The sequence below is a fragment of the Chelonoidis abingdonii genome, chromosome 20 (assembly GCF_003597395.2).
Source record: "Chelonoidis abingdonii isolate Lonesome George chromosome 20, CheloAbing_2.0, whole genome shotgun sequence".
In the NCBI taxonomy this organism is placed as follows: Eukaryota; Metazoa; Chordata; order Testudines; family Testudinidae; genus Chelonoidis; species Chelonoidis abingdonii.
Genome location: NC_133788.1, coordinates 3,853,114 through 3,923,608, shown reverse-complemented (window position 1 = coordinate 3,923,608; position 70,495 = coordinate 3,853,114). Strand labels below are relative to the sequence as shown.

The following is a 70,495-nucleotide window of genomic DNA, read 5'->3' as shown; positions in this document are numbered from 1 at the left end:
CGCTGAGCCTGAATCCTCTCTTGTGGCAATGAGTTCCACAGCCTGCGTATGTGCAATGTAAAAGAACATTGCATTTCCTTTCCCCAGCTGTCAGTTGCACGGAATGGCCCCTTTCTGCTTGAATTAGGACCCAGGATAAGCACAAAATCTTATTTTCTTTCGGTCATTTATATCCCTATATCTCCACCCCACCACCCATCCCTTCTCTAACCAGTCCTGCTCTGCTCAGTCTCCTCATAATAAAGTCTATCCATGGCTCCAATCCTTTTCACCAGCAAGCTCTGAATCTCGTCTATATGGGCCTGTAGTGGGGTGGACCGCCCCACTCCCTGAGAGTGTGGGCTGAAGCAGGCTGGTGCACCTGCGCAGACAGGGAGTCAAATAGAGAAGGGCTTATTGTGAGCCAATCAAGGCCCAGATTAGAGGGAGCCAATCAAGGCCAGGCTCAGCCCTATAAGAAGGCTGCCCAGGAAAGGATCAGTCAGTCTGTCTCAGACCTTCAGGGAGGATGGTCTGCCTCCAGGGCAGGGCAGGGCTCGGCTCGGCTCGGCTCGGCTCGGGGAACTGGAGTGGAGCTTCAGCCTGATGCCTGCCAGGCTGTGGGCCCTGAGTAGAAGAGCCTAGAGGGTGCAATGGGGTCAGAGGGGAAGTGATCCAGGGAAGGTGGAAGGCAAGGGGAGAGAAGAAGGCCCAGAGGCTGCCATTAGAGGGTCCCTGGGTTGGGACCCAGAGTAGTGGATGGGCCCCCGCCTTTCCCCCTTGTGCTGCACCGGGTCATGGAGCAGGGGCTGAGTCAGGCTGCAACCTGCCCCCTGATGTAAGAGGGGCTAGACTTGGGGGTTGTGGCAGGCCACTGAGGCTGGTGCAGAGACTCCTGTTACCCCCCCTCCCAGAAGGGGGCGTGGATGGACTAAGGGGCACTGCCAGAGGGCAGCGGCCTCAAAGAGGACGCCGCGAGTTGGGAGCAACACGGGTCCAGCGACGCCAGCTGAGGGTGGGATGACGGATGAGACACCACCAGGAGGGGGCGCTCCACTGGACAGAGCTAATTCCCAGAGTCACCAGCGGGAGGCGCCAGATGGTGAGTCCCAACCTGTTACAGGGCCATTGCTATTTTAGGATGGCGCAACCAGCAAGGAGCCACGTATTCGGGTGGGAGCCTCACACTGCTTTTCATCACGCCATTATATTTCCAGTGCCCTTTTCCCTTATGCACCCTCCCCTTTGTTAATCATGAAAATGCCTAACACTAAATCAGCACTTTTTTCCCTCGGCAGATCTCAATGCGCTTTGCCAAGGAGGTCAGGATCATTATCCCCATGCTACAGATGGGGAAATTGAGGCACGGTGCAGGGACGGGACTTGCCTGAGTTCACCCACCAGGCCAGTGATAAAGCCAGGAATAAAACCCGGCTCTCTTGAGTCCTAGGCCAGAGCTCTGTCCACTTTTTAAAGTAAAAGCAGTGTGTGGAGAAGCGGACTCGTGCTACTGCATCCCTGACACATGGAGCACATCTGGTGATGCGGGATCCCCACAATATGTGGGAGTGCCCCCTGCTGGCGGGGAAGTGGATGCCCAGAGCCAGGTTAACACGCCCCAGGAGTCCTGCTCCTCTCGGGCCCATCAGAAATACAAGAGGAACACAATCACTGCTTCGAGGAGCTGACCTGGCCCCAGCCAGAGCTAGTTCTATCTCTGTACATGCCATTGCTGGTCCAGGCTCAGCCGCCACGCTGGTCACAGGCTGAGATCTGCCTGTGCTTTGTTTGGCGTAAGAGCAACGTTGAGAAAGGCCAGGTCACCTCCTCACCCCCCCAGCAGCTGGCAGTTTTCTAGCGGACTGGCCCCCGGATCCTTGTCAGTCTACCTGATTCCTTCTGAGCTAACGATGGGTGTGCCACAGCAATGGAGACAGAGCGACGGGGTGCTGGGGTGGGTGTGTTGCCTGCCATGGCTGCGTTATGGGGCACGCATGGGTGTATTTGTATAGGGATGTGTGCGGTTTGTTGTGGTGCACCCGTGTATGTTTCTGTGTTATAAAAACATGAGACTGGCCATACTGGGTCAGACCAATGGTCCATCTAGCCCAGTGCCGACAGTGGCCTCTTGCAGCAGAGTCTGACGCATCACAGGGAGGGCTTGTCATGCATGCAGGGGCCGTCTGCCTCTATGCTCAGCACTGCACAACTGGGGAGGTGTATTGTGGGGATTCCCCCGCTTCCTCTGGCACTTTCTGTAAGGCCAGATGCTTTACCTACCCTGGCTACATTTGGATTTGGGTATTTACATTTGACCTCCCTAAATACCTGCTCCTGTTACAACTGCAAACAGCATTCTCCTTCCTTTCCTATGCTAAACTGCGACATTGCTATGTGCCGTTAAACCATGGCCTCTGCTTCACCCCAGAGGTGGCTGCATTTCAGCGGTAGGTGAAGCACTCCCCATGTAGGGTTTGTGTGCTGGCTTGTTAAGTCTGTGAAGCCAGGGAACGATGTATAATTGTAAGTTATCATATCATTAAAGCGGCAGTAAATGCTGGGCTCAGCTCTGGCTGCTTTTCACTGATTACTATGTAGAAAGTCTGTTCTGTAGCTGCAATGAGGCACCTTCGGCTATGCATTTCAGGGGAATTAGTGCACTTCAAATTGCTCAGCCTCCGCTCCCTGATGTGGAACATTTCCAGAGGAGTGTGATAATGCATCCCTTGAAAAGGCAAACATCAGCGTGAGAGCCAGCCTGCCTCCCTCCAGTTCAGTGGGGACATGCTGGGCAGAAAGAAGGGGCCTGCTGAAATGCAGCCACCTCTGGGGTGAAGCAGAGACTGCAGTTAACAGCACACAGCAACATCCTGGGTTAGCACAGGAAGGGAAGGAGAATCCTTTTACCATTTGGCTCCCAGGCAGGAGTTTTGGGGTGTGAAGAATCTTCCCCTGCTCCCATGTGTTCGATGCAGGCTTCTGGCACAGAAGGACTGGGTGTGAGTCGTGCCACATAACCATGCCAAAGTGGGTGGGGACGGAGTGTGGGTTGGGGCCACTGACTACAGATGTATCCAAACTCAGGATGTCAATTTTGGTGGGCTGTATTCCTGGAGAGTTCATCACTTGACATAACCTTTCATCAGAGATTTTAATTTTTAATTCCTGGAGACTCCAGGGTAACTCTAACCAAACTCAGCAAGTCCTCAGCCCGGTCAAGTTTTGGTGCAAATTCCTCCGTGAATTCAGGCCCGATTCTGCATGAACTGCCTACAACAGACGCTGCCAGGAACTGAGCTAGAGCCTGGGAGGTGGCATTTGAGGATCTGAAGGATCAATTCACCACATCCCCAGCACAGGCATTTTATGCTGTTTCCAAGCCTACTGCAGGTGCCAGCGGCCGTGGGAGCAGCTCTGGCTGTGTGGAGATGATCGGAAGGGCCTGGCATATTACTCCAGGTGAATTTGCAGATGTCAATAACAGGTGACTCAGAAAGAGAGTGACTATTTGCTGATCCAGAAGCTCAAAAGATATTTCCGGGGTCTTGGTCATTTCAGTTGAGTGACAGATCATCATCCAGGGGTTCCCTTCGTACACTCAGACCGGGGATCCAGCTGTCACCTGCACTTCCAGGGCCCCCTCTGCCCTCATCAGTATCTCTTTATTTGTCCTCGCAGCACCCCTGTGGAGGCTGGCAGGGCCGATGTCTCCATTGTACAGATGGGGAACTGAGGCACCGAGAGATGATGGATCAGATCCGCCAGCCCCTTAAGTTCATTGTTTTTCTGCACTCAGTGGGAGTTAGGCAGCTAAATACCTCTGAGAATCTGGGCCCACAATCACACAGGGGTTTGAATCCGGGTGTCCTTAGTCCTAGGCTAGAGTCCTCCTGCCCATTGGAAATGCCAAATATCGCAAGGCTTTGGATAAAACTTTGGAACCTGGCAAGGCTGCTAGGGAGGGAACGCGACTTCTCACAGCACTTTGGACTGCACTGTTAATGTTAAATCTCCCGCCCCGCCCCCAACGTTCCCAGACTCCCCCTCCCACCTTCTTTCTGCCAAAACATTCTCAATGCAATAAAAAATAACAACAACAGCAATGAAAACTTTCTGGTTCAGGGGGGTTTTTTTGGTGAAAGTGAATCTAGGGCCTAAATGGCTTGTCAGCGATGGGGGGTTTATTCCTGCCGCATAAATTTACGTGCACATGAACCTCGGGTTTGGGGCGGATCATTTCTAGTGTCAATAATTTGCAGAAATAAGAGTGAGTAGAACAGCAACCTGCAAGGGATGGACCAAGTGTTGGACTCAGCCAGAGCTGGTTGAATGATTTATTGTGAAGGTGTCATTGTGAATTTCGAGTCAGTTTTCATTGCGTAATTAGCCAGTTTGCCATGATTCAGCCAGACAGGAGCCCAAAGGAAGTTAGGGACTCAAATCATTGGCTAGATGCTCCTCTCCGGCACCTAACTCTCTTAGGCTTCTTTGAAAAGCCAAGCCCTCGTCTGCACCAGTTATTCAGGGATAACTGAGTGGGCTGAGTTGAAGATCCTCTGATGGCAGAGGGGATGCGTGTGTGTATAATGCCAGAGTAATTTCTCTGCTATCATCAGCTCAGCTTCCTAAATGTCCCCAAGCCACTATGAGGACACAATAAGCTGTTGGAACAAATTCGTGGTCGTGATACACAGAACACCACTAACACAGACCACCACCATTGTCACTATCCTCTATGCTGTGGCCACTTATCAGGCAGCAGTGGGGGGGATCACACATTCTCCTCATTCAAAAATAATGGCCATTTGAGCTAATAGAGAATCCCCGTTAGGTGGTGGCAGTATAGGGCTTATGACACACAGATGGAGAGTTCTGAGTCCAAGTGATAGAGGGCAGTAGCACACATACACTGGCCAGTCGATTACATTATTCCACACATGATACTTCTAAAAGGAAAATGCTATGATCTGATAACGAAACCCTCTCCCTGCAGCTATTCTGTTGGTCAGACAGTCTGCAGGGCTTGAGCTGGCTACTATCTCACATGGCTAGAGGGAGCTTTGGTCACAGTGGGACCTTTACACTTTAAGACCCGTATCCTCCACAGCTGAAATGTTGGTCACGGGCAGTGGTACATCAGAGCTGAGCTGATGCTGGGTGTTCCAAAGAGCAAACAGCTTTCTAGAGCATAGAGTGCACGTGTTTGAAATGGAATTGCTTCAAAACCAAACATTTCCTCAGGAAAAAATCGATTTTCTTGCAATGTTTCAATTTTCCATGCCCCTCAGGCTGAACCACTGCTGTGCATCATGGGAGTTGTGTGGCCACAGCTCCCATGATGCATCATGGGAGCTGTAGTCCAGCTGGCGAGTTCAGCCCATAGAGGCGAATGGCGGCAAGAGGCACCCAAACTATAACTCCTATGAGGCAGTGCAGCAGGTCAGGTGTACACAGGTTAATGTGGAAACGAGCTGAAGTGAAACATTTTGACATTTCCAAGCCAACATTTTTTTGGAAGTTTCTGTTCCGTGAAAAGTTTCGATATTTCAACTTTTTGTCCCAAGTTGGAACCAAAATGTTGAAATTTCCAGTTAGATGCAAATTCCAATTTGCTATTCCTTGGAACACGGTGATATCCACCAGGCATGTCAGCATAGCCACAATTGGATGTGGAACCCGGCTCAGGGGCCGGTACTTAAACCTCCAGGCAGGACAGTTTGTGAATTGTGGGATATTAATGCACAAAGGGCGCGTTAAACTCCCATTCAGCTTCAAGCCTAACAGCCCACCTGGGGCAAGTTTATTTCCCATAATCCACAAGCTGGAATTTCTTATTGCAATTACAAAATTTTATTATATTCTCTTTTTTTTTTTTTAAACACAGATTCATATATGTTAATTTAATGACGAGGCTTCTAAGTTCCAAGCAGGGAATTAGGATGTGTTAATTTTGCTGCTGAGAATTTTTATTAGATAATCAGCTTGCTCAATCATGCCTGCCCCCTTCTATAATTAGGAGCAGTAAAAATGTAGCATGTGTGTTTCCTCCATCTCTTGAGGCAACAAAAATTTGTGCAGGGCCTTGCAAGAAAGTTTTAGGGGAGAGGTAGGAGAAATCGGCTAAGAGGCTGAAGTTCTGGAAGATCTCTAAGAGCTTGCAGGAAATCGGTGAATCAGCGACACCTCTGACTGTCCCAGTGACATTGCTGTTCTGTTATAGCTAGGTAAACTGAGGCACGAGAGTTAAGCAGCTGTGCCAAGTTCAAAGAAGCAGGTGAGTAGCAGAGCTGGGGATAGACGCCGCTGGCTCCTTGCTCTGCTTTCACCACAACGTGCCGTTGCTTCGTTATGGTACCTAAGTGCACTCTCCTCTAACAGGAAGGCTCGCTCTGAATGCAATAGCTTAGGTCGCTGTGACTTGGGATGAGGAACTTAAAAGGAGATGTTGGACAGAGAAGAGGTGGGCAGGGGGCCATCAAAGGGGCCCTTAAAAGGGAACATTTTGAGGGTGAGATCCTGTGCTAAGCCTGTAAGAGGAGCAACGCACAGCCACAGCCCAGGTGGTTGTGGGGGGCAGTTAGATGGCTGAAACCTTCCCAGTTCTGGGCTGCTTATGAGGCTGAAGGGACCCCCAGGGATAACTTACCACAGAGGGGCCTGTCTAAGTTACAGCAGCCTCCCCTGATTCAGGGCTACAGTGCTGGCTAGAATCCCTGTCCTGTGGCTTCTACCCATCTCCATCCTCACCCCCACTCTGGCACACCCCCTACACGCGAGGTGGGGAGGGGCGCCTCAAGAGGCAGCTCCGAGCTAGCCAACTGCACAGCCAGCCAGGGCCGCCCAGAATGGGAGGCAAATGGGGAAATTTGCCACAGCCCCACAGGGGCCCTGCGAGCCCTGGCCTGGTGGCGGTCTGGGTCTTCGGTGGCATTTTGGCAGCAGGGGGCCCTTCAGTCACTCTGGGTCTTAGGCAGCATTTCGGCTTCGAGGGGCCCTTCAGTCCTGCCAAAGACACAGAGCGCCTGAAGGGCCCCCCGCTGCCGAAATGCCGCCCGGTGAGTACAAGCGCCGCAGCTCCCCCACTTTGCCCCAGGCCCCCTGAATCCTCTGGGTGGCCCTGCAGCCAGCACTGGCAGGATCCTCCCCCAGTCAGATACAGGGCTTGTAGAGTCTTTTTATGAGGGTGCAGCTATGTGAAGGGGGCAGAGCATCTCATCCTGGATTTCTCAGTGCTGGTTTTTGATGCACACACAATGCCTGACAGGCCTGGGTTTTGTGGGGGTCCGTGAGTTTGTTCAGTGGGTTTTTTTGGGGGGGGGGGGGGTTAAGTTGGTTTGAGTTTTTCCTACTCATTTTTTTACCTTAGAAGTCCCAGAAACGGCATCTTTGTAAATGGAAAACAGCAAAGAGAAAGGAAAAGCAAGATCGGGAAGGTCCCGTTTGATTCTCCAGAGCTGGCTGGAGGTCTCCTTGGAGGATTTAGTGAAATGGAACGGACGCACTCTCAGACCTCAGTCAAAGGGAGTGTGTTATAGCTTTAACTCAGCAAGATTTCCTCCCAGCTGTGTGTCAGACATTTGAGTTACAAAAGTGCTATCAAACGCAAGCAGTTACAGCCCCTCTCAGTTAAACAGGGTTTGTTTGCTTTGTACCTGTGATGTTTCAGCCCTACTCATTCTCCAGTTGTCCACAGCATCTTCCATGGAAAACAGGCTGGCCAAGACATGAATTTCTAATGTCCAAAAACAAGCAGTACCTGCCTTCCCTTCCCTTTGAAAAATAGACGGCCTTACCAGTTTCTTTTAACCATCGAAAGAAATGCAAAAAAGCTCACAGATCCACTGTTTTCGCTTGTGCCTCATCTTCAAGTGGCTTTCCATCCGCCCTTTATGTGTCTAGAGGCACCGAAACCTGCAGATGCAGGGGATTGTCAAAGCAGCCAAAGAGAGTTGGGCACTCACTTGACTTCACTGTGTGTTGGCAATGCACCTAAATCCCTTAGGCTGTGAAAACCCCAGCCTTAGCTACTTGCCAGACAGGAGCAGCTGCCTATATGATGTCCAAATGACATAAACTGTGCCCACAGGTCATTAGGCACTTGTGAAAGATAGGAAATGGTAGGAAAGAGCCCAGCTGTCTTCCCTTTTGCCTGACTATACTTTGTCACAACATATAGCCTGTGGAACTCATTGCCACCAGAAATGATTGTGGCCAAGAACTTTGCAAGGTTCAACAAGGGATCAGCCATTTATGTGGAGAACAAGAGTAACCAGAGTGGTTATAGTTAATGATAACAAACATTTCAGAAGGAAAATTAAAGCTCATACATCAGAGCTGCAGCCAGGGTCTATTAGTGATTAGGATGAGACCCTGGCAGGCGGATTATCCCATTGCTGCTTTCCTCTGAAGCCTCTGGTGCTGGCTGCTGGCCCTCAGGTCTGACCCAATGTGACAATTTGTATGGTCCAACGATCAGGCAGCTGAGGATTCCCACGGTCACGGCACAGCTGACTCCAGAGTCACCCTTCCAGCACAGGGGGTGGAGATGGGGCGTGGCCAGAATGCACTTTGCTCTCACTGGCCTCATCTGGCAAATGGTGCTTTGGGGAGGTTAGAGCAGCCCCTAGACTGCTCTTGTTGCACCAGGGCTGGGGACTGAAAAGAGAAAGGAGGAGTGGTAACCTTGGTGCACCCTGCCCCCTTGGTTTTGCCTGTTGTGTTTTGAGGGCCTTCTAATGGCAGATTTAATCCCAGCCGTTCTTACTTCAGAGCACGCTGGCTGGGTTACACTCCCCAGAATGCTCAGTGCTGAGCCGGGGCCGTTTGGAGCGTGAGGGCTGCAGGACGTCAGTGCAGACACTACCGATGGCGTCGGGCGGAGGTACCCCACCATGCCAAGAGGCAGTACCTACATCAACAGAAGCGCTGCCTACGCAGGGACATACGCCAGCTTAACCACACTGAGCAGGGTGTGGAGTTTTCACCCTAGCCTGGTGGAACCTGAGCCGTTGCCTAGCACACATCTCCGATATACGCCCCGCTCCCCAACCACACCGCTGCCCCGAGGACCTGTCTTCCCACACTTGGCTTTGGCCTCGCCCACCCTCACTTCCTGGCTCATGTTGCATTAACCCTGCTTCTTCGAAGGGCCGACACGAGGTCGCTGCTGAGCTACCACCGCTCGGACTAATCATCAGAGAATCTGGGGCAACATGCTCAGTGAAAACCCCAGCTGCTCCACCAAGCAGCAGTGCAAACCTCTCTGCTCCCGGTGCTGGGTTGGGGAAATCAGCCAATGACGCCTGCAGCCGGCCCAGTATGCGGCTACCCATCATTTAAGAGGGACAGGCTGATGTGAGGCCATCCTGACCCGTGCCCAAGGACACCGCACAAGCACTAGGAAGCCGAAGGAGCCAGCCCCGGCTTGATCTGCCCATAGAGATCGCGCTGGTTTAACCAAAGGTGGGGGGATAAACTGACTTGGGGGCAGCTTTGTGTGCGGCCAGTCTTGCATCACTTAGAGCCATTTACGGGTGTCAGCGGCATCGCTACAAACCTGGTTTAAACCCAGTGTGTGTCCACACACAAGTTTGGTAAATGGGGGCCGCTCCGGGGGTAGCCCAGGCTCATTTCAGGGAGTGCCTCTCACTCAGACCCCTTTGTGGGAGCTGTGTTCAGCCTGACGGCTCCTGCTGCTAGTCCCCGAGCAGAACACCGGGGCTTCTCGAGTCTCCTGTTTAACTGAGCGGTGGGGAGAGTTGCTGTTCCCTGGGGCCAGTAGCTGGCAGGGTGGCCGGGTTATCTTCCAGGAGAAAGGCAGGAGGTGGGCTGGGTTTTCGGCTAACTGTGAACAATATTTGCTGCTAGCTGAGAACTTTTGCAGGTGCAACGGATGTTTCTGCCAAAGAAAATCAGGCCCAGAGACGCTTTAATTTTGCATGGAAAACAAAGGCGCCCGAAAGCTCAGAAGGGATCTTGACCCTTAGGTGTCCGCCCTGATCATTCCCAGCTCCTGATAACCCCAGTCATGACCCATAGATTTCATTTCTGCCCTGGGACTCAGCTATGCTGGCCAGTGCCACGCCCTGCATAGACCGGCTCTGCAGCAGGGGCACCCGCTTTAATAGGAATGTTAGGAGATTGGAAGTGGGCATGTATATGGACAGGAGGCTCTTTGGGGCAGGGACCTGCTCTGTTCTGTGTTTGTTTGGGGGCCTGGGCCAGGACTGGCACCACAAATAACACATCAGTGTGCAGCATACACCTTAGCACCTGCTGTGGGCAGAGCCTGTCAGGGTCTCGACACTTCACACCAAGGCCAGGCTCTGGCTCACCCCACTTCCATCCACACACACATCAGTCTGACTCAGGCCAGCAAGTGCTTGGGAACCAGGTCCCGATGAGCCGAGGCCCACTGTGACTCGGGGCCAAGCCCTGTCAGTTTGCAGCGTGAATGCTGCTCATGCCACAGACCCGCGTCAGAAGGGCTGTGCAGTGCAGTGGGACCACACTGGCACAGCTGTGAGACTGGGTCCAGCGATTGTAAACCCAGGTCTACAATGCAGTGTGGCCACTCAAGCGCAGGTGTGGAAACACCGCCCCCGCACCCAGACCCGGGCTTAACATGCAGCATAGACTGAGCGGCCCTGGCCTCGTGCCCCAAGGGGAACAGGTAGCTACTGAAGGCCTTTTCAGAGGGATGGATCTTCTTGCAAGTGGGGCTGTCAGTCCTGGGGTTGAGTTGTCTTGGAAGATGCTGGTGCAATATCTACTCTGATGTTGTTAATTCCTCCCAGGGTACGGCTGCACTGTAATTGTGCCACACTAGCCATTTTGAGCACAAGCCCGTCCAGGCCCCTAGCCCCATGCACGGCCGGCTAGCCGTGCGGCCACGGCTCTCTCTGGTGCTCTAGCTCGATGCAAGCTAGCTCCGGTATGCCCCCACATGCTGCCCCGAGCGCAGGCAAGATGTTCCCTCAGGGCACCACAAGCCACACTCTGTGCTCAGTCACAAGTGTGTAAATCCAGGAGCCCAAGGGATCGCCAGGGGTTGACTCCCAGCTGGGGAAGGGCAGTGTTCGGCCAGGAGCATCCTTGGCCATCAGCATGGTACGGCACAGTCACAGCGGGCGCCTAATTAAAATGGAGGCGGACACAGGAAGGAGGCTTAAGCCAAGCTGAATGCTGCGGAGGCTGGGGGAGGCGGGGTGGGGACTGTCTCGGCGCATGAGGGCTGCTTCCAAAGCTGAGTTTCAAACGAGTGAGATGTTTCACTGAGGCAAACCTCATGCCGAGCATGACCTGGGACCCGCCCCGTGCCTCAGTTTCCCCTTCTGTGCAATCAGGGTCCCAATCCTGCCAGCCTTTGCGCAGTGCCTGGAGCCCTACTGCTGGAGCGTGGAGAATAGCGAGGGCTTAGGATTTACCGTAACAGTGCCGTTGCTTCAGGCACTGCCAGGCAGTGACCGAACCAGGGCGTGTCAGCGATGGCGCGTGCACCCGAGCCATCTTCCCCATGACTGACACCGTATGTAGCAGGGATGCAGCGTGTGCATGGGGGTGATGTCATTCTTGTACAACTATTCACGATTGGCATCTTGGGCCGAATGAGCAGCCCTTGGCAGTTCATGCCTATAGACAAGGCCCCCGGCGTCCTTCCGTGTCTGGCAGCACCCATAGTCGTGGCTGATGGGCCTGCTGGGCGCGTCGGTGCCTAGGCCAAACCCTCAACCTCCGTGCCAACCCCCCTCCGTCAACACCTCCCCCCCTTGGCCTGGCGGACCCCAACACCCCTTTGTGACCAGACAGGTTGAGAAACCACATCCAGGCTGCTCAGGCGAGCCGGCTTGGGCCCACTGCTAAAATGCAGGGCCAGCAGCTGGGGTTACCTAGGAGCCCATGGCCTGTTTCCTCCAGCATTGGCAAAGGCGAAGCCAATTCTCTTCTGCTTTAATGGCCACACGCAGCGCCTTGCGTACAGCTACATCACTATTGTGACCGGGACGAATGGCTGCTGTCAGCGGCACCTCAGCCAATCACAGCTTGAGGCTTGTCTACACTTGGAAGAGAATTCAGCTGAAGGTCAGGTGTGATTTTAAAGTGCAGCAGCTATTCCTGATGAACTCCGGGTGTAGACAAGCCCCTAGTTAACGTCAATTAATATGGCCAAGCAGGTTTTCAGTCTCAATGAAAGGAGCAATGAAGTCCCTTTATGGAGTCAAGAGAACTGCAACTATGGAGAGACTGCCCAAGGCACATGGCAGCTCAGAGCTGAGCTGGGTAGGCTGAGTGGGGTTCCCTGCTTGCAAACAGAGGAGCTAGGATACCAATAGCAGTTGATGGTGGTTTTGAGTATGTTGATGGTGGTTGTGAGCGTGCTCTGGAGCGGCAGAAGAGACACAGGGCTTCTTGGGCACAGAGCTGGCTGGAGGAGCAGGCGTGGGGATTCCTGAGACGGGAAAGTGCCTGCTGCTGTTTGCGGCGCCCGTGTTCAGGGAACAGGATGGCACTTGGACATTTTTTGTAACTAAACAAGCCGCCACCAGGAGTTTGACTCTCACCAATATCTCCTCTGAACAGACAGAACCCACCACAAGGCTCTGCTATTGGCTAGACCACGCAGGCTAAAGGGGCAACGCTACACAAACCCAACAGAGATGCTGTCCATGTGCCCGCCTTTCCAGTGCCTTTTTTTCCCCTAGTCTCTTTTATTTATTTAATACAAATTAGACACAGTGGTGGGTAAAGCCCATTGGAGAGATAACATGACACCCCTTCCCCTCCTTGGCATGAGCAGCTCTGCTCTCCTGCCCCTCTGCTAGTCAGCGCCGGTGTGTCTACAGCCTGGTATGGTTGGGCGGGGGGCACGTGGCATGGGGCAGCACGCAGGCACCAGTCTTCTCAGGCCCCACAGTGAGAGTCGTGGGAATGTGGCGATGGCAGAGGCCCAGACACCGAGCTCCCTGGCAGAGGGGGTCAGATGCCAAACACGTGACTATGCTTGAGGCCTTAAAGTGGTGAGGCAGTGGCGGGGAGAGACCCTATGACTGCAGGTTGGCTGGGCCTAGCTCTGGGAGGCCCCACTGAGACCAGGCCTGGCGCTATGGGCACAGCATTGTGGTTGAACCGCTCACTCAGAGCCTCGCCCCACCCTGTGGGGCTGGCACCATCTCCTCTCCCCAGGAGCAGCTGCCCCTTCCCAGGGGATGTGAGGGAGTGGCCACAGCGGGAGTTGCTACGTGGCATGTGAGGTCTCAATCCATCGCTCGGCCTTTGGGCTTGCCCTGGGCAGCAGAAGGCAGAGAAGCGAGCAATTCCCTCCCATAACAGCCTGCGTTGAACCTGGGAAGGACAGGGGAGCCAAAGAAGAACCACAGTAATATGTTGTACAGAGGGGAAACTGAGGCACGGCGTGGGCAGTGCAGGGAGGGTGACTCATTCAAGCGTGGCTCACGAATGGGACCCAAGGCAGCTGACGCCCAGGCTTATGCTTCAAACCCGAGGCAGTGCAGCCTCTCAAAGCCTGCGGCCTGGGAGCTGGGTAGCTGGGAGCTCAGCTCACCCCACACCCGACCACGGGTGGGAGGCCAGCAGCCCTGGCGGAGAACCCACGCCTGCAGCGTGCCAGCCGAGGGGACTCTTCACATGCCGATTGGGGCCACTTCCGCATGTGCTTCCATTTGTGTAAGGCACACACGCTGGGACTATGAAACGCAAGCGGGCGCGGGCATGGGACTGAGGAGCTGGGAGAAGCAGCAAGAGCTTGGCCCGCGGCCGAGAACCTCGGCTTTAGATTCCCAAGCAGCTCAGGAGCTTTGGGGTTGGGTTCAGAGGCCAACGGGGTCCCTGGCCTCAATCCCTCCCTCCCCTGCTTCGTGCCAGCCCTGGCTTTTCAGAAGCGAAGCTACATGTGGCGGGAACAGGCCCCGGACGGGAGTGAGAAGCCCAGGGCCTGGCACAGACAGCAGGGACAGACATGGGCTGATTGGCAAAGGGAGTGGCCACCTATTCCCCAGGGGCGGTGACAGCAGGGTTGGCTGAGCCAAAGCCACACGGCTTAGCTCTAGCTTTCTGTGCACTCCCGAGGTACCAGTGGTCCTTAGCTCAGGGCCCTGCCCCCTGCCCGTTACTTCCCTCCCTTCCCCCGGCGTTCAGAGCAGCGTGTCCCGTGACACCGGTGGCAGGACCGGGCCCATCGGGGGGATCCCTGAATGTATATTTATTCAACATTATTGTGCAACAAAGTAAAGCAGAGAAATCCTGTTCATCTTTCGTGGCCGACGCTCGCTCGGAGGCTGCGGGGCAGGAGGCCGCGCCGCTCGGTCAGTGGTTCGCAGGGCAGGGCAAGACAGCGTCAGGGCACGTGGAGAGCGGGCACATCCGAGCTGAGCCCTCCACGCTGACCGTTATCGCTCCAGGTCTGAACCTGCCCCCCCCCAATCCCTTCTTGCTCTAGCTCTGGCTCCTGCACCCCCACCAGTGTCTTCCCCATAATGCGGGGCTCCGCGCCCCCTGCTGTGCCAGCTCCCCTCTACGGCACCACCTACCGCCCGGCAGGAGGGGGGGCGTTTGTGCAAGCAGCGTGCAGGCACCTCGGCACTTTGGCGGTGAGTGGGCGGAAGGCAGAGGCGGCCCCTTGCTCCCTCGGGACACCGGGGTTCACCCCGCTCTGTTTGGCTCGCTAGACACTTGTTCCCTTTCAACGAAAAAAAAAGTGGCGGAAGGGGAAGCCCCGTGCGCGGAAGAGAGAGCGAAAAGGAAAGGGAGGGGAGTATTGAAAATCAGCTCCCGCGGTCAGGGTCTGGGGTATCCGCTCAAGCCCTGGCCGGAGGGCGGTGGCTGGCGTGGTGTGGCAGGGTGCGGCAACCCGCTAAGCGATCTCCTTGATCCTGCAGATGTAGTCGTGGAGCACCTCGGGATCCTGTAGCCCCATGTCCTGGCACACCCACTCCAGGTCCTCCTCGTCGGCAATGGGGATGGAGTTGTAGGCCAGCTCCTCGGAGGGCAGCGTGGCAAAGGTGGTGAACTTCACCCGCTTCCTCTTGGAGGTGGGCGAGTTGAGTGGGTCCTCGCTCTGGTCCCTGGTGGAGCCCCCTGAGGAACCATCTCCCCGTCCGTGCACCTGGCTCTGCACGCTGGTCTGTGAGCTGCCGCTGCTCTGGTGGTCCCCATGGCAGCAGGTCTGGACACTCTCCAGCGGGTTGCCAGGGCTCTCAGGCGGAGGGGAGAGGTCATTCTGGACCCTCAGGGGCTGCCCATTGCCCAAGAAGACCCAGTGGTGGGAGTGGTCCATGTTGGTCTGGCCCTCGGGCGGGATGCGCTTGTGCCTATACTTCAGCACGAAGACTATGCAGTTGATGAGGAAGACCAGGATGGCCAAGCAGAAGACACCCAGCAGGGCATACATGCCGATCTCCAGATCCGTCAGCCCCCGTGGCACCTGCACAAAGCCTGTGGGGATGGTGGGGAAATCCTCAGTGGTATGGGGGATGCTGGGAGCTCTGCTGTCCTGGCTGGGCTCCAGCTTCCTCTCCACATCTGCCCGCAGGGTGGTGCTGGCCACGCTTTCCTCACTCCCCGAGGTCCCCGGCTTGCTCGGCACATGGCCAGCATCCCCATAGTCGTAGGTGGGGTCCTCCTCGGAGCTGAAGCGCACCCGCACGCTGGCCAGCGCCGTGAAGAGCACGCTCTTGCGCTTGGTCTTCTGGCAGCTCTCGCAGATGACCAGCTCGGCACGCAGTAGGTCTCCAGCCCCCTCGCCTTCCGCCACCACCAATGGGAAGGCCCGGTCCTGGGTCACTGACACCACTTTCTCATCCAGGCTGCTCACCACCAGGTTATAGTCTTTGGGGTCATAGAGGGAGAGGGGGACTGTGGTGCCATCACTGTATGAGACCCACATGCTCAGGAGGGCTTCCTGCAAAACAAACACGGGGAACAGGCATCTACCTATCTATGCATCCATCTCTTCCTCCATCTGTCGATCCCTCCATCCCCCATGCTCCCCAACCATCCATCCATCCATCCCCCATGCTCCCCAACCATCCATCTCTCCATCCCCCATGCTCCCCAACCATCCATCCCTCTATCCCCCATGCTCACCAACCATCCATCCATCTCTCCATCCCCCAAGCTCCCCAACCACCCATCCCTCCATCCCCCATGCTCCCTAACCATCCATCCATCCCCCATGCTGCCTAACCATCCATCAATTCATCCATCCCCCACGCTCCCCAACCATCCTCTCTCCAACCCCCACGCTCCCCAACCATCCATCCATCCCTCCATCCCCCACGCTTCCCAACCATCCATCCATCTCTCCATCCCCCATGCTCCCCAACCATCCATCCCTCTATCCCCCATGCTCACCAACCATCCATCCATCTCTCCATCCCCCAAGCTCCCCAACCACCCATCCCTCCATCCCCCATGCTCCCTAACCATCCATCCATCCCCCATGCTGCCTAACCATCCATCAATTCATCCATCCCCCACGCTCCCCAACCATCCTCTCTCCAACCCCCACGCTCCCCAACCATCCATCCATCCCTCCATCCCCCACGCTTCCCAACCATCCATCCATCTCTCCATCCCCCATGCTCCCCAACCATCCATCCATCCCTCCAACCCCCACGCTCCCCAACCATCCATCCATCCCTCCATCCCCCACGCTCCCCAACCATCCATCCATCCCTCCATCCCCCACGCTCCCCAACCATCCATCCATCCCTCCATCCCCCACGCTCCCCAACCATTCATCCCTTCCTCCACCCCTCATGCTCCCCAACCATCCATCCATCCCTCCATCCTCCATGATCCCCAACCATCCATCCCTCCATCCTCCATGTTCCCCAACCATCCATCCATCCTTCCATCCCCCACGCTCCCCAACCATCCATCCAACCCTCCATCCCCCATGCTCCCCAACCATTCATCCATCCCTCCATCCCCAATGCTCCCCAACCATCCATCCATCTATCCATCCCACCATCCCCCATTCTGTCCATCCATTCATCCTCCATGCTTTCCAACCCTCCATCCGTTCATCAACCCGCCATCCTATCTATCCATTCTCTCCCTCCCTCCCCCACTCACTCCATCCCCCATGCTGTTCATCCATCCCCCAAGCTCTCCATCCATCCATCCGACAATCTTTTCAGCCATCCGTCCATCCATTCCCCATTCTCTGTCTCTCTCTCTAGGAGGGAGTATGGGTTTGAAAGGACTGAGCTGTTCAGCAGACTTATAAAAAGCCCCCACAGAGAGGAAGGATTTATGACCTCCCCCTGGGCCCTGGTGTCCACGGGTTCAATTCCTTGGGCCCATTTCACCCTCATCAAAACTCTTATTTCAGCAGCAGTCCCATGACACCCACCTGTCATCATGCCTGGCACTGACTTCACTGTAAAGCGTGTTGCTCAGTTGCTCTCGTACCGCAGAGCCCCCTGGAGATCCCCTACAGGGCGCTGCACAGCACAATATGGCCAGCGAAGAGCCCTGGGATATCACGCCCTGTGCCAGTGCCATGCCAAGGCACTGCTGCAAACGATTCCCAGGGCCAAGCCTCACCTGGCGGCTCTTAGGCATAGCTGACAAGTTTGGTACAGATGCAAAGTTGAGCATGCAAATTAGTTAATGAGCTAATTTGCATGTTTGTAATTAATTTGCATATGATCAACACACCCTGACCCAAACAGTGGCTGGGGCAGGACACAGAGCTGCCGGAAGCTTGGGGGTAAGAGGGTGGGTTTCTGGTGGAGCTGGGGTCAGTCAGTGGATGGGAACTGGGGGTGTCTGGGTAGGCAGGTGAATGGGTGCTGTGGGTATCTAGGGTGGGTGGTTTAGGGGGCCAGTACTGAACCCCCTCACCGTCTGCTCCCACCATTGGCTGCCCTGGCCCTGCTTGGATCCAGCCAGGGATCGGTGAGAGAGGAGCCAGAGAGGCCCCTGACTTCTGCCAGCAGAGCAGTGCCAGTGCAGCCAGGAGGAGCAGCTGCAGGGTCATCCCTGCCGGCCAGCTGGCCGTGTGAGGTTTCCAGGAGGGGCTTGGCACCAGGGGTTACACAGAATGAGAGCAATGGGAACTCCCGCCGTTTTACAGGCTCTTACAGGAGTCAGATCGAGCCCAGCAGATCGGGGATCCCACCCCCCAGATGGAGCCAGGGCCTCTCCCAGCCAGAAATGAGCAGTCCTGCCACATCACATGGGATGGGGGCGAATTTCTGCTGAGCCCCAATGAAATCATTGCACCCTACAGCCTGACCCTGAGCTGCACCGCATGCCCCGTCCCTCCTCTGAGCGAGTTATTTGAAGGGTGCCTCAGCCAGAGGCCCTCTCCGGGGCAGGACCGCATCCAAATGGCAGAGCAGTGAGTACAGGTGCCCATGCGCGGGTGTGGCACTGAGAGACTACAGGCCCCAGCATGCAATGCTCCATGGAAAGCCAAAGTGCATGCTGGGAGGCGTAGTCCCACACTCGGTGAGCCATGTGGCGTGAGCCCTGTGTTACCTGCTTGGAGAAGTTCAGCGTCTGCTGGGCGGCCGTCTTAGCCACGATGGTGTGGCTGTTGCCGGGGCTGGGATGGAGGGAGAGTGACAGGCTGGACACCACCTGGGCCTTCAGATCGATGATGCTGACCTTCTCGTCCGCCACCGTCACCACCGTCTCCCCCAGCACTGCCTCCATGAGCGGGGACTCCACCTGCAAGAGAGAGCGGTCGGGGAGTGGCTGTGATGGCCCAGCCAGTGACCCACCGCCTCTTGGCACTGCCCTGCCAATGCCGAGGGACCACCCCCAGTGCTGTGAGCTCCCTCACAACAGTGCCCTGCCAATGCCAATGAGGGACCACCCCCAATGCTGTGAGCTCCCTCACAGCAGTGCCCTGCCAACACCAATGAGGGACCACCCCCAGTACTGTGAGCTCCCTCAGCAGTGCCCTGCCGACGCCAACGAGGGACCACCCCCAGTGCTGTGAGCTCCCTCACAGCAGTGCCCTGCCAACGCCAACGAGGGACCACCCCCTGTGCTGGAAGCTCCCTTACAGCAGTGCCCTGCTGATGCCAAGGAGGGCCCACCCTTTCCCACAAAGCAGCGCTGCAGTTCCCCCATACTCCTAGCCTCCTCCTCAGCCAAGGAACATCGCTGGCCTCCAGAGAGCCAGGGAGCTGACAAAGCGTCTGGCAGGGCCCCAGAGACGACCCCATGGGCACGACCTTTGCCTGCACCGCGCCCAAGCTGCTGCTGCACAAGGAGCGGGATTTCCTGGAGAGCTCTGATCCGCCGGCACCGGCCGTGCTGACCTTGAGACGCTCGGCCCTTTGAAGCCAGTATCGAAGAAACCAGGAATTTCGCTTAGAAAAGTGTAACCAAGCCCAGGCCCAGAACTAATTACAGCCCGAGCCGCCCGGCGTTGCAGTTAATGGCTGGAGCCCACCCCGTCACCCCTCCCCTTCCCCCAGCCCCAGTGGGAGGAAAGAGAGTGTCTGCTGCTGAGCTTCAAAGCCAGGATGACATTCACAGCCGGAGCGAGGATCGGAGGCAGGGCTCGGCCAGGCAGACGCTGCTTCTGGGGCGCGGGGTCCTCAGGGACGGGCGCCTATGGCGGGGAGGACGCCTGCTTCAGCACAGCAGAGAATTTGCACATTTACTGCCTCTTTGGGGGACTCCGAGCGTAGGATGCCAACACCCTGCACATGCCCTCTGTGCATCGGACACACCCAGGCTGGCCTCTGGACCAGAAAGCTGCAAAGGACCCCAGATCCAGACTACCCCAGCCTGAGGCCTGTCCCTTTTGTGTACAGCCCCTCAGACGCCTGGTGCCGGCTGACCTCTCCTTCTGGCCAACCAGGGAAAGGGGCAGCACCTGCAGCACACACCCTGCCCTGGGGGGCGGCTGCAGGAGGGAGATGCTCTCCAGGGCAAGGAGCTTTGGAGTGGTTCCCCGCTGACAGCGGCTGGTATCCGGCATCAGCCAATCGGCCCCATGCCTGTGGGAGGCTCATTTACAGGCAGTGGGTGAAAGGTGCCTCCACCCGTTTAACTCTAGGGTGACAGGCAGTGGAACTGACCCTGACTGGGGATTTCCAGCGGGGTCCATGTACAGAGCTGGGCTGCAGCCCTGAGCCAACCTGCAATCAGATACAGCCACAGTCCTACCTGCAACTAGCCCCAGCTCGGTTAGCCTGTGGGTAGCCTGTCCCTAACCACGTGACTTGCTCCATCATGCTCCCAGGGGCCCCTTCTGGGTGGCCCAGCCTTCAGCTGCTGGAGCCTGGTACCAGCCACTGCCCCCGTCCAATATATAATGGCTGGAGGGAGGAGGGGCAGGAAACAGCCTGACCCCCACTGGGGGGGAAGGGAAGGACTTCCTCCCCTGCTTCATCAGCTGTTAGCTCAACCCCGAGGGACAGGGGCCCCATGGGAATCCCTGATCACCTCTAGCAAGTATGTGCCAGCTGAGGTGCCCCATGAGCCCAGGCACGGGCCCCCAGCTTACCCACTCACCTCTCTGCACGCAGGGCTCGTTCCAGCGCTGCCTTCCAGCTCCAGCCACGTGATTCCCCCCGCCCCGAGCAAAGGGGGTGAGGGGCCCATACCTTGAAGAGCGTGGTGCCCGGCTCCCGCCCGGCCAGCGTGCTGCTGTCCACCAGCTGGGCCACCCGGGGGTCATCCACCTTCATGAAGTCGCTGACCAGGTCGGTGACCTCCACCAGCCAGTCGGGTCCCAGCATGGTGATGACCTGGTCGGTGCCCTCCAAGGAGGTGGTGTGGAACTGGGTGAAGACCTGCAGGGTGGAGTGCTGGTACTGCAGGGTGCAGCCCCGGTTCTGCTTCCGCTCATCCTCATCCTCGTCATCCTCGCTCTCCCGCACTGACCTGGGGGCACAAGACAAATCAGCCACCCTGCCCTGCAGCTAGTGGGTACCAAGGTAACAGAGGCCAGTGACTCATCGCAGGAATGGGCTCCTAGCTAGGTGACAATACTGCTGGAAAGGATTTGGGGGGCTAGCGGGGATCACAAACTGAGCGGGAGCCAACAGCGTGAGGCAGGTGCAAAAAGGGCTGTATTAACAGGCCCCGGGAGGTAATTGTCAGCACCGGGGAGGCCTCGACTGGAGTGCTGCATCCAATTCCGGGCGCCGCACTGTCAGAAAGATGTACTCAAACTGGAGAAATTCGGGAGGAGAGCCACAAAAATGAGCAAAGGTTTAGAAAACCTGACTCGTGTTCAGATTCTAGAGAAGGGAAGACATGGGGCACCGGATAATAGCCATGAAATATGTAAATAGCTGTTAAAAAGAGCGTGGGATCAACTGGTCTCCGTGCTCACTGAGGTCAGGACACACAATCAGCTTAGTCTGCAGCAAGGGAAATTCAGGTTAGATATTAGGAAACACTTTCTAGCTCTACGAATAGTCAAGCCCCGAAACAGCTGGCCTAAGCAGGATCCCCGTCGTTGAAGGTTTTACCGACAAGTTGGACAAACACCTGTCAGGGACGATCTAGGTCTTCTTGCTTCTGCTTCAGCGCAGAGGGTTTGGATGAAAAGACGCCTTGATTTCCCCTCCTGCCCTACAGATCTAGGATTTTCTCGCAGGTGGCTCGATATATACGCCACGCGCCTTCATTTCCAGCCCTGTTACCGTGCAGTTCAGCAGCCTCCATGCTCCACCCCAGAAGTAGCTGCAATTCAGCGGTGAGGCCTGTGTCTAAATCAAGATGTGCAATAGCATTGCTACAAATAGCAAAGCACCCCCAGGGGGCAGAAACCACACAGGCAGCTGGCTGACAAAAGGGTTCTGGATGCAGGTGGCACAGGACGGCAGCCTTCCAAGGGGAGCAGTGGGGGCAAAAGACATGTTTGGCTTCAAGACTAAGCTTGATAAGTTTATGGAGGGGATGGTATGATGGGATAGCCTAATTTTGGCAATTAATTGATATTTGATGATTAGCAGGTAAATATGCCCAATGGTCTGTGATGGGATGTTAGATGGGGTGGGATCTGAGTTACTACAGAGAATTCTTTCCTGGGTACTGGCTGGTGAGTCTTGCCCACATGCTCAGGGTTTAGCTGATCGTCATATTTGGGGTCAGGAAGGAATTTTCCTCCAGGGCAGATTGGCAGAGGCCCTGGGGAGTTTTCGCCTTCCTCTGCAGCATGGGGCACTGGTCATTTGCTGGAGGATTCTCTGCACCTTGAGGTCTTTAAACCACGATTTGAGGACTTCAGTAGCTCAGACATAGGTTAGGGGGTTGTTACAGGAGTGGGCGGGTGAGATTCTGTGGCCTGCATTGTGCAGGAGGTCAAACTAGATGATCATAATGGTCCCTTCTGACCTTAAGTCTATGAGATCCCACGGCACGTGGCATTTGCTGTTGGAGGGGATGGGGTTAACGTAAAGGGTCTCCGCCCCAGGCCCTCTCTCCCCTCAGAGCCTGGCGGAGTTGTGAGCTGTCTGCACAGAGTCACTGTGCCCTAGAAACACCCCAGCAAAGGCAGCTCGTCCAGCCCTGCGGAGCTGGGGGGGGCAGCATGAGGGTCCCTGGTGATTCAGGCCGCAGGTGCTAGGGCGCCATGCTGGCAGCATGCTGCCCCCTTTGGAAAAGGGGGGCTTTGTTTCGCTCGGCGGTGCCCTCCAGTGGCCAAGCAGGGCAGCTCGTCCCGCGGCGCAGCCTTTCAGAGCACAGGGCCCAAGCCTTCTCCATTACTGCCGGGAGGAGGCCGTCAAGGGGAGCTGGGCTGGTTCCCTGCCTGGAGGATCTTCCAGCTGCAGGAAGTGCAGAGCAGCAGGGACTGATTCCCAGACGGGCGGAGCACCAAGCCAACGGGAACTGCATTTGTGACTGGCAAAGCCGGGCAAGGGCAGAGTCCCCTGCTCCCCACTCCCCCGGCTGCAAGTGCCCTGGCCCGTGGGGCATGAGCTCCCCTCCGCCCCCCATGCAGGGGCGCACCTCCTGTCTGGCAGGATGGGCACCCTCCAGCCCTTCACTTGGCTCAGCCTGGGGTCCGACAGCTCAATGTGCAGCGGCAGCTTGGGCACCCACACGGTCATCTCCAGCAGGGCGCTCAGGTGCTCGTAGCTGAAGGTCACCCGGGCATTCATGGAGCCGCGCGTCTCCTTCCCACTCACAAACACATAGTCGCAGCTGCTGGACACCTGGAGAGGACAGGGAGAGAAGCGCCGGCACTGAGCAGCGGGGTCGGCGGCCCGCGGCCACTCCCAAGGCTGCAGGTTGGATTGAGCCTTGCAGCAGGGGGCGCCCTAACACCCCCATTCCTGCCGCAACTTGGCCAGAGCTGGGGGGCCAGATCCCAATGGCATGTGGCCTGGGGAGACTACAACTCCCAGCATGCAGTGCAGCTGGGCACTTAGCTCCTGCTGGAGCACTGACTGCTGGGAGGTGTGGTCCCCAAAGCCGTTGCTCCGCATTATGGATAGGGTGACCAGACAGCAAATGTGAAATATCAGGACGGGGGATGGGGGGTAATAGGAGCCTATATAAGAAAAAAACCCAAAATCAGGACTGTCCCTATAAAATCAGGACATGTACATGTGCGATTGCAGCAAACATGCACACCACAAGCAAGCAGTTGCACATATGGTCCAGTGAAGAGAATGGTCTTGGGGGCCCCAGACTCTGTCACTGACTTGCTCTGTGACCACAGGCAAATGCCTGCACTTTGCTGTGCCTCAGTGTACCCGCCAGTAAAATAAAGATAATGCTACTGACTTTCCTTTGTAATGTGCTTTGAGATCTATGGATCTAGACAATCAGCCTCTGTGATACCTCCCACCACATTCCCCTCATAGAGGCTGGATAACACCCAAACCTGGTCAAAACACCCCCCCCCCTTCAATCAAACATTTTCATTCAACAATGTCTGTTTAAAGTGTTTCCATTTGCAACAAAAACGTTTATTTCATTTGGCTTTGACTCAAAATGGTCATTTTGTTTTGGCTCTATCGAAACCCGAAAAGGCCCTGAAATTCCCAGTGTTCCTCCCTCCCCTTTTCTGACACCGGCTGCGACAGGACGAGCTGTGTCTAGAGTCAGTTTTCCCTTGTGCCGTCCTGCATCTTTCTGAAACTTCTCCAACTGTGTCAAAGCAATGGAGAGTTTACACGACTTGTCCTGGCTCACACGGGGAGAGCTAAGAATCAACCCATCAGCTCCTAAATCCATAAACGCAAGCGCACCCTTGCTCTGCACCCAGCCCTGTAATATCAGAAGCAGCTCGATAAACCCAGGGAGCTCACCACACCTCTGCTGTGCAGCGCCGAGTGGATAAGTCAATTGCATTAGACACACCTCTTCCACGTGCCAGCGGCGCGTCCTGGAACAATTCATTTAACGGAAGCAATCCCTATTAGCCGTGCAATCTTGCTAATGTATTTACATGGGATCTGCCTTTAAGGTGCTATTCACTGGCACCCCCGTGACCGTCATTAACGTTAATGCCTTGAGATGTTTCTCCACCGAATCAATTTTAATCCCATTGTTGTGTCTCCCCCATGCTTTAATTTCCATTTATGCAAATAACATTAAATATATCCTGAGGGGGTCGCTTATTACAGACCAATCCAAGCCAATTAAGGAGCTAAGGGAGGAAATTACTAATGAATTGCTCATGTTTTCTCTGAGGGCTGTAAGTCCAGAATGCAACATTGCCTGCCCGGAGGGTGGAAGGAGGATCTCAAGCCAGAGTCTCTGATGCTGTTCAAGGTCTCCAGGCAGCCTGTGTCTCTGTGAGTGCAATTCCACAGCTGCAAATGATCCAGCCTGCGTCTCTGCACCTGAGAGATTGGCCATTGACCCAGCTGCCTCTGCAGATCAGCTCAGTCAGATGCACCGAGTTGGGTTTGCGGTTTCAGAAAAACATGTGAGCTCGATGACTGACAGATGCAAAACGCTCTCCACTGAAACAGCGGTGGTGGCTGAAAATCAGATCTGCTTGGGGAGGTTTGCAGATGGGCTCGGCACCCAGGATGGGGCCTGGTTTTCTCAAGTACTTGGTGTGCTGGATGCTTGTCACAATAGGATGTTTGTGCAAATCTGGCCTTTGTTTAGGTGTCTAAATGGGAGCTGAACTCTTGGAATCTGGTGCGGATTGCGGGTGCTAAGCCCTGGGGAATCCAGCCCCGATCGCAGGCGCTGAGCCCTGGGGAATCCAGCCCTGATCGCGGGCACTGAGCCCCAGGGGATCTGGCCCCGATCGCGGGTGCTGAGCCCCAGGGGATCTGGCTTCGATCGCGGGCGCTGGGCCCCGGAGAATCTGGCTCCGATCGCGGGTGCTGAGCCCCAGGGGATCTGGCTTCAATAGCGGGCGCTGGGCCCCGGAGAATCTGGCCCCGATCGTGGGCGCTGAGCCCCGGGGAATCTGGCTCCGATCGCGGGTGCTGAGCCCCAGGGGATCTGGCTTCGATAGCGGGCGCTGGGCCCCGGAGAATCCGGCCCCGATCGTGGGCGCTGAGCCCTGGGGAATCTGGCTCCGATCGTGGGTGCTGAGCCCCAGGGAATCCAACCCTGATTGCGGGCGCTGAGCCCCGGGGGATCTGGCCCCGAAAGCTAGCGCTAAGCCCCGGGGAACCCAGTTCCGATTGCGGGCTCTGAGCCCCGGGGATCCATCCCCAATCGCGAGTGCTGAGCCCCGGGGGATCTGGCCCCGATCGCAGGCGCTGAGCCCTGGGGAATCTGGCCCCGATTGCGGGCGCTGAGCCCCGCGGGATCCGGCCCTGATCAGGCAGGTGCTGTACTGTGGGCAGTGTGGGAAGGCACAAGAAGGGGGTATTTAATTTCTCAAGCTCTCCTTGGCCCGGCGTTGACATCAGATAGACACAAGCTCAGCATGTCTGCAGACAATCTCAGCTGTGCCGGGCTGCGTCTGAATAAAGATGAGCTCGGAAATGAATCCCTTGGTGAATGAGCACTCTGGATATTGTGCCATTGATCACAATAATATGATGGTCTGCTGCTCGCAGTACCTTAGGTAATAAATTCACCAGCTCAGCTGGTCTGGGGCCACCAGCGTTTCAATTCACCGAAAGCCACTCGCCCTGTCCCGGTGATGGAGCAGCCCTGTATATTAGTTCTTAAATGTACTGCACGCTATTACCGCCATGCTTGGAGTAACCTGAGCTGAAGGATTCATGTCAAAGTGTTGAGAGCACGGCCTGTCTGTGCAAGGAACCGATAGCTCCGGCCCCATTAAGAGCTGCCAGCTTCACCCTCAGCATCTGGAACCTTTTGCAGCTGTCTCTGCTTTGTCCTCCCAGAGCAGCTACAGAGGCACCGGCATTAACACTGCAAAGAGATCCTCCGCATGTATACGGCTCCAGGGAACCCAGGATATCAGGGTTGGAAGGGACCTAGTCCAACCCTCTGCTCAAAGCAGGCCCAATCCCCAGACAGATTTTTACCCCAGGTCCCTAAATGGCCCCCTCAAGGATTCAGCTCACAACGCTGGGTTTAGCAGGCCAACGCTCAAACCACTGAGCTATCCCTCAGAGGGATAGGCCCTTCGCTACCGAACATTGTGCCCTGTACCTGCACACCCCTGGGGCCTCCATCAGCTTCAGAACTCCTCCACTCTCAGCAAACAGCTGTGAAACCCTCCGGCAAAGTGTGTGTCTCCAATCCCCCTCCAGCAGCAGGTCCACATAGACGATAGCCTACTACTGCTACCAGTTCTCCGTTAACTGAGCTGGTACAGGACTGTGCCGGGGATCTAAAGAGCCCAGCTGTTGCTGTTGCTGTTTCATTTAAAGCATTAAAAAACACTGGCTATTAGTGTGATTTGCACCCCATATTCTTCATAGAAATATTGTGAGATGAATATGGCATAACTGAGGCGTGTTTTATGCAAGATGGGTCATGTGAGGTATCATTGGAAAGGTTATGAGCTACTGAATGTGATTATCCTATTTGCATACATGTATCATTTCTGTATCTGAAGTTAGGACTATTGACCATGTAACAATTACAACTGTGTGTGTATTTGGGAGAACACCCACCAGACCGGAGGACGTCAGCCTGGATTGGGCTATTAAGAAGGGCGATCGAACTTTGAAGATACTAATCTCCTGCCTTCCTGAGAAGCTCCCCGGGTTGCTGCTTTGACACTACAGGGTCAGGTAATTGTGTCACTTGGTACTAGACCCCCATCTTAGGCTTTCAATGTTTTTCCGTTAAGAGGGGGCAAGGGTCAGACTGGAAAACAAAAGATTCTCGCCTTATGTACATTCTATTTAAGGCTGGGAAGTGAGGCAATCAGGACTCTTCTCCATTGCCTCCTCACTCGAGGAGGAAAATTGCTAACCCCCCCTGAAGGGAAAGGCAGGGGCTGAGTCCAGGCAGAGACAGGGGTCCGGTCTGCAAACGGAAATAACTGGAACTCTACAGAAACTCTGCCTAAAACAATGTTTAGGGTGAGAAATTGCATTTTGTAACCCGTTTCTTGAGTGTTTTAAGCTTAGTTTGCGGGTTTTGTTTTATTTGCTCAGTAATCTGCTTTGTTCTGTTTGTTATCCCTTATAGTCACGTACAATTACTCTTTTGTAGTTAATAAAAGTATTTCTTGTTTATTTCAAAACCCAGTTGGTGCAACTCGTGTCTGGGGACGGGGGAAGAAGTCGTGCAGATCTCTCTCCACATTGAGGGAGAGGGCGAATTTTTATGAGCTTGCGCTCTGTGGATCTTTCTATACAGCATGAGACAATATTATTTGGGTTCATACCCCAAAGGAGGTGTGCACGTGAGTGCTGGCCATTCTCCTAGCTAAGTCCTCCCACACGGAGCTGATTTCAGTCTGTGTCTGCAGCTGGGTGTGGCCGTACCTGTGTGTGAGCTGGAGAAGGTTTGAGAGCCTAGCATGGCACGAGCAGGGTGGGGAAACCCAGGCTAGTGGAAAGGGCGGGCTCAGTGGGACCCCAGCACATCAGGTGGGACCCCAGGACAGGGGTTCATCCATCACAATTACATCCAGAAAAAGGACGTTAAAAGAACATTAAGATTGCACAGGCTCCCGGCCTCATTCAGTGCACGGGACGGACGGTGCTCTGTGAGAGCAGCTATTCCATGGTTCATTCTTCTTCATCATCCCCTGGTGGCCCCAGACCTTCCCATTCAAACCCTGCTCTGACTGTCGAACGGTTCATTTCCTCCCGGGTTTCTCTGTGGTGCTCTCGATGAAGTCCCTTAATCGTTTCCCAACATTAATGCATTTACCTTCCTGGCCCCCCAGGCAGGCTAGGTGCTTTCACGGTCTCTGGGGAATTGAGGCACAGAGATGAAGGTCAAAACTGTCAAACGTGGCATCTTCTTTTAGGTTCCTGTCTGAGATGCAGAGGGCCTGACTTTTCAGTGCCCTGAGTTGTGACAGCACTTCCTGGACCACAGGGTCTCAGGTTGGGCACCCAGAACAGGAGACGCAGACAGAGGCACCCTGTGCATTAAAGCAGGGGCAGGCAAACCTTTTGGCCTGAAGGCCACAGCGGGTTTCCAAAATTGTATGGAAGGCCGGTTAGGGGAGGCTGTGCCTCCCCAAACAGCCAGGTATGGCCCAGCCCCCACCCTCTATCTGACCCCCCTGCTTCTCACCCCTTGAGGCTCCCCCCGGGACCTCTGCCCCATCCATCCCTCCAACTCTCTGTCCCCTGACCTCCCCGGACTGCCTGCTCCTAACTGCCACCTGCTTCCCCATCCAACCCCCCCGTTCCCTGTCCCCTGACTGCCCCCAGAGTACCCGCCCCTGACTGCCCCCCGCCACCCCATTCCAGACCCCTCCTCTCATTCCTGGCGCCCCCGGAACCCCTCCCCATACCAACCACCCCTATCCTTCACTCGACTGCCCCCCCCCCGGGACCTGGTCTCTGACTGGCCCCTGCGCCGCACTCCACCCCCATCCTTCTGACCTTCCTGATGCCTCCCTTCGGGACTCCGCTGCCCCCATTCAAACCCCCACCGCTGATCACCCTGACTCTATCCGATACCTTCACCCCCTGACCACCTCCAAATCTTCTGCCCTATATTCACGCCCCCGCTGACCCCTGCACCCTTACCACGCTTGCGTGGTGCACAGTGGCTGGCGGTGCTTCAGTTGTGCCGCACAGAGCACCGGGTCAGGCAGCTGTGCCGTCCAGCTGGAGCCGGCCACGTCACCGTGCCGCACAGAGCACCAGGTCAGGCAGCCGTGCCGCCCAGCTGGAGCTGGCCACGCCACCACGCCACACAGAGTACCGGGTCAGGCAGCCGTGCAGCCCAGCTGGAGTTGGCCACGCCACCGCGCGACACAGAGCAGCGGGTCAGGCAGCTGTGCCGCCCAGCTGGAGTCAGCCACGCCACCGCGCCACACAGAGCAGCGGGTCAGGCAGCTGTGCCGCCCAGCTGGAGTCGGCCACGCCACCGCGCCACACAGAGCACCGGGTCAGGCAGCTGTGCCGCCCAGCTGGAGTCGGCCACGCCACCGCGCCACACAGAGCACCGGGTCAGGCAGCCGTGCCACCCAGCTGGAGTAGGCCATGCCACCGCACCGCACAGAGCACCGGGTCAGGCCCCGGCTCTGCAGCTGCCTGGCCGCCCAGAGGATTGGGCTGATGGCGCAGTGAGCTGAGGCTGCGGGGCAGGGGGATCAGCAGGGGAGGGGCCGGGGACTAGCCTTCCAGGCCAGGAGCTCAGGGCCGGGCAGGAGGGTCCCATGGGCCAGATGTGACCCACAGACCGTAGTTTGCCCCCCTCTGCATTAAAGACTCGATCATAGTGTATATGCCCAAGGGGACTGCGTTAATATGCATCTGACAAAGTGGGTATTTACTCACAAAAGTTCATGCTCCAATACGTCTGTTAGTCTATAAGGTGCAACAGGACTCTGCTGCTTTTACAGATCCAGATTACCATGGCTACCCCCTGACACTTTACTTGTGGCATTTCCTAACTTTTGAGTGCTCGACTTTGCAGCCTTAAATGCTTTTGTAACCCCTGCTTTTTGGGTGTAATATCTCCATACCCTCTCTGTGTACACAGCAGTGGCCGCCATGTTCAGCTCCCCAGCTATTCTTAACGTTCAATGACTTACCGGAACAGATAGCAGATTCCGCTCTGTAATCTGTGATTTATGTAACAGGTTTACAGCCCAGACACCGTATTCAAACTCCCCAATCTCGCCTGGTAATGGAAAGCTCCCGCGGAACAAATCTCAGCCACAAACAAAAAATAACTCAGCCGGTGATTGCAAGGAGGCGCCTCCTGCAAAGCACAAGGCAAAGTTTGTGGGGCCGGAGGTTTGCGCGATCCATTATTCATCCCGGTTCGTGTGCACGTGTCTGCTCCCCCTGGGTGCAGGGACTGTGGGGGGAGTAGATTTATGAGCGGGACGGCAGCGCATTAGCCAGTTTAAGTGTCTGGGAGTCCATCCGGAAGTGCATTACTGCTACAGTGTTTTATCATGCTGCAGAGACCGGGTCGCCATAAATTAGAGGGGGGGGGGGGGCAGTAAATCGCACAGACGAGAGCTTCATTCCGGGACTCGGGTAAACATTCTCCCACTGAGTCTGTCACGCCCTGTTCCCCAGTCTCTCTTGGCGTGAGCTGAGGCAACAGCCTGGGGCTGGAGCACACAGACTGCAGAGTCTGGCAGCTCTGGGGGCCCAGGGAGCGGCCAGGCCTGGGAGCTGCCTCGGGGCCAGGAAGGGAGGTTGGCCCAGTCGTTACAGCATTTGCCTGGGAGCTGGCCAGCTGCATGCCTGGGCCTCTGCCACGACTCCCTGCACACCCCTGAGGGAGTCACTTAGCGCCCCCGGGGGGAAGAGTTCTGCCACGAGTCTCTACTGGGGTAAATCACCACAGCCCCGTGGGCCAAATCCGCACCGGGGCTAAATCACCATAGCCCCATGGAGTCAGATCCCCACTGGGGGTAAATTACCAGAGCCCCCGTGGGCCAGATCCCCACTGGGGGTAAATTACCACAGCCCCATGGGCCAAATCCGCACTGGGGGTAAATCACCATAGCCCCATGTAGTCAGATCCCCGCTGGGGGTAAATCACCACAGCCCCATGCGATCAGATCCTCAGTGGGGGTAAATCACCACAGCCCCGTGGAGTCAGATCCCCACTGGGGGTAAATCACCACATCCCCATGGGGAAAATCTCCACTGGGGTAAATCACCACAGCTCCATGGGCCAAATCCCCACTGGGGGAAATCACCATAGCCTTATGGGGCCAGACTCTACTCGGCATAAATCACCACAGCCCCATTGGGCCAGATCCTCAGTGGGGGTAAATCACCACAGCTCCATGGGCCAAATCTCCACTGGGGGTAAATCATCACAGCCCCATGGGGCAAATCCCCACTGGGGGTAAATCACCATAGCCCCATGGGCCAAATCCACAGTGCGGGTAAATCACCAGAGCCCTATGGGGCCAGATTCCTACTCGGCATAAATCACCACAGCCCCACTGAGCCAGATCCCCAGTGGGGGTAAATCACCACAGCCCCATGGGCCAAATTCCCACTGGGGGTAAATCACCATAGCCCTATGGGGCCAGATCCCTACTCGGCGTAAATCACCACAGCCCCATTGGCCAGAACCCCAGTGGGGGTAAATCATAGCTCCATGGGCCAAATCTCCACTGGAGTAAATCACCACAGCCCCATGGGGCCAAATTCCCAGCGGGGGTAAATCACCACAATCCCCATGGGCCAAATCCCCACTGGGGGTAAATCACTACAGCCCCATTGGCCAAATCTCCACTGGGGGTAAATCACCACAGCCCCATGGGGCCAAATTCCCAGTGGGGGTAAATCACCACAATCCCCATGGGCCAAATCCCCACTGGGGGTAAATCACTACAGCCCCATTGGCCAAATCCCCACTGGCGGTAAATCACCACAGCCCCATGGGGCCAAATCCCCACTAGGGGTAAATCACCACAGCCCCATGGGGCCAAATCCCCAGGTGGGGTAAATTGGCCATAGCTCCACTGGCTCCTGCCGTTCGAACTCAAGCGCAGGATTTCCAGCACCAGCGTTACCCACTCCAAACTGAGGCCATGCGACTGAGCCCGGGCACTTTCTGTACACGCAGCCTGGCCTACAACTCCGTCGTGTACTTTGTGACCACCTCCCACAGCCCTGCAGCACTGCACCCCAGAGGTGGCTGCATGTCAACGGGGCTCCATGCATGCCATCGGGGAAGCACTCTGGGAATCCTGTGGCATGAAGGGCACGCCAGCATTGATCTTCTGCCGTCTCTCCCCAAACACACCACGACGGTGAGCATGCTTTGGGGGGCTGCTCTAATGCCAAGAGCTAGAAAGAGGGGGCAGGGGATGGATAGCTAGATGGGATGGATGGGGATGGATAGAGAGACAGATTGCTGGCATTTCGATGCATCTTTGTCATCTATTCCCCCTTATTCCTTCTCTCTATTCTGTACCCTCTCTTCCTGGTACTCTCCCTGTGCCCCAGTCACAGCCGTCATGCCTCAAAGGCGCTATCCAGCTCTTTGTGCTCGTCCCTGCTTAGTGAGTGCAAAGCAAGGCGCAGCCGCCAGGCCCCCCGACCCATCTGCCCCTCTCTCCCCTGCGTGCCTGGGAGGCTGCTGGCTCTGTAAGCCCCAGTGCCAGCTCTCGGGAGCCCGAGAAGCACAAGTACAGAGCCTTGTGCAGTTTGGAGTGTCAGTGTGAGCTGGCTGACTCTAGCCGCTGATCCCGACTGGAAAGAAATGAGGCTCTGAGGTGGAAGTGAAGCCGCTAATGAGAACTTGCCGTTTACATTTCAAAGCAACGATACTTTGCCTTATCAGTAATAACTGGCTTGATAACCTGTAGTTATAGCTGCTTCCGACCGCCAGTACATTAGACACGGGAGTACTCCTGCGGCTTCCCTTGGATGGTGATTCTCACTCCCCTGCAAGCCTTGAAATCAAATCCACAGGAGAGGAATGCGGTTCGGATCAAACCAGCTCGCGGCTCTACCTGGCATGAAATGAGTTTGTGGGGATTCAGTCCAGCCCTCGGGGCAGGAGGGACCCTGCGACACCGGCAGCAACTGCACTGAGCTCTGGGATTCTCCGGGAGAACATGCTGTGCAAAGCGGGCACTGCTGGCCCTGCCCGCTGACCTTGCTGGCATTCTCAGGTGCTGGATGAGACTCAGTGTGGCCCAGATCTGGCTTTCGGCTTCAGGGCTGGTGGCTGGAAGGCTGGAGGGGGAATGGTGAGGTGGGAGGACAACTGGATCGTCTTTTGAGTGGGTTTGGTATCAGAGCCCAAGGGAGTTAGGTGCCTGACTTCCCTTTGCCAGGTCTCTCCATGCTCAGGACAGAGACAAGGGGCAGGACGCCGCAGCACTGGAGCCCAGATGAGGTCAATCACTCTCGTCGACCCCACTGATCAATGGGGTCTGGCAGCAGAGGAAAGGCCCCATGGCTCTGCAGCACCGGTCTCCAAAGGTGCTTGGAGCTGCCTTCCCCTGTCATGGTGACGCCTCTGTCTGTGTCCAAGCAGTGACACTTCTTGCTGGGTCAGCTTAAGCAACTGGGCTCAAAGTAAAAAGCCCCCCTTCTGCGGTGTCCCCTGGGCATCACGATCAAAGCTGCAGGGAGACCAACACTGGAAGTGGAGCAAATACATGGGAGCCCCACTCAGCAGGAGGAGCCAGTGAGCTGAGAGCAGCAAGTGCTACAGGGAATCCTGGGAGACTGGATTCTAATCAATTTGCCGGCAGAAGGACCAGAGACGATGGTTCCAGGAGAAGCCAGAAAACCCCACGCCAGAGCCCCAGGCTCCAGCACCTTGGCCCTGAGGTGGCACCAATCAAACTGTGAAGCCGTAGCATTTCACATGCCCAGAAGGATGCCAAGGAGCAGCTGCGTGACTGATGGAGAGTGACCACCCCTGCGCTCTGGAGCAGCCTGGGCTCTTCATTTAGCTAGCCTGGTGACTAATTACAGCCACGCAGTGAGAAATCTGTCAGCAAGATGAGTTGGTCGGAATAAGTGGCCCCAGTATGGTCATAACCCATCTGCCCAGCCTTCTGGCTCCCTCCATATTCTGAGGGTCTGCACTTGCATTCAGAGGTGACATTACAGTCAAGTGAAACCGAATTCACAGAGGTTCCTGGGGGCTTGAGTGGGCTGTCTCAGCCTGCCCTTCCCTTTGCATCTGGAGAAGGTGCACAGGGGTGCTGCTTCATAAGACATGTGGGTTAGCCCAGGGGCTACCAGAAAGTCACAGAGTCTAAGGCCAGATGGGGCCACCTCCAAATCCCCTAACCCAACCTCCCTGTATCTCCCTGGCCACCAGCAACTGGGTCAAAGGATTACAACCCTCAGGAGACTAATGCAATCTATACAATCCCTGCTCCACAAAACCTTCTTCTGGCTTCTTCTTTCCTCTCTCCTTCCCTGGTTCTCCTCCCCTCTGGGGGGTCCAGCCGGAGCCCAGCAGACTCCAGGTTTCGGCCATCTTACAAAGGTTCTCAGTGGAGCAAGAGTGGAGCCTGGAGCACTCATAACTTCCACGAGAGCTCAGCTGCCCTCCTGGGGAGTGTGCCAGGGACCTCCAGAGCTATGAGTATGAGCTACTATGGCTGGAGATAGAAGCCCTCCAGCTGGGGCTGTCACAGATGCATCTCCTGGGTGGACCAGGGACACACTGAGCAAGGGGGTGAACAAGGGGACTTAACTGGTGACCAAAGCAAAACAGCTGCCCAGGCCAACCGCATGGCACCTTCTCACTACTGTATTTGCACCCAATTATTTTGATTTACAAGGACATGAGAAAGTCCAGCCTGGGTCTGCCCTGCCCCGCACGTGTCCCCTTTGTTGCTGGTCCGCTAAGGAAATTGGCAAGAAACAGCCACGAGAACAGCGTCCGGACTCTTGCTAGCCACTCGGCTCATGAGCAAAGCAACCTGCCCAGAAACGGGTCTGGGATTTGCTCCAGAAACTTACGCTACAAAAGGGGCAGCCGGGATTGGTCCCTCCTGCTCTGGCTACTCAGATCCCAGAGAAGAGGTGGCACAGGGACAGGAGCAGACTCCGGCTAAGTAAGGGCCAGATGGGACTTTTGTCTGAAATCTCGCAGGGACAAACTCAGGCATCATCACTGCAGGGAAACTCCCCTTGATTTCCCCAGGCGCTTTGCTCCAGGAAAGTTCCCGCATTTTCGGTGCTTGTGTGGGGCTGGGAGAATGCGCTAGTGGGAGCGGGTGTTTGTGTGTGTATCTTAGTGGGATTGCAGGTCAGTGTGTTTATCTGCACTCCCAGTGTGCTATCGGGAGTGGGCATCAGTGGGTATTCCTAAGGGTGTGTTACCTGGAGTGCAAAGTAGCTGGACTTTGTGTGGGTTTGGGGAGCATCTGTCGCTGGCAGCAGCAGTGGGGGTGTGGGTGCAGGTGAGAAGACGTGCGTTCACCTTGCTGAAAATGTGTGTGTCTGGGTGAGTGCCTGTGTTAGTGAAGTGCGTGTCAAGGGGCAGTGGGTATATGTGTGTTAGCAGGAGTTAGGGTGATCACACAGCAAGTGTGACAAATCAGGACACTTTTTTTTCAGGACGGATAGTTGCATATATAAGACAAAGCCCCTAATATCAGGGTGTTTGTTACCTAGTGAGAGTGGGAGTCCATGTGAGAATGTGGGGGGGGAGTAGGACAAAGAGAGAGCATTAACTTGTGTGTGTACATGTGTTTGCAGGAATGTGTGTGTGTGTGTGTGTCAGAACAAGTGTGTGTGAGTGTTAGCAGGAATATGCATCAGTTAGCAGGACAAGTGTGTTTCTGACAAGAAAATTGTGCAGGGGGAGTTAGCCGGAGTGTGTGTGTGTCAGTGACAGTGTGTTAGTGTGAGTTAGGATGAGTGTGAGTTGTCAGGAGTTTGTGTGAGTGTGTCAATGGGCATCCAGAGGGGGTATTTAGGGGGTGAAGCTTCCACACTCCCTGCGCCTCCCGGGCACCTTGCTGGGCCTTGAGCCTGTGCGTGGCTTTGCCTGACCCCAGCACCCAGCAATCCCTGTTGATGGGATGCTATGAAAGTGAGAGGCGGCAGGTCAGCAGCCTGAGGACATGGCGGGGCAGGAGGCGCCGGGGCTGCCGGGGCGGTTATGGGGCAATGATCCTGCAGAGTTCCTGGCACACAGAACTCAACGACTTCTGTTCAGGCAGCAGAGGTGCTGAGTGCCAGGCTGGCTCTGTGTGAGGAAGCATGCGCACACGCACACACACACTCTCTCACATACACACACGCACGCGCACACACATGCACACACACTTTCACACACACGCACGCACACACACGCATGTGTGCACACGAGCACACGCACACACACACACACAGGACGGCACAGGCTGCGAACACCCTGCCATGCTGTTCAGCTCATCCAGGAGCTTCTGTGGCTGGTGGCGATACTTACCCCACGCGTGCTCTGAGGCCGCGGGGTCATGGCAAAGCAGGAGCGGGCGGATAGGACTAACCAGGACCAAACACACAACACAGGAGCAGATTAGCGAGGCTGGAGCAGGCACTCGGGACCACATGCTGGGGGCAGCTCTCCCCACTCTGCTGTGGGAATACCGGAGCCTGCAGCCATAGCAGGCAAGCCAGCTGAAAAAGGCACATCGGCCGCAGAGCTGGGGGGGCTTGGAGATGAGATTTGCACCAGTGGCAGCAAGCGGGTGGGTTTAGAGCCACCCAGAGACTGGGGCGTCAATGTGTAGACACTGATCTCAGGGCCAGGCAAATCCAGCCCACGCATTGATCCTGCTGGGAGAGAGAGGTGTATGGGGCTAGCTAGCCAGTCGGAGCAGGGCTCTCAAGTCTATTTCCAGACCCATCCTCTTTCAGAGGTAGGGTCTTTAGAGTTAACTGAATATCAATATTTGTGGATGGAGAAGGGGTTAAATCCATCATTTCTCCACCCCAGCCAACCTTGGCAAAACCCAGAGTCCCAATTTGATCCCCCATCTCAATACCCACCCCTGTGCCCCTCTGAAATAGACGAGCACTTGAGCTGGATGTTCCTGTTAGGATGATCATCAATGAAAGGGTTAACTGTAATACTGCTGTGTGGGGCGTCATTGTTAGGGTTCAGAATTAACGCCCCATTGCACTGCATGAATGAAGTTCATACTGCTACAAGCACTTGTTTTGGGCTGTCTGCAGATTCAGGCAGATGTCACCACGCTGGCTATTCATGGGTCACAATCTCTGGAAAAACTAATGGCACGGGGCCGGTTCCCCGGCGGGTGTTGGTCAGCACAGTCTCCCTGCCGTCAATAGAGTTTCACTGATTGACACCAGCTGAGAATCTGGCCTGGGCAGCCCTTCTCCTGACAGCTTTGATCCTGGACCCCTCCCAGCGCAGCAAACTCACAGGGCGACCTGCAGGGCAGCATGGGCTCTCTCTCAGCATCAGATGGGGTGTGGCCATTGTCGGGGGAGCCTTTTACTTCCATCCTGCCTGGCCTCATGCTCCTGCCTTGAGGTGGGGCTGGGGCTGGCTGGGATACACACAGCCGGAGGGGCTGCGTGAAGGGCCTGCCAGTCCAAGCCAAAGCTCTCAGGCTGGGCAGAGGCCCACAGGGCGGATGGCTCCAGGAATCTTTGCTCCCTCCCTGCCCCGCCGGGCCCACCTTGATGATGTCCTCATTGTTGGACTTGCACTCGACCATGGCCGAGACGTCCGTGATGACGCCGGTCATCTCTATGGCGATGACCTTCACCGGGATGGCCACCGTCCGGCCCGTCAGGATGGCTGTGTTGATGATCTCCGTGTCCTGGAAGGCAAAGGGGCCACTGCATTAATGTCCAGCCTCCATTTTCCTCTCCCCTGCCCTGAGACCCCACTCCAGAGGGGTACCCTACAGCCGGCGAGGTGCAAGGAAAGGATCCCAGATGTGTGCGTGTGTGTGCATGCAGGTGACTCAATAGGGGGCGCTCCCCTCTGGGAGTCAGCACTGCACCCAGTACCTGGCACTGTGCTGGGGATGGGGGCGCTGGGCCCCCTTTTATTTTATAATGTCATGGCAAAGAAAGTCCTGTCTGCTCACGGTCATTGTGCTCGAGATGCAGTCTCAATCCCCTTGCTCGGAGGCCTCGCAAGCTCTTAAAAATTTCAAAGAACAAGAGCAGTGTGGATGGAGGGCAAGTCTAATTGCAAATCAGTTAATTATGCAAACAGAGGAAATCTGATACAGAAATTAAATTGGCTGCTTCAGAGCCGGGCCTCACTCCTGGAGGCGAGCCAGCATAGATAACCTTTCAAGTCAATGAAATGGCAGGGAATCTAATCTGCCTTCCTGGCAGCCTGTGATGTGATAGTCTTTGATGGAGGGATAGCTGGCCCGCTCTCATCCCAGGGGCGAGGCTCCATGGAGTGAGAAAGTTTCTGGGCACCGGCTCAGCTTCCCCCTGCCCCACACAGACCCTCTTGAACTAAGCTCTTAAAGTGCAGAAGAGCCCCCCATCACTCAGTGACCCCAGGCACGAGGGGCAGGAATCTGCAGGCAGATCCCACCCCCCACCTTCACAACCCTTGGAAGCAGCACGTCTACACGGCAATAAAAGTCCCATGGCTGGTCCAGGTCAGCTGACTTGGGCTTCGGCTGCAGGGCTATAAAACTGCCGTGTAAATCTTTGGGCTCAGGCTGGAGCTGGGCTCTGAGACCCCAACTAGCCAGACCCTGATCTCCATGACAATCTGGAGTCACTCCGCTAGGATTACTGGTGTAAATGGGATCCGAACCAACTGGAAACTGCTCTCCTTGTTTTTAACCCTGGGAGGAGAGTTGTCTAGTGGGTTAGAGCAAAGGACGGGGAGTCAGGACGCCTGGGTTCCACAACCGGTTCTGTGAGCGAATGTGATAGAGGGGTTATAGCAGGGAACTGGGAATAACAACTCCTGGGTTCTGCTCCCAGCCCTGCCGCTGGCTCCCCGTGTGGGATCTCAGGAGAAACATGTCACTGCTCGGTGCCTCAGTTTCCCCATCGAACAATGGGGCTTCAGCAGAAACCAGTGTAGAAGATGGGGCCCAACCCCTCGAGCTCAGATGTGTTTGCTGATGGGTACCAGCACAGGCCCCAGCCCCGACGGAATGGCCTGCTGTGTCCCCTTCCATGTCCCCCACCCCCACCGGTGGAAGGGACTGATCAGGGGCCCTGGTGGACTGTGTCCAGCTTCTCTGAGCAGGGATTCAGGGGCTGCTGGTGGCTGGACATGTCTCTCCCCTCACCACATGGAAACAGACACCACTGTCCCAGGGGAGGCATTTGAGTGCAAGTCCCAGGCCAACATCCAGGAGCCGGCCCCAGGACTCTGCCCCAGGCCAGGGTGGGCGCTCACACCAGGCAAGCCCAGCCTCTGAGCCAGCACCAGTGCAGCACGAGGGTGTGTTACAGAGGCATACACCAAGGTGTGGTTAGCTGTGTGTGTGTGTGTCCCCTTGGATATTTGGAGGGGGAGAGGTGTGTGTGCGCAGCGTGGTACAGGCGGGTGTGTATGCATGAAAATGAGGGTGGAAGGTGTAAAGTGAGTGCGTGCCGTGGGTTTACAGTGTGTGGGGTGGTGGGGGGAGAGGTCCGGTTTGCATGCTGTTGTGTATGTGTGCAGTTGTGTGGGGAATGCAGGGGGCCGGCTAGAACCCCTCCCCCCAGCCCTGCCCTGGGGGTGGCGGAGGAGCCGTCCAAGCTCACTCACCATGGCCAGGGGCACAATGGCGCGGATGTCCCGCTGAATGACCGTCAGCTCCGTCACCACCTTCTCCAGGTCAGGCGGCGGATTGCGGCCCCGGTAGTCGATGTGCCACATGATGCGCCGCGTCACGGCCTGGCTGGTGAAATTCTCCATCTCGAAGTCCAGCTGCATGATCTCATAGGAGGAGTCCCCGTCCCTGCCAGGAGACAGAGGGCAGCTGCGGTCAGCCGCATTCCAGGCCTTGCTCTAACGCAGGAGGAAAATCAGGCCCCTGACCCCAGGGCTGGGGGGTTTTGTCTCTACCCTTGTGGAAAAATCCCACAGAACTAAAGAGAAAGAAAACTGATCAGGCCTTCCAAAAACTGAATGAAGGACCCTGAAATCCTGAAGATCTTCTTGGGAACGACCCTACAGAACTCTTCAGCAGCGGGAGAATTCGCTATTCTTGTTCCCTATTGGATTCTCAACAGAGCCCCAAGCAATGGGACTTCCAAGGGGTCTGCTCTAATATATCAGCTCCGTACAAGGGAGTGGACAGCGGAATTAACCGTGCAGCTGCCGTGCGAGCAGCCTATCCGTGAGAATGAATGACTCGCCAGCCAGGGGTGACCCGGGCGCTGCCCTACACCTGGGGGTGCCGTCTGGCTCAGGGCGGGGCTGGATTTACCTCTCTAACCTGCTCCTGGGATTTCATTTTATCTCCTGAAAGTCCAGCCAAAGGGCCAAAGAGAGGCAGGTAAGGAAAGGGGCCTCTTGCCGCGAGATGGCATCGGAGCAGCCTAGCTTTGTACGGCAGGGAAGGCTTCATGGCCAATCTTGCCGTGTGCTTAATAACAGACAGCTTTTTTCATCAATGGATCCCATTATCCCCCTGGAGAAATGGAGGCACAGAAAGGGGGAAGTCACTTGCCCAAGATCACCCAGAGGAGCTGGGAATAGAATCCAGGTCTTCTGAGTCCCAGTCTGGCTCTGTACCCACTAGGAAACACTGTCCCCTCCCAGCTTACCCAGCTTGGTTTCCATTCACAGCAAGGCCAGAGGAACTGAGGAGGAGCCAACAGTCCATCCAGCGGCCAGGGCCTGCAAAGGAAGGTGCCATCCCGCACTGGACAGTTATGGAATGATCTGTCCCGAGAGGCTGTTCCTCTGGGTAAGTGGACTTGAATCCTGCCTATCCTGTGGGCACGTTACAGATCCAACGGTACTTTTTTAGATGAATGGGGATTTCCACACCCCTAGTACCATGGCCCTGCCTCCTCTGCAGTTCGGCATTGCACTTGGCTGCTGCCCTCCACCCCAGAGGTGGCTGCATTTCCCCTGGACCCCCATGTGGTTTGCAAAGCAGAATATTCCAGGGCGAGGGGGGAGCCATGCTTGAGAAGTTGCTGCTCTCCAAGGGCCATGTGCACAGAGCTCTGCAGGCAGGACTCCGAGGTGTCCGGACAGTGTGCAGATGAAAGACAAAGGGGCTGTCTGGCCAGTCACATTCCTGGGACCTGAACATCATTTTTTTAAACAGGTTTCTTCCCCTTTTCAATTCCCTCTAAAGGCAGCGCGGTTCTGCCCACCACGGAGCCGCCTCCTGCTCTTCACTCCCAAGTTGCACCATGACCAAGCGGGATTGCTCCAGGGATATTCCATGCTGGCCTCCCGTCGCTAGACCAGTCTCTCATTCTTCTCCGCAGCACCGGCCATGCGCAGCAAAGAGGCTGCTGCTTCCAGAAAGCAGAGCCCCAGGCTGGACCCAGTGGCACCCGGTCGAGTTTGCTGATCCCTCTCGGGCAGATGCGCCGGGGGCTGGCGGGCGGCTCGTCGATTTCAGCGGCTCCCTGCAGCGTGCCAAAGCTAGACTGCAATGCTGCACCCTGGGGTGGGGCACTGAGGAGCCATCCGTGCGGCTGCTCCAAACGAAATGCCCCCCTCTGCTCAGAGACCCGCAGCAGGGCACCCATGCCTGGGATCGCAGTGCCGGGTTCAGGATGGAGAGAGCACAGGTCACAGATTGCCCAGTGCCAGGCTCAGTGTCCTGTCTGGGTCGCACTCACCCACAGCCCAGGGCACTGGTAACAGGATGCCAGCCTGCAACCCACCAGGCAGCTCTCACGTTCCCAGCCCCGCAGCACGATTACCCAGCACCAGCATCTCCAGCTCCGCCTGGGTCTCTGCTGCTTTGAAACAAACGAGTTCCCGTCATGTTGTCCTGGCCACCCACTCCCTGACAGGAGACGCCGCGGAGCTGTCACCATCCGACGGTGCTGTCGGACTCCCGGTTCCCCGGCCTGACCTGAGCCGTGTGGAAGGAATCGCAGGAGGCCATTAGCAAGCGGGCTGCTGGCTGTCAGTGCCTGTCAGCATCGCATTACAAACCTCTCTGCCCCCCGGGGTCCTGGCACCGTCCGTGAGCTCTCCTAGCCATGGGAAAAGCCTGTTTGCTGTGCAGGTGGCAGGTGCCACATGGACACGTCTCACCTAGTTAATTCCCTGCCACTGCAGGCACTCGGGTATTGGTGCCCCTCGGTGCTGCCTAGTCTCTGTCCGTGGCACACCACAGCTCCGTCTCCTGAGGTCTGAAATGCTTTGGGCTAATTAGCATCACTAGGCTCTACATGGGGGTAATGGGCAAAATTTGGGGGCTGTGCAACTGCTGATGATTTATTATATGCATTAACTCAGCACCTGGAAGCCCCAGCCCTGAGCCAGGACCCCGCTGCGCAAAGCCAGGGCATCACGCCACATGATGCAATGATCCCTTCTGGCCAGAAACTCTATTCTCCTCCTGCCAAATGGTGCTGACTCTAGCCAGGAGCCATTTGCTTCGGCCCCAGGCTCTCCCAGCGTTAACGTCTCACAGGTCTGGAGGGCTGGGCGAGCCAGCAGCGCACTAGTGCAATCAAAGGGGCGCTGGAGACATCACATGTGATGCACACACCTCTCCTTGCTGGAATAGCCCCCTCGTAAATCATCGCAGCGCCTCCTCCATGCATGGCACAACGCAGACACATGGCCGCAGACACAGACATACCCACCCACCCGAGGGGGCAGGCAACCCGCCATGGTACGAAAGACCCGGGGGTAAGAGGTATGCCCACACTCCATGGCCACTCCTGCTTGGGAAACCTCCTGGAAACGCAGCCCTCCTTGTGCGAATCCTGGTTTGCCCCAGTGGAAGGGGGAGCCGAATCCAGCCCACAATGTGTAGATTGCAATCCACGTTTGTGACTAAAGCATTGCTATACTGGACCCAGCCAGTCCAACAGCCGGTCTCCATCCATGGCCAGTACCAGCTGTTGCAGGGGGAAACGCAAGTCACCCGAAAGGAGGCAGTTAGAGGATAACCTGCCTCAGAGAAAACTTATTCTACCAGCCCCATCGGTTAGACATTTGCTCAAGCCGTGAAGTTGGAGGGTTTATATCATTCCCAAGCTGTTGAGTTTTTAACTCTTCCCATAATCTGGATATTCTCACCATCCATATAAACATCCAATGCTCTTTTGAAACCTGGCTTCAGCACTACTTATTGTAGCCATGAGTTCCACAGGCTAATTGTATTTAAAAGCATTTCCTTTTCTCCCTGTTACATTTTCTTCTTTTCACCGAATGTCCCCGTCTTTGTGTCATGAGCCAGGACAGTCACAAGCTCCGGATTTCCCTTCTCTACACTCTGGGACAGCTCTGCCACGTCCTTTCTTATCTGTCTCCACAGTCATTGCATTTGGCCATGGGGGTTGCACAGGGTGCCTGAGACCACAAGGGGGATGCAGACCATGCATTTGTGGACTCCACCTTGGCACCAGGGGTTTGTCCCTAGAAGCAGGAAGTGAAACCGACTAGGCTCAGACGTGAAAATGACTCTCCCTGCCCATTGAGAGAAATGGGAACCAGCTTCAAAGTGCTGACATGGGGAAAAAGTCAGGGAGATTCTGGAAATGCTGCCAGTGTTAACAATCTAAGGGATCATGTATCAGCTAAGCCAGGCTGATCTGTATTTGTATATATCCGTATGATTTTTGACCCGGCATTGTCCCTTTGCTAGAGGAATAATTAATACCCAAGGTCTGAGCGGGCTGCAGCTGGTGAGCAATTGATTTCTCATCGTGTTACATTTATTGAGAATGCACCATTGATCTGGGGATGTTTTACATGGCCAGTTTCACTCCTATAAATATAGAATGAACAAAAGGAGGAAAATATGTGAGTAAACCGTCTGCTCTCAGCTCCCAGAGATGCCTGTCATCTTGCAATCCATGGCTCCCTGGCACTTGGCTCTGTGCTGTTGCCCGGCCGGGCGTGGTCTTTTCAGGACATGACTGGCAGAGTTCAACACTCCTTTGCTCAAGTTCTCCTTCAGCTCGGAGATGGGAGCTGCATCCCCCCACAGAGTTCCTGTCCCATTGCCCGCAGAGAGAGGCTGGGACGGGAATAACTGCGATCGACCCAATGATGCCCTGTCCCTACAGCGCCTCCTTCTGGGACAGCTTGGGAGTGGAGTAACCAGGGGTCCCCGCAACAGCCAGTATGACTCCCCCACTCCCCACAGCACCCCCTGCTGGGAGAAGCTGGGACTGCAGTCACTGCTCCTACCCTGCACCCTGCAGCACCTTCTACAGGGAGAAGCCATCAAACTCAACCCTACACTGGCTTCAGATGCCAAGAACCATTAAATCCTTTTATGCTGAAATCCCTGAGGAGGGAAACGGGCTTAAGTCATTTATACTTTCCATTACATTCATATTTGATCAAGTTGTTTTCCTAAAAGGTGATTGTAATCACTTTAAATTCACCTTCCGTCTCTAACCTTTCAAGGCTCATTTTAATCTGCACGTGGGGTGGGGGGTTTGGGGAGCCTGTCAGCATCTCTCCTTCCCTGGGCCAGCCCTTCGTCTCATTAAAAGAAAATATTACGGCCATAAAAACCTCCCTAGCTCCCAGATAAAGAGCCACCCGCTCTCTGGCATCTGGGGATTTCCATGTAAGCGGGTGCTCCTTTCAGAACCCCCCATTGCTCCAGCTGCTAACATCTGCACTCAGGGAAACAGAAGGAAGGCAGGTTCGTGCCCTGGGAATCCCAGCCCCAAGTGGCAGGGAGAGGAAGATGATCAGGATTTAGAGTGGTGAATGTTCCCCCAGCCAGCTAAGGGTGAGAGCTGAGTGCCAGACTCCCTCCAGTCACCACATCTCAAGGCAGCCGAAGGCAGGCTCAGTTTGTGCTCAGCAAGGGACACAGAAAAGAATCTGCAGGGAAGGGAGGAGCTGCAAAGTTTTCAATCCCTGGGGTGTTGACCAGGTGGGAGAGCTCGGGGGATCTGCTCTGCCCTACAGAGCTTCCCAGGAGCTGGTAAGTTCCAATCAGAGTTGAGGTGCCGGGGGACAAGGGGGTTCGTTCATGGACCATCTGCCCCATGAGAAATCCTGTCATTTCAAAATCTTGTTTTCGTTCCAAATTGGAAGAAAAGTCGAAAAGTCCAACAGTTCCCCAGAACGGAGATTCTGCAAACATTCATTTTGGAAGCACTGAATCGGTTCATTTTGGTACGGACAAGATATCGAGATGAGCTGTGGGGCAGGGGGCGATTTCATTCTCACAATCTCTAAAGGCTACCTCAGGAGATGGTAACACTGGTGAAAACCAATGTCTCCCTAAAACCAACAGTTTGGTGCAATCTGCACAGACGGGGTCTTGTTTCTTATGGATCTGCTCCTTTCCTGCCAGCATCCTGAATAGCCCTTGACGCCCATGCATAGCGAGTGCCATCTGGACTTGGTAGCACTTAAGAGCTGCAGCCGGTTACCCACGATGCAAGTGGGGAACCAGCCTCTGTAGGGGTACGTGCTATGCCAGGCTAGACCTGCTGGTGGCATGCTGACGTCCTGGCATCTTCTGTAACTCACATGAGCTGCATGTCCTGAGGTACGAGAGGTCAGCTCCCAGCTGCTGTGAATTGACAATGCTTTATTAAAATCAGTCGGACTAAGCCAATTCACACCTTATGGCCAGTGCCTAGGCTCCTTGAGTAGCTCGCATGTGTGTGAGCTGGAGCTGTGGAATGTGGGCTGAAGTCCCGGCTTCCAAGGATCTGTCCTACGCCAGCACCCGTGGCTGCTGTGGGAGCAGAGGAAGTGGGGTTATGCAGCTGCAGTCTTGCCCAGTTAGACTGTGAGCTCCCTGGGGCAGGGACTGTCTCTCACTATGGGTATGTGCAGTGCCTGGTACAACAGGCTGCTCTAGGAATAGACAGCAGGGCTGGTCAACGAATTTCCAGCTCACTGTTTTCCTGCTGGGAAATCGGGTGTTGCTGAAATACAGATGAAACATTTAATTTCAGATCAATAATAAATCTGTGTCTGTCTCAGCTTTTGTGGTGCCTCATGGGAGCTGCAGTTCCAGGCATCTCAGTCCCCAGTGTCCTCCTTGGACTCTGCTCTCCAAACGGACTACACTTCCCATGATGCACTATGATCTAGCTTTGTGGCTGAGCTGTCACAGTGCCTCATGGGAGTTGTAGTTCCAGGGGCCCCATGACCCCAGCATGCCCTAGACTATTCTACCTGTGGCTGAGCTCCCACAGTGCATCATGGGATTCCCATTTCATGTACACATTGCCCATAGACATTTTTCAGCAGTTTCCATTTTGTCAGATGTTTCAATATTTCTGTGCTTTGTCCCAATGTCAGAAAACATTCTGATATTCTGGAGTTTCCCACAGGATGAAAATTCCATTTTTTGATCAATTTCAGTAGAGTGTCCGGGCCTGAACTTGCAAGATGCTGAGCGCTCCCTGTAGGCCAGGGCACTGAGAGTCAGGATCCTTTATTAGGATCGATGCACTATGCCATGTCCTCTCTCTTCGTACCCAGGGGTCCCTGTGCTGCTAGCTGATTGGGTCTCCATGTTGTTGCTGTTAGCTGCTGTGTCCTGCCATTGCTCCTTTCCCTTGGCCCGAAGTTTTCTACACAATGCACCAAACAAGAGAGCAAAGAGTCTTGTGGCACCTTATAGACTAACAGACGTTTTGGAGCATGAGCTTTCGTGGGTGAATACCCACTTTGTCGGATGCATGTAGTGGAAATTTCCAGGGGCAGGTATATATAAGCAAGCAAGAAGCAGGCTAGAGATAATGAGGTTAGTTCAATCAGTGCAACACAAGAGTAGTGGAACTTGTGATGCAGGGGCAGGGGACTAGTCCCCCTCAACTGAAGTATTCTGGGGAGTGAAAGAAAGATTCAGAGAGGCTGGAGCAGCTGTGGTTGTGCTCAGAATCAGGCTGAGAAGTGGAGAATGGGACCCGGCTGGGCTGGAATGGGCCTGGGAACAAGTCGGAACCCCTCGGATCCTCCTTGGGTGATTCCACTGTCCCCCTCCCTTGGCCGAGCCTCAGGACCTCCCCTGACTCTCCATCCTACCCCTCCCCAGTCACAGGGATCTCTGCTCACCACCAACCCACTCACAATGGAATGCAAAGCACTGCAATCGGGACATTTTTCAATGACTCTGTGTTACAGTCATGTAAACACACCATTGAGGTTCAGGAACCAAATTAGGGACCTAATCGCCTTTCCGAGGCACTAGCAGGCTTAATGGACAAGTGCAGGCTTTCTGCTGATCACTGTTCTCCTGGTTAGGCTCAGGGCTGCCCAGAGGATTCAGGGGACCTGGGGCAAAGCAATTTCAGGGGCCCCTTCCGTAAAAAAAAGTTGCAATACTATAGAATACTATATTCTCATGGGGGCCCCTGCAGGGCCCGGGGTCTGGGGCAAATTACCCCATTTGCCCCTCCCTCTCCCCTCTGGGCGGCCCTGGTTAGGCTCCAGATCAGTGAAGACTGGAAAAAAATATGATTATTTGTCAACAGCACATTTGAAAAAATGCCCAGAACTGTGTATGTTTGCAAACAGCCTTGAGCGACTCACCCAGCTTAGGCAGCTAGGCAAATAATGAAACTGTCACCATATCCTCACTCCCATGGGTTATCAGCAGGGCTTGAAGCAAAGATCTGCAGCTTCGAAAGCGCGGGCTTCTATCATGCGAGCTGAAGGACTACAACAACTCTTTTAGCTAGCCGCAGCAGTAGGCTGTCATCCTTTACAAAGACTGGCCACTGAAAGAGGACGCAGACCACATTTTAGCAGCATGTCACAAACCCACCATATTGTAGCGGAATAATTAATTAGGAGAATAATATGAAATTAATTATGTAAATGGTTCCATCAGCTCTGGCTGTTGAAGTCAATGGGTGTGACTCTGGATTTACTCCCACGTACACAAGAACAGAACAGGAAGAGCCACACCGGATCAGAGCAGGGGTCCACCTGGCCCAGCATCCTGTCTCTGACAACGTTGAGCATCAGCTGCTTCAGAGGATGGTGTGTTCGTTTAGTATGCTGTAGGGCGCCCCCTGCCGAAAAGGTTAACACATGCCAGGGCAGTTACCCAGTCACTTGGGTCTCAAATGCAGACGTGTCTGTTGAATCATCTAATGCTTCAAACTCAGTGAGTCGCCTGGCCCTGCTCCATGGGCTTAGAGGTTAACTGCTGAAGTGCGCGTTCAATACAGCAATCAGTTTTAGTCATTTTTCTTAACTAGATTTTAACCTCTCCAGGGACGAGTCTGTCTCCTTTTATGTTTGCGCAGCACCTGGCACAAGGAGACCTTGATGGGGCCCCCAGCTGCTACACTGCACACGTTAATTGATTAATTAATCATGACAATTAATAATTCTTTATTTTTGAACATAAATCACAACTGATTTAACTGTTGCTAAGTTAGCTGGATCAGTAACCTCCTAGAGGCCAGGCTCTTATGTTAACTGATGTCTGTAAGGAGCTGTGTGAATGTGTCCTGCTATATTAATGATATTTAATAAATAAGTAATGGTAATGATGATCTTTCCCACACTGTGAAATCCTCCATCGCTTCCTGATTTACTATGGAAATCTCAGGGTGCTTAAGTATCTGGCACCATCGTGTGATGGAGGGACACGGATCTTCCTAAGCAGGAGGCGTTTACTAAAGAAATCGACAGCAGCTATAGGGCAAATCAACACACTTCCACACAACTTGAGTTCCAGCTTGGTTGCCTTTGTTTACCAGAGACCAGATCCTGGAACTCTATATCACAGAGCCATCTAGTGGTTGATTAATATACTGCAAGTAAACCTCACCAGAAATGCACATTCTAGGGTTTCTTTTAGCAAACCGTGAGATGCCATTGGATTATTAACTACGGCAGATTAAAACCAATGATGGTGATCAATAGCTCCCCCAGACTGGGCATTAGGGGTGTCCAATGTCTACATCTAAGTTTACCTCTATTTCCAGCTTAGCTTTCAGTCCACCTTCAAGGCTGAGGAATTTCTCCTGAGCATCTGGACTTGTCTTTTCTCAAGGAATTCACAAGCTGCTCTTTCAGTTAAAATTTCCATCACACCAAAGACTTATCAGGCATTCCCACGGAGTGCACACCGGGCAAGCGGAACAGAATTAGCCCTCTGAGAGTCACCTCCAGCTTCCTGAGGCCGGGAGGGGGGTTGTCAAAGTGTGCCCTTGATTTTGTGCTGCCAAACTTACAGTCCAGCTCCAGATCTGGTCTGATCCTTCCCTCCTCCTGCAGTCCAATGCCAGCTCCTCTCAACAGGTCTGGGGCTTTCTTGTGGCCTTCATTTAGCTGGCGTGTCTCTCCTCCCTCCCATGGGACCTCCCAGCCCAGCTGAGCTGTTGACCAAGGGGTAGGTGTGTAGGGATATTAAAGAGGGTACTAACAGTGATTCCCCCAAGTGACAGTGACCCCCCTAAGTTCACCAAGTACAAAAATCTTTTAAGTTCTTATGTTAAAACTTGTAAGCTCCTGTCTGCAGAAAACACTGATTGTATCTGTCCTGTGAAAGATACTCTATTACTATGTAAAACTTACAAACAAGTTAATTGATTTGTTCTTGAAGTAAACACTATGGAGCCTTAAGCTGTAATTGATACAATGTAAACAAACAGACTCCCACCCTCTGTGATTACAGGGCCGGGAATCTCATAGGAATTAACACACACCCCAAAAGTGGTGGAGACAGTAAATTAAAATATGGTTAAGATATGGAATGCATGTTGATGAATGTTTGATGTACGCGAATGGTTAGGGAGGTGCCAGCCAGGAAAGGATCCATTGGCCAAAGAGTGTGTCAAGTGGACCACCAGACAACCCCCGGAGGGTAAACTGGGATCCACCCCAAACACCTGGAAGGGATGTGCCATCTGCTAATTGAGCCAACAACAGCAGGATGAAACAGTTCCCATAGACTAACATAGGATTTAATTCCTATAAAAATGGACTCTAAAAATTGAGGACTTTTAAGTCTCTGGGTTCTGCAGCCAACCTCCAGGAGCATCAGGTGCATCTGACAGACTTGGCGCCATCCTCACAACCAAGATACCTGGCCAGTAACTTGGCATAAGCAACTTCTAGGCTGGTAAGTATAACACCTATACAGAACCTGAATGAATGACTGTGTGAATGAATATATATGTGTGTGTGTGTGTAAGGAATAAGTAGTAATAGGAATTAGTCAAAACAACGTTGTTTACTTTTCTCTTTTGCTTTATTATATTGACAGTAAATGTGGTATCTTTGCCTTATCCCTCTTAATAAGATCCTGCTGGGTTTTATTATATTGGTATAACATTTGGAACGTACTGGCCTGCGTTGCACAAGGAAGTGAATGAAACAGTTGGGCCTGCAGCACCTTTAGCAGCAGCAGCAGGTGTTCTCCTTTCATGCAAGAGACAGAGGCCTGTATTTTTGGCGTGAACGATCAAGGTTCTAGGCCTGGCTCCCTGGAATTAATTAAGACCAAACGAGGACAAGCACCATCTTTGTCATGAAGCTAAATGCTCCAGGGTCTGTGCCGAGCGGCGGCAGCTCCTCCTTCACTCCCACTCTGATCTCTCCAGCTCACTATGCAGCCAGCTTCCAGCTCCTCCCATTCTGGCATTATCCTCCACAAATGTGACCCCAGTTAAATTGGCACCGAAGAGACAGGTGGCAAAGGACAACACCGATCAGAGAAGGGCTCAGTCTAGTCCAGCTGCACGGGTGAATCCTGGACCAGGCTCTGATTAGCAGGAAGAGTCTTGGCTTTCCTGCCTCGGGACAGAAGAAACTCCACTGGCTACATGGAGGAAAGTGCCTGCGGAACTCCAGGAGATGTGGATCCCAGGATTCCCACCACCCTGGGATACCTTTAAGGACAGCTCCAAGATCCCTGCCACCATGCACATGGGCTCTGGCTCCATGCCTGTTATTGGGGATACGCCCCAAAGCCATTCTCTTCTCCACAAGGCCCCCTGCCCAGGCGAGCTGCAGATCACCAGGCGCCCTGAGGCCAGGCCAGTAGAGTCACTTTCATGCAGCTCAGCGTGACTCTGGAAAGCGGCCAGTCCCTAGCTGCCCCGGCTTGGTGGGATCCTGCTGGCCCTCAGGCACCACAGTGACAAGCAGCATTTGTCGGGGGCATGCTGCTTCCAGGCGACCCCGCCACCTGAGAGTATCACAATCACCTCCAGTTCCCAACCCCACCTGCCCCACACTCCTGTAACCTGCCCCCCTGGGCGCCTGTACATCTAGTGCCTCCAGCTAGGACTTATTGCAACTGGGCCTATTGTCTCTTGGGGCTTCTAATTCCCGGGGCTAAGGATCTGCCCGTAGAAGCAGAGGCCCCTACAAACTAAGCAAGTTCAACAGGAGGTTTTTAGCGGAGCCTGCTGGGATTGCTGCTGGATTGTCTCCTGACCCACTGCCATTCTGTAGGCCCCAGTTGGGTCTTGCTGGGCGCAAAGCGCCCCAAGACCATCCCACTCAGTTCATTCCCATACGGCACAAAACAACAGCCCCCGCTTTTCGTCTCCCCAGACACAGGCACAGTGTCTGTGATCAGCGCTCCGTCCAGAAACTCTGCCCCGGACCTGTTAAATCAGCCAGATCCCAACCCCTGGCCATACTCCGCTTCCCAGCTGGTCCCATGCCCCCGTGGGCTGCAGAGCCTCTTCCTGGAAACAAACAGCTTTGCCACTGCACACCCCACCGCCGGCGCCATCCCAGCTGCCAGGGCACAGAACTCTCTGCTCTGGGGTTTCTCACACTGTCCTTGGCTGAGACAGGTCACCAGAGCCGGGCAGGCTAATCCCCTGGCTGGGATCTGCCCAGCTATCTAGGGGAGCTTGTGGTGCCAAGATAAGATCTCACTAGGCAGGCAGCCTGCCCCCATCGCCCCTGTGCCCTGAAGATTCATGTGGCTGCTTTGGGGATGGGAGCTGCTTAGGGGGAAGGCAGCCTCTTCTCCTTCCCAAAATATCAGCTTGTCTAGCAGTGAGCAAGAGACGTGAGAGCCCTGGGGACGGATCCCTGCTTGGGTGGGCAGGGTGGGTCTTAGGCCCAGGGGACAGATCCCTGATGGAGTCCCCAAATGTCCGGGTGCTTAAAGAGCCAGCCCCACGCTGGGGCCCCACCTAAGCAGAGCGCAATGGGCAGAGGATCCTAGTGAATGGCAAAGCCTCTCCATGCTGCTGGCATCTCCTCCCCACTCTGATGAGCTCCCAGGCAGGCTGACTGGAGAGCAGGGGAATGGAGTGGAATTTGGGGATGGGGATAGGTGTATTTCTGGGGCGGGCAGGGTTCCCCAGGCAGCCCGTCGAGCACGGCTGCACTGCGAGCCCCGTGCAGGCCGGAGCGGGGCTGCTGCCTGGATCTGAGCACCAGGAACGCCGCTCAGGTCTGTTGTGCAGAGATAATGAGCTCTCCTGTGGGCTAACATGCGGCACGGATGCATTAGATCAGAAGGGCAAGTTTATCGGCTCCAGGACGTGCAGGCCAGGCGAGCAGAGTCCCAGCAAGGCCCTGCCCACGTGGACTGTGTGCAGCTCTGGGCAGCGTGTTCAGGGAAGGAGGGCAGCCAGCAAGGTACAGGCAGATGCCAAATTTTAAAGAGGAAGCCTGCTCCAAGGAGACCCCACTCACCGGGGATGGATGCCCTCCCTCCTCGGAGTTGGGGATAAGAGACGCAGGGTGCAGGTGTGTTCACCATTCCCTACCCATCCTGGCCCATTGAGTCTATCTAAATTAATGCAACGCCCCTCCAGAGCCTTTGGCCTAGGAGAGGGGGACGGAGTCTTTCTTCAAAGCCAACCATTTTGGGGGCTCCCACAGGGCAACACAAGACCCTGCTTCCCCTCCCCCCCTGCAATGACCCACAAATGTTGCTCCTGCCCCTGCAATGCTCCCGGTCACAGAATGGGCCTAGCCAGCCAAGCCGAGCAGCGCCAAGGGCCGTGTCGCAGCAGGAGAATACAGACCGCTATGGTCCCGCCCCTCAGCCGGGTGCTGCTGCCCTCAGGGGTGCACCACAGGAGCCCCCCCGGTGAGCGAGTCCTGGAGGCTAAGGTCGGAAGGGGCCACCAGATCTCTTGCAAACCTGCGTGGAGCCCAACTGCAGCCCCCTGGAGACTAAGCCCTGGCGCACACAGATAGAGAACGCGAGGGAGCGAGGTGCACCAGTGCCGCGGCACGTGAGACGTGTCCAGAGGATCCCAGCAGACAACCCGTGCCCCGGACTGCAGAGGAAGGCAGAGAACCCGATCCGAGCGGGGGGAAATTCCCTCCCGATGCCGTGGCTCGGTCAGACCCTGACCCCGAGAAAGAGAAGGGGACACGGCGAGGCGCTTACCTCGGCAGCGCACCGTCTACCTTGGCCACATCGACGGTGGCTGTGGAGTGCTTCCCGCCCGTCAGCAGCTCGGAGGTCACCAGCCACTGGAGGTTCCTGGATTTGGTGTTGACGAGGTTGACGCCCTTCTTGGCCTTGACCCTGCAGAGCCAGAGAGGAGAGCCAGGCTCACGTCCGCAGGGCTGCCTGCCTGCAGCCACACACGGCGGGACCGATCCCGGGGGAAGGACCCTTATGTCCCAGAGCATTGTTCCTCCCCCATGGAGCGCGGCGGACAATGTTGCGGCTAGTATTCGGCTGGGGGCGGCTAGTAGCCATTAGGGTTAGAGGCAGGGCACTAGACTGGAACTCAGGAAAGAGGCGTTCCCTGCCTCAGTTTCCCCATTGGCAGACGGGGGTACTACTGCGTTCTGAGGTTAACATGAGAGAGAGGTGTTTTTCAGGGGCTATGAAAGCCTGGCAGTGACTGTAGGTGGTTAATACTGGATTACTCAGCTCTGCAGGGGCTTATTTCCAGGTCAGAAGAGACCTGGTGATCAGCTTGTCTGACCTGTTGCACCACCCCAGCCAGAGAACCTCGCCCAGTGATCCCTGCATCCCGCCCAGATCTTGCAGTCGAGCTAGAGAACGTCGGCTCTGGCCCGGCTTTGTGTGGTGCCTGGTGGCCAGGGCAGACTAGGGGACAGCCCGGAGCAGGAGTTTAGTGCACTGCGCTGGTGCAGGGGAGAAGGATGCTGCTGATGGATCTGGGCAGGGTGTGGCCTGACAGTGTGTGTGAGAAAGGGAGAGACTGGCCCACCCAACGGATAACAGACTTACTGCTGCTACCAGCTAGGAAAGATCTTTCTTTCAAGTGGGCGAGTGGGGAAGCAAAGGGCCCAGGGTCCTAGCCTGGCTCCCTGGGGGTGGGTGACGTACGCAGCAGCAGTGTCGGCTCCGAGGTTGCGGCGCCACATGCTGCCAGGGCTCTGGGTGCTGCTGCTTCTTCAGGACCAGAGCTAGTTGGGCTGAAAGTCCGGCTGCTCCAGGTGCAATCATACGCTAAGTGATGTGGCCAAGGGCACACGGGGAGTCTGGGGCACAGCAGGGGTCTCTTGAAGGCCAGGCTATCGCCCTAGCTGCAGGACACTCCCTTTGTTATTGTAGGGTTGCCCAGGCAGACGGGGCTGCGTGCACCAAGGTTTATTTCCTTGGGACGCACCGCCCTGCCCTCCAGAAGCCCCGGGCCCATCCGCTCCTCGCCACCCTCCAGGGCAGAGAAGCGCGGAGAGGCTCGGGGGTCCTTGACCTAGCGAGCAGTGGTGATTGGTTCTGTGACCTGCTGGGACCTGGATCAAAGACCCCCCCCCCACACCCCTCCGAGCTCATCGCCCGTAGGATGCTAGAGAGACTTTCACCAGTGCAGACCTGGGAGAAAGGGGCCCTGTCCCACTACCAACAGGCGGAGAAGGCAGCTTAATCCCCGGCTCTCCACCATGCTTCCAAGGAGATTCCTACAGTTTGCTCCCCTCGCTGTCCCTCCCCTCCAGCGGGGCTGACAGGACGGGAACTGAGCGAATGAACTCCCAGCGAGCGAGCGGAGCACGCAGTGGCTCGGTGGCTTGGGGTGGTGCTACTAGCAGGGTGCATTGAGCATTTAGCTGGTGGGGATGGTGCTCCCTCTCCCATCTCTTTCGCATCGGGCTCGTTCACTAACAAATATGACCAGCTGCTCCGTCTTTGTCCCATTACATCAGTGATATCACCGTAGGCTCTACGCTTGGGCTCCAATCAAGGGCTCTATGAACCAGGAGCTGCCACCCCCGGGATCCAGGCACCCTGCTAACGCTTTTCCATAGCTCTGTTTTACGCCATGTCTGCCAGATGCCCTCTGTCGGGAACGCAATCCCAAAGCAGTCTGCAAGCACAGTGGTGCACCGTGGCATGAGGGGCTGGCATGGCAGGGGGTGCGGGTAAGGAAGGAGGAACCCTGGCATATCTGGGAAGGGAAGGGAGGGGGAATAGCAGGAGGCTGCAGGCCAGGGCTAAGGGGTATCAGCTGTGCGGTGTCAGGATCCAGGCCTGGACTAGCCGGGCATGGCTCTTCAGGCCACAAATCCTTCTCTTTCCCCAGGGCTGCCCAGAGGATTCAGGGGGCTCGGGGCAAAGCAATTTCGGGGGCTCCTTCCATAAAAAAAGTTGCAATACTATAGAATATTATATTCTCGTGGGGGCCCCTGCGGGGCCTGGGGCAAATTGCCCCACTTCCCCCCCCGCCCCCGGGGCAGCCTTGTCTGAACTCAGAGCAGGGCAGGAGCAGTGACGGGGCCCCCGACGGGCGCTGTTGGAAGGAGAGTGGGCAGGAGCTCCGGGCTCAGACTGGCTGGGAAGGACACCAGGAGGTGTGATGCCCGTTCTGGCACTGGAGAAGAGTGTGATGCCAGCATGCCAGGGCTACACGTGCCAGACACCGAGCGCTCCCCTGGGCGGGGCTAGGGGAGGCGGCTCAGCACTGTGCTGGATGACCAGGACTGCTCCATGCACGGTGGGGTCTTGTTCTGAGTCTAGCCTAAAGGGATCTCCACCCTCCACCTCTCCCAGCCCCCTATCCACACCCTCCTGCCAGCAGCTGGTCTGAACCCTCCCCCAAACACAGTGCACTCATCACGCTGCCCATGTGGCCACCCACCCTGCTATGATCGGTCCCTCTCCCCGTCCCAGTGCAGCTCCCCTCCTTTCCACTGCGTGGGCGGTTCGCCCTGTGCAGCTGGCCGTGTGTGCAGGGCACCCAGACCTCCCTGCCAGCAGCCTAAAGCCCTGTCCACCCCTCCCCTCCAGCATCCTACTGCTCTGCCACCTGGCCCCTCCAGCACCCTAAAACCCTGCACACCCCTCCCCTCCAGCACCCTAAAGCCCTGCCCACCCCTCCCCTCCAGCGCCCTTCTGCTCTGCCACCCTGCCCCCTCCAGCACCCACCCACCCACTGCAGCACTCTCTGGCCATGCCCATTCTGCACCCTACAGCTCCAGCCCCACTGTCCTCTCCCCTCCACCCCCCCGACTCATTCAGCCTCCTGCCAGGGCCCTGTACCTCTTGCTCTGGCTGTCCCTTGTGCCCCATGGCAGGGCCCGTCCCGCCCAGGGGCCAGGCAGACATTCACACCCTGTGCTGTATGACTCCCATGATAAACTGACAGGGGCTCCCCAACACTCACTGAATTGCCTGCCATGGGCTCGGGGTCCCTGGCATGGGGATAGCTGGTGCGTTGGGGCTGGGGAGACGAGCAGGGCTGTCAGGAACACACACACACACACACGCACACACTGGCCTCTCTCCCTGCATCACGCCCTGCTGCGCCCCGTCTGTAACATGCATCCGCAGTGGGGATGCCCACAATTACTGGCATCAGGTTAACGAGGCCACCCTCACAAGGGTGTTTGCCAGGCACGGGGGACGTGGTTTAACCAACGCCCCCAGGGGTTGGCTGTTATTAACAATGCAGGCTCCCCGTTCGCTGCGTCCTTGCCACGCACCCCGGGAGCTGAGCCGATTGCCGAAGTGCTCGCAGCATCCTCACACCACTGTCCCCCAAGACGCCCCAGAAAACCTAGCGCTCAGGCCCTGCCATCTCCTCCAGGCCACCCTCCAAACCAGCATCAGAGCCTGCAAGGAAGGCTGGGCTGGGACCCAGGAAATCTGCCCTGCTGTTGACTCCATAGGACCTTGGGTAAGTCCCGTAGGGCCAGACTTTTCCAAATATCCAGCAGCCCTGACGTTAAACCTGGCCTTTGGACCCAGTGTGAAGCCACCATTCTGAGGTGGAGCCCTTTGAGCGCTGAGCCAAGGGGCATGATCCCATGATGGACTGTCCTCGTCCCGCCCCGCGGCCTGGCAGAGGTAGTCCAACCAGCCGGACTAGCCTCCAGACGAACCCACGGCAGCGGCCCCGAATCGAAATATTTCGTGTTTGAAACACAAGCTTGAGCCTGAAAAAGGCCCATTTTCCCACCCGCTCTAATGACACAGCAGCAAACGCCGAGTCAGACCCTGCTCTGATTTCCTCGGATGCCCCGTGTGAGGGGTCCGACCTGCTCCCCGGGGACGTCTGCATCGGGGGCCTTGTACTACGCAGTAACGTGTGATGACACTTCCTCCCCTGCGCCCACCAGAAGGCCCAAAGAATCACCTCCGGGGATTAAACATCACACACAGTGCAACACACACCCTTCCCCATTCGCTGCTGAACCTGCCCCGGGAGACAGGCTCCCCATCGGATTTTCAAGAGAGCCCAGCCAACAAACTCCCAACGAAACCAATGGGACTTAGGCACATCAAGCACCTTTCCAAACTTGGGAACGATCACTACACTCGCTGCTGAAATGCAGCCCGCTCTGGGGTGGGCCGCGACAGATGTATCCCAGCGAACAGCGACGCAGCAGCTCAGGGCAAACACCAGCAGCACAGCGCCTCCTAGCAGCAGGCTGGAGCGTCGGCTTGGCGCTCAGGCTAGGGCTGCAGAGGAGCGGTTAACGTGCTCGTCCCCGGCCCCGTGGACGTACCTGAGCGTGAAGTGCTCCACGGTGGAGTTGGCCATTAGGTAGAGGAGGATGCTGAGCACTTCGCCCGGCTTGAGGGGCTTGTCCGGCAGGCGGATGAAGATGTTGCTGTCCAGCCTGTGCTCCTGCATCAGCTGGGTGGGCGGGGGCTGGAAGAGGCTGATGCTGCCAATGCGCAGCAAGGGGTGCTGCGTGGGGCCCTCTGTCCGGGCAGTGCCGCCCCCCCGGCGCGGGGCCGTCTCTCCGGGACACTCCCCGGCCCCGTCGGGCGCATGCAGCGTGTAGTACAACTCAGCCTGCTGACTCTCGCCGCTCAGGTCCAGGGCCTCCGGTGCCTTTCTCCTGCCCAAGGGCACAGCCGAGGGGCCAAACCAGGCGTGGGGCAGCTCGGTCTGCACCAGGCAGGTGGCCAAGCTGCCCCGCAGGCGGCAGGAGCTCTTGATCTCGCGGGCCTCACGGAAGGCGTGCAGCCGGATACAGGGCAGCCGGTCGGTCACGTCGAAGTCGTCCCAGTCCCGGCCTGCCACGTAGAAGAGCACCTGGACCACGGGCTGGCTGGCCAGCACCCGTGGCTGGATGATGAAGGCTCGCACCTTCCAGTTGACGGTGAGGCGGTCAGGAATCTCCAGGGTGCTGGAGGGCTGGAGCTGCTCCTTGGGCAGGACCAGCCCGGTGCTGAAGGGCCCCAGCGAGACGTTGAGGACGGGCAGCTCCTTGGTCTGAAAGACGACGAAGGGCTCGGAGCGCTGCAGGGGGACGCTGGCGTTCCCCCACGGCCCCGCCCCCGTTTCCTTCAGGAAGAAGGCCAGGCGGGTGTTGGAGAGGCGGTAGCTCACAGGCAGGGTCACGGCTGCTGCGGGGGGCCAGGGCTCCAGGGGCTCCAAGCTGGGTGCCAGCACCTTGCCCTGGGCTGGGAACGGGACAGAGAACAGGGCGGGTTAGAGACGGGACAGAGTGCTGAGCACCCGTGTATTGCCACCCATGGCAGCCCCCGCCACCCCTGACCGGCCACTGCCCTGCACCTGCTACGTACCCCCGCGTCTCCCACACGCACCCCCCCATGCTGTCAGCAGCACTGTGACCGCGCCTTTATCCACCAATTGCAAAGCGCTTTACACAGGAGGGCCACCTCATTATCCCCATTGTACAGATGGGCAAACCGAGGCAGAGACGGACACAAGCTCAGGAGCCGGCCTGCCGTCTCTGCTGGCTTCCGTGCTGGATTTATACCCCTCCTGCAGTCCCAAGGAAGCGCCGGCATGGGGCACCTACAGCCTAGCATCCAAAACAGCAGCCAGGGCATGGAGGCAAAGCTCCGAAGGCTCCAGCGAATGGGATCCCCTCGGTAGGATGCCTGCACAATCCCCTGGAGTCCCAGCTCCAGGAACCCCTGAAGCGCTGAAAGTCTGCAACCCCCTGCGGTGCGGGGCCCCTCCTGGGAGACTCTCCACAGCTTGTCGGGGCCTATAAGCCACCGGCCATGAGTTTTATCACGCCAGCTGGCCCCTGGCAAACGGCCCAGTCCATCAGATCATCGGCAGCACGAGGCAGTTTGCTGGAGGGCGGGGAGAGGGGGACGTGAGTGTGTGTATTCACAACCGTTTTTATTGGGAGGTGAAGAAACTCCCACATTGATTCCCCAACTCCACCCTTCGCCGCCAGAATTCTGCACCCCAGGTCTCACATGGGCTCTGGGAGGAAATGCACCACGGGGGGACATACTGACCGGGAGATAAGCCGTGGCAAAACCGCATTAGGAAAAACACAAGGAGAGACTGGGGCCCATTCGGGGAGATGCCGATCTCCACCTGCGTTTGTTCAGAGACCCCAGATTTTGCCAATGCGCTTCCCCGCCCCCACCCCGAGATACAGACTGAAAATGCAGCGAGGAATTTGGAAAAGGTGGGGAATCAGATTGGAAATCGACTGGATTTCTACAGCACAACGCGGTCCTGGCCCCTGACTCAGGCTGCTAGGTGCTACCATAATGCTCCTAATAAATAACGTACAGCGCCCAGCACAATGGGGTCCTGGCCCCTGACTCGGGCTGCTAGGCGCTGCCGTAATACTCCTAATAAATAACGTACAGCGCCCAGCACAACGGGGTCCTGGCCCTGACTCGGGCTGCTAGGCACTACCATAATGCTCCTAATAAATAACATACAGCGCCCAGCACAATGAGGTCCTGATCTCTGACTCAGGCTGCTTTAGGTGCTACCGTAATACTCTTAATAAATAACGTACCGTGTCCAGCACAACGGGGTTGGCCCCTGACACAGGTTACTGGACACTACCGTAATGCTCCTAATAAATAACATACCATGCCCAACACAATGGGGTCCTGCCCCTGACTCGGGCCGCTAGGCGCTATCATAATGCTCCTAATAAATAATGCACAGCACCCAGCACAAGGAGTTGCGGTCCATGGCTGGGGTTGCTAAGTGCTGCTGCAAGCCAGAGAACAGGAAAGCCCCGTCGATTCTGTGGGGAGCTAGATCGAAATTCTGCAGCAGGCCCCTGGATCCTGCCGCCTCGAGCAGACTGGGAATTCTGGGTAAACTTTGCTAAAATTAGGAGTTTTTAATGAAGCAACTATGTAAATAAGCAACGCGCTCAGCCCAGCAGCCCCTGGGAGCGTTCCTTTGATCTGCGAGGCAATATGCTTTGTACTGATCTTCTCTTTCCCACCGTGATGGGTCAAGGGGTGGTGCTGGCAGCTCCAAGCCACAGTGTGGGAGTTGTCAGAAGGCAGCTGGGGAAGGAGCAGTGTGGGGCTTGGGCACCAGAGGAGGTGGGCTGAGAGAGAAGTGCAGGAACTGCCAAACTGGGCAGCAGTGCGACAGAGAGCAATATGGCCCTCTAAATGGACATCGGTAGGTTTCAGAGGTAACGCTCCATCGAGATGAAGGGAGCAGTCCTACGGCTTCCAGTCTCCCCAGCATCCTGCCTGCTGACAAGGAGCTGGGACCATGGAAGGCTTGACTGGGCTGGAGGTGTAGAAGCCTGGGAATCCCGGTTGAAGCGGGAACCTTGGAACTAGGGAACTGATGTTCCCAGACTCTCTGTCAGCTCACCAGGCAGGCCGCTGAAGCCAGGTGGGTGAGCTGGCGGGGAAATCAAGTAGGTTTCGGACTGACGCCCGTCTGGGCTCTGACAAACGTGTAAAAGTCGAACCATGAACTGCTTCCATGGCGACAAATTGACATCCTCTGAGTGCCACGAACTTCCGACCCGCCTGCCGAGCTGCTGGAGCAGGCTGCCTGCAGACTCAGGCGGACGTTGCTGCACCATGACATGCATTCAGGCCTGCCCAACTGCGAAGGGAAGGCGCAGAAGGCCAGGTTTGTCAGGGAGTATAAATCAAGGTGGCACCACTGAGATCAGCTGGGATGGGTGGGGCTGCTTCATGCTGGCGACATATGGGCCTGTTGTGGTTTTTCAAGTGAAAGCTCAGACTGTGGAGCTAATTCCACAACCAGGGAATGGGGGGGGGTCCAGCAGGCTCGGCTCCACTGTAGGGGGTGCTGCTATTGCATTAGCGGCGGGGAGATCGGAGTTTCCACGAAGCAGTGTGGCCCCACCACCCTGGAGTGAGCTCACTGTCCACGCACCTGGGAATACAGCTCCTGGGCCCAGGTCCCAGCTCCGAGCACTGCCCTGGAGAGAGAGGTCAGGACTTGGGTCAGGACTGAGGGGCATTGGCAGAGGAGCGGGGTCTAACCTTACAGTGTCACAGAGTGACCTAAATACACATGGAGCCTTGCAGTGCCACGGCGCCAAGCTAACAAACCCCAGAGCCTGCGGTGCCATAGCACAGACCTAACGAACCCCAGCACCCTGCAGTGCCACGGTGCCCAGCTAAAGAACCCCCAGTGCCCTGCGATGCCACAGCACTAGCTAATGAACCCAGTGCCCTGCAATGCCACGGCACAGAGCTAACGAACTCCAGCGTCCTGCGATGCATGGCACAGAGTTAATGAACCCCAGAGCCCTGCGGTGCCACAGCACAGAGCTAACGAATCCCCAGCAACCTGCGGTGCCACGGCACTAGCTAATGAACCGCCAGCACCCTGCAGTGCATAGCACAGATCTAACGAACCCCCAGAGCCCTGTGTTACACGGCACAGAGCTAATGACCCCCAGCGCCTGTGGTGCCACGGCACAGAGCTAACAAACCCAGAGCTCTGTAGTACCATGGCGCCGAGCTAAATGAACCCCCAGAGCCCCTGCGGTGCCATGGCACAGAGCTAACGAACCCGCAGCAGCCTGTGGTGCCATAGCACAGAGCTAATAAACCCCCACCAGCCTGCGGTGACACAGCCCAGAGCTAACGAACCCAGAGACCTGCGGTGCCATGGCACTGAGCTAACGAACCCAGAGACCTGCGGTGCCATGGCACTGAGCTAACGAACCCCCAGAGCCCTGCAGTGCCATGGCGCCGAGCTAACGAACCCAAAGAGCCCTGTGGTGCCATGGCGCCGAGCTAACGAACCCCCAGAGCCCTGTGGTGCCACAGCACAGAGCTAACGAACCCCTAGCGCCCTGCAGTGCCATGATGCTAAGCTAACGAACCCCCAGCTCTCTGAGGTACCACAGCACAGAGCTAACGAACCCCAGCACCCTGCACTGCCACAGCACAGAGCTAATGAACCCCAGAGCCCTGCAGTGCCACGGCACTAGCTAATGAACCCCAGCACTCTGTGGTGCCATGGCACTAGCTAATGAATCCCCAGCGTCCTGTGGTGCCATGGCACTAGCTAACGAACCCCCAGAGCCCTGCAGTGCCATGGTGTCGAGCTAATGCACCCCCAGAGCTCTGCGGTGCCACAACACTAGCTAATGAACCTCAGCATCCTGCGGTGCCACAGCGCCAAGCTAACGAACACAGAGCCCTGTGGTGCCACAGCACAGATCTAACGAACCCCCAGAGCCCTGCAGTGCCATAGCACAGAGCTAACGAACCCCAGCACCCTGCGGTGCCATGGCACTAACTAATGAACCGCCAGCACCCCGTGGTGCCATGGTGCCGAGCTAACGAACTCGGAGCCCTGCAGTGCCACGGCACCGAGCTAATGAACCCCCAGTGCCCTGCGGTGCCACAGCGCTGAGCTAATGAACCCCCAGAGCCCTGCAGTGCCATGGCACAGAGCTAATGAACCCTCAGTGCCCTGCAGTGCCACGGCACAGAGCTAATGAACCCCCAGTGCCCTGCAGTGCCACGGCACAGAGCTAATGAACCCCCAGTGCCCTGCAGTGCCACGGCACAGAGCTAACATACCCCAGGGCCTTGAGGTGGCATGGCACAGAGCTAACGAACCTCTAGTGCTCTGCGGTGCCCCTGCACAGAGCTAACGAACCCCCAGCAACCTGCGGTGCTGCAGCTTTGAGCTAACGCACCCGAGGATGCCGGGGTGAGGCGTAGCTCCCAGAAATGCTGCATGCAGACAGACATTACAGTATTTGCAGTATCAATCATCCACCTGCACTAACCACTGGGGAAAGGGCATAAGATTAAAACAAGAATTGTTCCCACAAAATGTCTCACTCTGGAAAATCACTCTCCTGCTGTAAACCGTGTGGTTCTGCCCCTGGAAACTCGCCTCAGCTGGCGAACCACCAAACTGCCCTGCCCACTCCCCTTGATTTCTGTTTCGCTGGCCCCAGGTCGGACTGGAAGCTGGCTCCCTTTGCATGAGGGGAGGACGGCGCGGTCGTTTCATGCTGGAGGATGGGAATGAAAGGACAGCCTCCCGTTGACCTTGGGGAGCCCATAGGCACATGCACACCTATGGGAAAGGCTCATGAAGAGAGGGGGCTGGTGTGAACGGGAACACTAGTACCTGGGACCTGGCCCACCCTAGTTTCATCCTGGCCCAGTTGGAGGGGGGAAACAGGAGCAGTTTAAATCATAAGCCCAGCAGGCCAGTTCTTAGGGCTCCGGCTTCCAGAGTCCTATGATCACACCAGACTTTTAGCTTCCAATTAAAAAAAACAAGGTCAGTTCCTAGCCTGGGAAGTGGTGGTAAAAAGCCCAAAAATGTGACTCAAGAGCAGCCTGAGTCTGCAGAGAGCCTGAGACAATTGCTCTGGGCGGGGAGGGGAACTGCTCCAAGCATCTCAACAGGGTGTTAAGACCCCGCCCCGCTGCTGTGGAGGCCCGTCCAACCCCACCTCAGCAGAGGACTCTATGTGTAACAGAAGGCGAAGGGTGAAGCAGGCCCAGCCCACCTCCCCAGCAGATACTGGAGTAAATCCTGGGGGGCTGGGGGCGGGCAGCAATGTGCTGCCCCCCCGAGGGGGCCTGTTTGCTTTCTGCCTGATGTATCCTTGAACTACGTCCTCGGCTGGTGTGAATCAGCAAAACTCGGCCACACTAACTGTCATTAATGAAACCCAGGGGCCCAGATAACAAGCCAGGTCTGCAGAGCCCAGCAGGGCAACAGATCAGGGTCAGCATTTCAGGAGACTGCGCTCCTGCGGTCAGAGAGGTTAGAATTAAGGGCATAAAGACAGGCCCTTACCAGCCTGTCTGGGGAGAACCCATTAATTAACACACAAGGGACTGGAACTGGCAACGATTCTAAATCCACTCAGCTTCCTTCCTTCCTGTGGTCTCGACCCAGGGAATTAAAGAGCAGGCCACTGGACAATTCGCTGGCAATGAAGCTCTTGGCAATATCGCTGCCTGTTGATTTAACAGCTAGTAAGGGAAACTCAAAGGGGCCAATTCCTGCTTCCACTAGGCCTGATTTCCAATTGAGAGATATGCCTGGCCTGACAGATACAAAACAGCCAGCCGAGACAATACACATCCCAGGCCTTAAGGGAAGGGGCGAACAAACGTACTGTGCCCGCCGCGGGCACTTATTTCTGAAAAATCCAGACAAATGGAACAGGTTCAAATGTGGGAGGCACTTTTAAAAATAAGGAAATGCACTGATGCCAGGAATTCCCACCATGGCAAGCTGAGTTTCATCCCAGTGCAGCAGATGGTATGCCACGAGGAAAAGAAACCTGCAGCCATCTAGGGATGGCGTTTCAGAAGGTCTCGGTATGTTGGGTGCCCGCTAGGTGCCGAGATCAAACTGCCAGCACTGAGGCTTGGGGAATCCAGCTCTGAGCAGCATTAAATGTGGCCCTTTAATGAGAGCCCGCCCGTAAGGAATGCTGAGGGGTTGGTTTAGGCTGGGCAACATTTGATTTTTATATTTTCACCGTTTCGATGGACAATATCGATGTTTCTTCGGAGACATTTGTTAGATTTTGATCAGTTTAAAGGATCACAGTTGTGCAACATTATGAAGTGGGGAGGGAGTTCAGACCATCAAAATGTGTCATGATCGTCGATATCTGCGATTCCATGCCGAGATTTAGAATGGTTAAAATGCGAATTGTCAACCTCGCTGGTCAAACGATATAAAGGAAATAGAAATCAAACTCTCATACGCTCTCAAGCGGCTTTTCTCTTAGTTTGCCTCTTTGTAAATTGCGCTGAGCACTGAGGGAATATTTTTTCCTTGGTTGGGGTGTGGTGAAATAGACGTTTACCAACATTTACCAATCTAAATCTAATCCTTCCAAGCCCAGGCATAAGGACAACTGAATCGGCAGGCAAGCACGATCTTGTCTTCTGCTAGAATTACAACACGAGCCGAGGAAGAGAACTCATTTTGTGTCATGACGGTGCAGCACCGTCCCACCAAGTGAACACTGACAAAGGACGGCAGATGGACTGAGACGGGTGGAGTTAGCAGCAGGGCACTCCAGGAATTCTGGACCAGGTCCCCAGCTGGTATAAATCATCCTCCTTATGTCCCTGACTCAGGCAGCGCCCAGGAGAAGGGAATCTGCTCACCCCTCTCTTACGGCAACGTTCACCGCTGTGCAGAGCTCTTGGCAGCGTCCAGTCCCATGGCACAGCCGGCGCCAAAGGCAGGTGCTGGTCCCTTTGGGTGCATCTCAGCCTGGTGCATGATTGACAGTGTTCCTACCGGTGACACAGGCAAGCTTGCGAGTGCCACAGCTCTGTCTGCCCTGAAGAAGAGCTCTGTGGCACGGGAAAGCTTGTCTCTTTCACCTTGTCTCGCTCACGGCTACAACAGCGCTGCCGACGGCGTTATGACTGGCCATCAAATCATGCAGGCCGGCCCTAGCGTTTGCCTCCTTGGCCTGCTGCAGCTGGGAATCCTGCAGGATGATTACCCCGGGCGACTCCTTCCTTCCCTCTATCCCCACTTCCCCAGTGTTCATTTCTCTCGTACTCTGGGTCAGCCCGGCAGGCTGCGCTCCTCAGCTCTCACCACCCCCTCTCTCATCTCCAGCACATCGGTCTGCACCCCGACAGCTCGCCCCTCTGTGAGCCAGATAGCCCTGGTGCATGTGGCCTCTTGAAATGCACCAGGGTGGAGGGCAGGGCGGTGCAAATCAGCCAAAGTGTGCTGCTCCAATGGAGGGATGCCAATTGATACCCGCTGGGGAGCTGGAGCGATTCACTTCCAAAGCAGCTGATCGGTCCTGTCCCCACTGAAGGAAGAAGGACCCAGCAGTCAAAGACACTGAAATATTCAGTCTCCATCTGTGGGTCTGTGTACAGCCCTGGGTCTCCAAGGCTTTCTGGGCACAGCAGAGTCCCCTCATCGCTCTGACAGTGGGGGCTGATGCAGCAACAGCAATGGTGGGAACCGGAGCCTGACTCTCCGCTGTGTTTATGCCCTGTAAAGAGGCTTTAGAGTGTCACAGGCATATAACACCACTCCCAGCATAAGGATAAATCAGTGGAGGGTATTTGGATTGTGGGGCACTAGGGTTGTGCTTTTCCCCAGTGCCTCTAGGGGGCCAGGAGGAGCAGCCCTGAGGCTGCTCTGATTTACGGCAAAGGCCAGGCCAGCCCTGCATGTCTTCATGGTACAGGGATTCAAAACCACCATACTCTGTACGCTCTCTGTCCTTGCTGCAAGCGCAGGAACGGAGCACCGGAGAGTGTGGCCCAAAGGCCAATCTACAGGCCCCCGGCAATCACTGGCATTTTTACCCCCATGCTGGATTCTATAGGAGCTGGCTAGCAAGTTATTACAAGACCCAGGAGTCTCTGATTAGCCCTGTCTATGGCTCCTGAATGTTCAGCATCACCGATTCATTTCCTATGCAATTCCCTTTGCTCCCCCAGAACAGTGTCACACCCCAGCATTGTCTGAACTGGCTGAAATGGCAAGACCACAGCAATCTCTTGGGAGCAGAGGTTGGCTCTGAGCTCCCCATCTGTGGTGGTGGTTGGGGGCAGGGGGTGTTAGCTCCTTTCTCGCACGTATCAGAGCTTGGCCACAGCTGGAGATGGGACACTGGGCAGGGCAGGCCGGTGCCCAGAGCTGGCACAGATAATCCTCTTTGAGCTGCCTGGCTGGTGGGCCTCGCTTGCATGCTAACTGATCACTGGACTGGGGGTCTAGAAGGAATTTTCCCCCAGCTCAGAGCAGCAGGGACTTTGGGGGGTTTTCACCTTTCCCTGCAGCTGGTCGGCCCTCTGTGATCAGCTGGGCATGTCTCACCTAATCAAACGCTTCCCCATTTCATGGGCCTTGGGCATTGGTGGCACGCGGGTACACTCTGAGGACTGAAACGCTTTCATCTGGGCTCAGTAAAGGGGTATCTGGGTTGATCAGGCTGTACGTCAGGTCTCTATGCAACTCTATGGACCAGGGTGATCTCCTCCAGGCACTACGGCAATGTAAAACACACAGGAAGAGGGCTGTTGTTTTGACCTGCCCGGGGGAGGGGGTGGCATGAGGTCAGCTGATCTACATGGGGGATCCTTGAGTTCCTACCAGTGGGAGAGCTGAGCTGCGGGAGAGATGATGGGAATTCAAATCTATTATAGACCCAGCCTAGATATCGGGGGGAAGGGGGAGGACGCTTGCATTGCTAGTGCCCGCCAAATGTATCTGTGTGGGGTTAACGATTAAGACTGAGAGCGTAAGAACAGCCATACTGGGTCTCCATCCACCCCATGCCGGTGCAAGATGCTTCAGAGGGAATGAACAGAACAAGGCAATTATTCAGTGATCCATCCCCTGCTGTCCAATCCCGGCTTCTGGCAGTCAGTGGCTTAACAAAGAAACTGGTGCGATTAGTGTTCTCACAGCCCTGCTTTTCCACACACAAAGCACCCCCCTCCAGTGCAAACTGAGGGGCTGGGTGTGCAAATGGGCGTGTGATTAACCCGCAGGAGTGCCAGCAATCATGCGCCAACCTGGGCACCCGAGAGGGCAGCGCTGGGGCTGAATCCGCTACAGTCAGTGTCCCCCGGGGGATGTTGCGGGTACAGCAAAGTGCCCCGAATCCAGTGTCACCTGTCGCCAGGATGAGTCTGTGCACCTGACCCAAAACGCACGCCTGCCAGGATCCCTTCTCTCATCACTGAACTGCAGCCACCTCTGGGGAGCAGCGGGGCTGACGCTTTGGGCCAGGGCCATAGCTGATTGACACGTCGGGGAAGGGAAGCAGGGAGATGGGACTCCACTCTCCAAGCTGGGGTGTGGCTAGGATTTCAGGGGAGCGTCCAGTCCTGGCAAAGAGAGCCGGGGAGATTCGGAGACACAAATGGGAGGCCCTGAGTCGTTTGGCCCCAGCTTCCGGGTACCACAGCATTAGGCAGGGCCAGCTCCCTCTTCCTCTCCCTCCTGCCCCCCCAGGCCGTCAACGCCCTGCTCCTGGGATGACCGCAGTCATGGGCACGGGAGTGGGCACAAGCACATGCTGTCCCGCCCAGGCTCCTTTCGGAAGGTGTCCTGAGCTAACGCAAGCAAACAGAAGAGCCAGAAACAGCCCCTTTGTCCAAGGGTTTCACAGCCTCCTGTTCCAGTCAGCTCTGCTCCCCTTTTGGAGCATCAGCCCCCGCGCTACCCTCCTGGGCCCCTGGGCCCTTACTCCAGGGCCCCACCACCGGTGCTAGCTCCACTCCTCCCTGGCGCCTCCAGCCTGCCCCAGCCACTCCCCGGCCTCCTGCCCTGCCCCCTTTCAAATGGCTGAAATGGGCCCACCTGTTCTGATGCAGGGGCGCTGGGCCTGGCCTGCTCACAAGGACCCCTGGGCAAGCAGGGATGTGCACATCCCCAGAGCGTGGCCCGGGACAGGGTATGAGTGACCAGCGGGACCCAGTCCTCTCCTTAACCCATGCCTTCTCCTTTCCTGTCATGCGCTCGCACCCAGGAGCCATGTGGTGCAAGGCCTCTGCCCATCTTTCCCAGCCCTTCTCCAAGTCCCCGCTAACATACCCATGGCTATGGCAGAATCTGATTTGCTCTGCTACCAGCTGGCTCACGTTGGCATGGGGCAATCCCGAACCACAGGCCACTCCTGGTGATATATCCCTCTTCCCACAGCAGCTAGGCTACCCCTTTATGCTCTGCTCCCAGTGGGCGCTGTTGCCAACTCTTGCCGTATTTGGCATTTTTCGTAAAGCCCAAGCTCCTGGAGTCAGGTGATCAGAGAGGATGCTGAGCTTTAATTAAATAAAAGAAAGAAAGTTTCTCTCCCTTGTGGCTGGGGAGAAAAGCTGGAAAACATGACCCCGAAAGGCTCAGAAACCAGAAAGCAAATAAGTTTAGTATTTTAAAAATCTCACAGTTTTAAAGCCAATCTCATGACTTTGGCGGCCCTGACTTGTGATTTTTGACAAACTGCAGCTGGACGCGCTGTGTAACAGACAGAGAGCTCCTCTGCGTTTCGGGGGTAAATGTCTCTCCCCCAGGCTTAACAGAGCACAAGCTACAAAACCTGGCTGAAGATCTGAGCTCTGGCCCCTATACACTCCATCCCGGTTTGCACAGGGCACCTGGCAGGGATGGGGGGCGAGGGGGAGGGAATTGGCGCAGCCCGTAGCTTCATCCACATCAGCCGTGCTTGGGGCGGCAAAATAACTAGAGCCACCCCTGCACATCAGGAGCTGTATGAATATGGATAAAGGCTGGCGGTTTCAGCGTAGCAAATTAAAAACCAAACGTCGCTGGGAAAAACAGGGGAAGCATCTGCAGCTGCTCTGATGAGCCTGGCTAATGAGAGCAGAGGAATGGTGTATACTAACATGCCGGCAATGAACAGATCATGCTCAGGGCCCAGACCAGAATGGTGAGCCTGGAGGGACCGGCGCCATCCTCTGGGCGGGGCTGAGCCGGTTCCAACTCAGGACTCAGAGACTTTAAGGCCAGAAGAGACCATCATGATCAGCTGGTGTAATCTCCTGCACATCGCAGGCCACAGAACCCACCCATTCCTGTGACAGACCCCTCACCGGGGCTGAGTTACTGACGTCCTCAAACCTGGATTTAAAGACAGAGAATCTACCACTAGCTTTAGTTCAAACCTATAAGTGACCCATGTGGCACTGCCCTTGGATTTCTGCCAGTCTGACCTGGGGGGAAATTGCTTCCTGACCCCAAATACGGCAATCAGTTAGACCCTAAGCACGTGAGCGACACCCCCCAGCCAGATACCTGGGAAAGAATTCTCTGTAGTAACTCAGAATCTTCCCCCCGTGACGATGTGGTTCTGGCGGGTCCCAACTGAGAGTGCCAATTCAGGACCAATTGCTTAAACA

At 55.9% G+C, this 70,495-nt stretch overlaps 1 protein-coding gene across 1 annotated transcript; it reads right to left on the bottom strand.

Moving 5' to 3' along the window:
* Positions 1 to 14,128: 14,128 nt before the first annotated feature.
* On the bottom strand, positions 14,129 to 61,203 carry TMEM132E (transmembrane protein 132E). Its single transcript, XM_032789695.1, has 9 exons — positions 60,978 to 61,203; positions 57,907 to 58,813; positions 53,369 to 53,509; positions 39,667 to 39,859; positions 37,604 to 37,747; positions 22,930 to 23,135; positions 20,574 to 20,853; positions 18,487 to 18,678; positions 14,129 to 15,895 (listed from the first exon to the last, which is right to left on the bottom strand). The coding sequence occupies exons 1-9, from the start codon at positions 61,201 to 61,203 to the stop codon at positions 14,849 to 14,851; spliced, it is 3,336 nt and encodes a 1,111-aa protein (XP_032645586.1). The 3' UTR covers positions 14,129 to 14,848.
* Positions 61,204 to 70,495: the final 9,292 nt, after the last annotated feature.

What these genes read in the sequence shown, in the direction of transcription:
- TMEM132E (XM_032789695.1), bottom strand. Translation starts at nt 61,203, where the DNA reads ATGCATGTCATGGTGCAGCAACGTCCGCCTGAGTCTGCAGGCAGCCTG. An exon ending in CCATTGTGCCCCTGGCCATG is followed by an intron (nt 37,748 to 39,666) that starts GTGAGTGAGCTT and finishes TTTGCCTTCCAG; the next exon opens with GACACGGAGATCATCAACAC. An exon ending in CGGGCACCACGCTCTTCAAG is followed by an intron (nt 18,679 to 20,573) that starts GTATGGGCCCCT and finishes TCTCTCTTGCAG; the next exon opens with GTGGAGTCCCCGCTCATGGA.